A 72,089-nucleotide genomic window follows, 5' to 3' on the forward strand; every position below is an offset into this window, starting at 1 on the left:
CCAAACATGGTTAGTTTAAACATAATTTTATGTTCTTTCTTGAGGATATATTTGTTTTTAGTTTATTAGTGGTTAATGAGTCATGTCAATAGGCTTAAAAAAATAAGAGCAGCTCCTAATGAAGTTACTGCTAACCTGCGAGTTTATTTAATTTATTGGTGCAACTGTGCAAGCTGCAGCTACTTCCCATGATTTTTCAGTTATTAATTCTCACACATTATCATTTCAGTTCATGATTGAAGAACAAAACCTTATTTAATTTATTATGGACCCAAAGTAAAACATAGTAACATACCCCGAAATTGGAGATTTTATTTTTGTAATCTAGTGCTCTCCCAGTTGCAACATCAAATCATTTACCCATTGTCTAAGAATAATTATCATTGTTGTGGCCAAAAGAAAGAAGCACCTAAAAATGAGAAAATTAGTACTACCATCAAGGTATTGTGATAGAATGGATAGATTCAATTCACTCTTAACAAGAGACCTCGAGTTTGAGTCCTTAAAGAAGAAAATGAGAAGGGGAAGGGGGGGGGGGGGGGGGTTTAAAAAACTTACCCGCACTTAATCATAGTTAATAAACATACATTTTCACCTCATTAAATCAATTAACTATAGTGAATCTATATGATTGATGTAAACATTTGATGTAGATAAGTTTTTACCGAGAGAGAGAAACTAAAAGCATCACCAACAAAAACTATGAAGGAATTAGGTGAAAATTCATCATTTTGGGCTTCTATACTTGCTTGTTGGAGCCCAACACATAGTTTGCTGATCCATTATGCTCTTCCATGTATCTTTGGGCCTCCAAACTCTCCTTCAACAATCTACTTTTACCATTTTTCTACTTTTGACAATGGTTCAGAGTAGGAAGGTATCTCAGCACTTGCTATTTAAACAAAAATAATGGAGTTATATAAGACTTGGAAATCATCCAAACATAGGACTAAATAATTACAATGATTATTGACCATGGAACCACCCTCTTGGTGGCAGTGAAGTATATAAACACAGAGCATTCAGAAAATTCTAACACATAATATATAGGCATAATACATAAACACGCTCTCAAATTTGGCCTCAGCTGGCAAGTATGTCTTTCAACTTTGGGTGTGCACAAGTAGGTACCTCAACTTGTATAAGGTTGAACATGTAAACACAAATGCTGACGTGACACTGATGCGGCACATAAGTTTAGAGTTGTCTAGATGATCGTTTTATAAGTTGGAGTGCATACTTGCCAGCTGAGGCCAAGTTTGAGGACTTATTTATATATTATGCCTAATATATATATGCAAAAAAGAAAATTAGCCTATTTCCAATGTGATATTTTTTTAAGATCAGGGGGTGTCAATCCACTTCCCTTAAAAAAAAAAATTAAAAAAGCTCCACCTCTTATGGCGGAGCCCTATGTATTTGAGGGATTTCGATTGGTAGAATCCCTTTTGTTAGAGGATTATATTGTACGTCTAGAATAACAACAACGACATACCTAGTGAAATTTCATAATGTGGGGTCTGAGAAGGGTAAAGTGTACGCAGACCTTAAAAATATTCTAATTTTCTTTAATATAATTGTTAGATCTATTGATATAAAAAGAAACTTTAGTATATTGCTAAATAAAAGGTGGTTCAAAAAATTACTTTAGGTTCTAGATTTAAATTCTAAATGTGGCATTCTTAATTTTTTTTTGTGTGTGAATACCCTTACTAGAAGATCGTCAAGTTAATCTAGTATTGAGTGCAATGGGTAAAATTAGAAATAAAAAAATAAAACAAACACATAGATCAAGAACTCAATTTTGCTGTAAAGATAATGCATAGAGGCAAATAACCTAGAAAGCAATAATTGAGAATTTGGCAGAGCTAACGTGTGCCTCCTCAATGCTATTTTGAACCATTCTCATGCTCATGTGCATAATCCTTTTCTTGTTTTTCTTTGCCCTATTGGTTTTCATAGTAGTTTTTCAAAACAACTACCTGGTATTTAGAATTCACTAATTCAATTAATTTGCATTCTCGTTAGGTCCCATTAAAAGGAGACATGAGGTTTTTTCATTTTCAGGATTCGAATCCGATCTCTGAGTTTAAAGATTCATCAATTCTATTCCACTTGTTGGTAGTCTTATTGGCTCTCATTACTTCTTAGTTAATTTGTCTTGTAAATACTCAGTGACGGATGCAGATTTAGAGCATTATTTACGGGTTTTATAAAAATTCAATAGTTTTTCTTCATAAATGAAGAAACCCAGTGTAATCCCACAATAGTGAGGTCTGGAGAGGGTAAGATGTACGCAGTCTTACCTCTACCGGGGTATAGAGGTTGTTTCCGATTGACCCTCGGCAACCCTCCTCCTTTATCCGGGCTTGGGACCGGCAATGTGAGCGAGCTCACACAGGCGGAGTTTTTCTTCATAACTATATATGCATTAAAAAAATATTTTACTGTAAATCTATTGTTATATATTGATTTGAGATCAAGGTCAATGCACATAAATTTTAAATCACGAAACCGGGGATGCTATATCTAACATTAGCACATGGAATATAATCACATTTCAATGCCCTCTTTTTCTTCTTCCTATTTTATTTTTTCTATTAATTATTTTTTAAAATTGTGTAATAAAATTTAGAGATAATCTTCTTTTTGCCGGCCACAAACTAATTTGGACACTTCCACTCAAACCCACACCACCACTCACACTCCCATCTAAAAAGACAAAAAATAAATAATACTAGTGTGTAAATTCGTACTTCATAAGTTTATAGAAAAAAGATATTTGGAGCAATGTTTCTTCTAAACATCTGGCACTTATTTTTCAAAATGATCCTTGATGTTAAAAAGGTGCATTGCGATCTTTTTTTCGTTTGCTATTAACTATTCTATGTTCTGAATTTACTGATCTGACTAAGTCGAATTCATGCCGATAAGGTCACTAAAGAGAGAAGTGCTTCTTATTTGGAGATTTTTCATTCGCAAGACTCAAACTCGAGATCTCTAATTAAGAGTGAAGAAAACTCATCTATCTCGCTATACCCTTTTGTGGTTAAATTTCTATCTTCCAGAACTCAAAACAAACTATGGTGTTCTTATTATATGTTGTTCTATTTCTAACAAGACAACATAATTTCTCTCACGTTCACAAATAAATTCTATTTGGAAACATCTAATTTTTTTCTGCAAAATTGTGCTAGAGGATTTCCTCCTATTCCTCATGCTGTAGTAAAAATACAATAATATAGCTAATTTTCACTTCATCAAAACTAGAAAAAGCATAAAAGAAGGGAAGGAAATCCAACAATAACAATAATAAGTTGCGCCTTTTTCAATTAACAAATCATTTAAACTCAAATCAGACGACTTTAAGTCTAAAAATAGAATTCGTCTAGAAATCTATTTTGTTTCATGCAACTATTCTCCAATTACAGATAAATTATAAACTTGAACATCAATGTGATAAACTAAAAAAGGAAATCATTCTAGTCATTCCAACATTAATCAGCTGATTGCATTTTTTCAATTCTCTGAACCAAAGTACATTTATAATTTCTACCAAACTATTCCATGCACAGTACTCTACCTCTACATGCCCGTCCTTTCTTACTAATAAATTATATAGGCGGCAAATTTAATAAGACACGAATCAAACAGCCACACAAGTATAGCAACTTGTGAATGTGATTGAAAATGTCACCACCCAATTTCATTGCAGGTATGGTCCGTTTTGGCCTAACAGACATCACGGATTTGTCCTTTGGGTTACACTATCATTGACCTCAAAAGTACGTTTACCATGTGAATTTGCTTTATGCCTTACAAAGCCCTTCCCTTTTCCTTCTCATTCTAATATAAGATTCGTCTAAGGTGTCATGTGCACCCCTTCTTCAGAAGCTTGCTAGCATATAAGCCTACCAGTCCTCCCTTTGGCTCGTCTTCCATCATGGGCATCACAGAAAAAACAAATATGTAAAGACTAATTAACCCTCAACATTATCCTTCCTGAAGCTATCCAGTAAAGAATTACAAAAAATCAGAAAGAGAACAAAAATGTTAGATTCTCTTTCTTCTTTGTATCCTAAATTGTTATTAAAAAAAAAAAAAGGAAATCAGGAACAAAAAGAAGGAAAGAAGAATATCAATGATGTACTTTATTCTGAATAGGATTTGAGGAACTTCTAGGCCTTCTCCTTAAACCATTTTCCACAGCTTTCTCATGCTCTACAATTGCTCCATTCACTTTGCCAATATTTGTAGAAAGTGAATTCAAAGAAACCATTAATCTTCTTGAATATTGGGATTGTAATCCTTCAAGAAAGAATGTCTCTTCAAGTGAAAAAGAAACCATGAATAAATGAGAGAACAATATGACTAAAGTCAGAATAAATAATGTTCTATGACTATTTTCCATTAAGGGGAACTTTGGTTTCAAAGAAGCTAAGTGAGATGAATATGGTCACACAAAGAAAAAACCTTGGTTTATAAGAATGAAAACAACTTGGTTTACAAGAATGAAAACAGGTTGATAGTCAAGTTATGGCTTGTGCTTAAATCTGACAAAACATGTGTAAATGGATAATATATTAAGAAAAATGATTGGAATATTTTAAAGGGTAGTCCATAGTGTTAAGTCAAAAGTTGCTTCCACACTTTGGACAGATCAATCCTTGTGCAAAGAGGCAGATATATTCCCATGACACATGTTTCGGCCTTTGTGTGTGCAAAACTCAAAATAGGTGATCTAACGATCGCGCCTAACTACAGATATTAGTAGTCATCAGATTCATATGAGCTACTGAAGAGTAAATAATGATCTTTTTAAAAGTGGCATGTCTTAAAGTAGTCGAGAAAGCATATATCATAACAATCGCGCTGACTGTTTTAAGAGACAAACAGGGTGAATTTTGTTTTGCTCCAACTGCTGTGAGCATGGGTGTTATGTCGCTGAGCTGATGTGGAGAGGAATTTTTTGTTGCGGGTTCATTTGATGACTGTGAGAGGGTTTCAGCAATCTGATATAATTGGTTCAACCAGAAGCTAGGTCATAGAAGGTAGATTAGATTCGACAATCTTAAGTAGTGGAGTTGATCCTAGCCAATAAGATAAGCTATTGCTGACTAATCACTAGCTTTTGCTAGAATAATAGTGCATAGTCTTCGAGCGAGTTCATGCTATGCGGATGAGGCAATGAGTTAATTATGAGGGCTTGAAAATAGATATAGGAGAGTGTATTATAGAGAGTTTAACGCTAGTGATAAAGTAACCTATATATTAAACACATTATCATTTTGAAATTAGGAGTTCAAATTTAATTTTTTTTAATATTTTAGTATTTCTTTTTTACATACATGTACACTCACTTTATGTCGAATAATAGTGTTGTAATATTGATCTTAGTTGAATACTTCAACCTGTTAATTATATGCTACATCCGCCACTATGTACTTGTGGAGAAAGCTCTACACTATAATTGGCAACCTTTTTGTTAGTATTGAGAAACTTGACTTAAAATAAAGGGGTTATTTCCTTATTTTACTCTTTACTTTTGTTTTTAAAAAGGATAGGACTTGGAAGCAACAGATCATGTGAGAGCTGATTTGACTAATAATTTAGTAGATCTCTTTGATTCAGACCAATTTTCTAACTAAGACTATATAACGAACATGCTCATGTGACTTTTCACAATATACCACATGAGTCCACTTTCTTCTGTGTCCTTTTGCTTGTATTATATTTTAAACATTTGAATCAGAGGTTTTTCAAGATCAAACAAGCACAGCTAAGGTTTGTTAGGAAAGAAAACAGCATTCATGTTTTATTATCTTGTTGTAAGTGTATTCGTAATAAAGTAGTATACTTTTCTTCGATTTTTTTTTTTGGGGGGGGGGGTGGGGGGGGGGGGGGGGGGGGGAGGGTTGATAGAGCGGGGGAGAAAAAGAGAGCAGTTTTCTGAGTATGATAAGAAATAATAATAAATTTTGAGCCTAGTAAATCAAATGGGTTGTGGTAAAATTCTGAACTCAACAAATAATGTTCATATCTTGAATCCGGTCTCTGCACTTAATGCATGTAGGGGTGCTGGAGCTTTTCCCCCCACTGTAACTTCTTTTAGATACCTAAGAAGAACGATAACCACATAACCAATGAAGGAGATCCGCAACTTGAATAAGGCACACGAGAATTCAAATCTTAACTTCTATACCTTCTTCAATGAGTCTAAGTCTAGCTTCGCGAATCAGAAATTAAGGACCTACATGTTTAGATCATCGAGCTCTTGGCTATATACCGCCATGCCTCTCGATTGATACACAGTTGAAGAGGCAAATCACAAAAGCTTTCTATAAAGGAAATGATTTATCAACTCTCAAAATAAACAAGCTAATTGAATTTATATTATGCAACTCTGACCACGAAACGCATTATCCAACGCGAAAAAAAGCGTAGACATGCTAGCCCCACAGGAAAAAGGCCAAAAATGAAAAAGGAATAGCTACCCTTTCACACATTACTACAAGAAGGTAACACTAAAATTTCTATTGCATATACAAGTTAATATCTTGTATTACATAGTAGAGAGATCAACTCACGAGGAACAAGAAAGCATGCCTACACCAGGCCTATATGCCCAAGCTGGAGGCAAGCGAGCGTATTTCTCCATGCCGGGTTGTTCGTCAAATGGATGTTGCATAAGTTTCAGTAGCCGTCGGACCTCCCTGAAATCACCTTGTTCAGCTGCATCTATTGCACTTTGGCACAGATAGTTTCTAAGGATGTACTTTGGATTTACAGAATTCATGGAGGCCTTTCTCTCCTCGTCCGATACACCACTAGTAGAGAGCTGTAGAGTAGAATATAGTTACTAGTTAAGAGGAGAAGAGTAATGAACAAAATGAGCACAAAGTGTAAACAGCGGAGAAATGGCGTAGTTTCACGCCTCATCATCGATGACAGCAGTTACAGCAGAAAGATTTTATTTATTTACTTTAAGCTACTACCTACGTCCCACTTATTTTTTCCCCTTTTCATTTTTATGTTTTTTGCTCCTCTGTACCTATTGGTTTTCACTCGAACTACGTATACATATGGGAAAAAAATTATGTATATATATACATATAATAAGATCAAACTCATTCTAAACTCAAAATCAGAGTTAGGGGGTAGGTGCGACATAGTGAAGCCCTGAGAGACCACCCTAGTCCAAAGAGTCAATAGAAAACCCTTCGCTAAAAAATTACACTGTGTAAATGGGTCAAAATTGTGTGTATACATACTATATGTTGAATCCTCTTGACATAGCGTATATATATTTGATAACTGTGGTGTCCTAGCTAGCTTGTGCACACTCAATTATTCGATGGGATACCTAGCACCTCATACCAGCAACGTTTGTTCAACAAGGCTAAGACAGATAGGAAGAAATCACCTTGTGCTTCTGTCTCTACTGGGATTTGAACCTGAGACCGCATAGTTCTCAAACCACTTCATTGACCACTAGGTCACACCTTGGGTGTAGATTGTGTATATAACTTCTTTATATTTTGACTCCCCTAAGTGAAAATCCTGGCTTTGCTTGTGCCAATAGCAGCCCATGTCTTAAGGGAACAGTACAGGTGAGTAAGAAGCTCGTTACAAAATTGACAAGCATAATAAAATAAAACTCTGGACCCCTATGAACAGGAACACATGTGCTAAGAAAACACACAAATTGGAGCACCATGAAAACAGTGTAAAAGCAAGGGCTTTCATAGCACTCCATCATGCTTATGTCACTTAACCCTCAGTTATTAGTGAACAATCTAAGCAACGGGCTTAGATTACAAAGATGATGTGACTTCGCCAACATGATTTACAAAAAGAAGATAATTCCTAATTCACAGAAAAAAGAAGTTAATACATACCTCTTGTATGTAGGATTTCACCCAACTTGTCCAAGCTTCCTTCCGCTCCTTACCGATATCCAATAGAGCGGCTTTCAGAGGAATCAATAACTTGTCTTCTGGAATTGCAGGATCAGCATTGATGTTCGATAGCAATCGGAAGAAGTTTGTGTAATCAACTTTATCAACAGCCATATTCTTAAGTAGTTCGCCGATCATCTGTTTATTGTACTTAGACAAACCAAGCTTTTTGGTCATGATTGCTTGATAGTCATCCATAAATTTGATGCCATACCTTAAAAAGTCAATAAACAAAATGTCACTCAACAGTAAAAAGGTAAAGACAAGCAATTGAAAACATACACTCTAGTAAGTGGTATTTCTCCCGTTTCAATTTGTTTGTCTTAGTTTGTCTCAGCGCAGAGTTTAAGAAAATAAAGAAGACTTTTGAATCTTGTGTCTTAAATTAAAGATGTGTAATGTGCCAAAATGTCCTTTGACTCTTGTGGCCTTAAATATGCCATGTAGGATGTTGGGTGTAAAAAGTTACTCCCTCAGTTTCAATTTGTTTGTCTTAGTGACTATGTTTGGACAATCAAAGGATATTTTCTTTGACCATAATTTTCAACTACTTTCTAAATATTTTGAATTGTTAATTATTGCGACTTAGACTTTTTATGTGGTTACTAAATATGTATACCGAACACGTTAGTTTTACCCTCGTACTCAGAGGTCAAGCCATATAAATTGAAACAGATATCAGAAGAGGCATTCCTTTCGAACCAGACAAAAAGGTAAAGTAAGACAAATAAATTGAAATGGAGGGAGTAGTGTTTCGTGTCACCTCTCCATGGCATAATTCGCCTCCTTTTCATTTAGCAACTGTGCGGTAGATAGAGTAGTAGCAAACTGAGCAACATTCCATAAACCTATATCTGGCTGATTCGCAAAGCAGTATCTTCTGCCAGGTAGATCAGTGGTATTGGGTGTGTAACTGGGATCAAACGCGTCTAAAAATCCATAAGGGCCATAATCAATGGTGAGGCCTAACACACTCATGTTATCAGTATTCATCACTCCGTGTGTGAACCCAACACCTTGCCACCTTGCAATCGTAGAAGCAGTCAGCTCGGCAACTTCCACTGCCCATGCTGGAACAAATGTACTCATACATCAATAAATGTGTGAAAAGTAATTTGTCAAAATAAGCAGATAAAAAAATTCAACCCAAGGGTGTGGGCTAGTGGTAACTCGGAGGAGAAGCATGAGGTCTCAGGTTCAAATCCTAGCGGAGACAAAAACACTAGGTGATAATAGGATAAAATATTATCCCAAAAGCATTTATATATAATCTAGTGGGGTGGGATGGGGTGGGGAGTAGGGGTGGCAAGGAGTGGGATGCTCAAGGGCTGGGGGTTGGGTGGGTGAGGAGGAGAAAAAGAATTGGAATGTCACTTATGGAAGATTTGGGGAGGACAATGTTACATTTAAAAAAAAAAGATTTGGGGAGGAGATAAAAAGCTGAGGGATATATTGTTTTCCCAGAGAAAATGCTTTCTATCAGCAGTCATTGTTTTGTTTTCATTTTTAAGGAATTTGTTATCCTAGAGAAAATGTTTTCTAAAACATTTTGACCAACCAAACATGAAAAAATTGGAAAACATTTTTCCTCAGTACCAAACACAACCCTAGTCTTGATTCATTTTGTTTAGCTTGATTAGGGTGTTTGTTTGCTAATGGATGTGCTAATTATTGCTTCCAATTTGTCTGTTCGGAATTTCTATTGCTTCCCTTTTTTCTTGTCTATCCCTATCTCAATCTACATCAGAATATATTAATATAATGAAATGAAGTTAGAACTACGTTACAAGAATACATGTGTAAACTCCAAGTCCATTTAAAACTGGTGTCAGGTGAACTGAAAATAACAAGCTTACAAACAGAAACTAAAACATATGACCTTTTCTCTTATAGAAGCAATGGTAGGATTTTTATGACAAGAAGGCATTTCCTTTCCTCAATGTTAGAGCATTTGGAGTCTAGATAGACGTTTGGTTAGTACATTAGTACTGTCTTAATGAGAAGATCATTAAGAGTTTGCTGACAATGGAATATTGAGAGAAGTACTACTCATCAACAGGCAATTATCATCACTCTCTTAGGTCACGCTCGATTCAGCATTAAAAAGGAGGACAAGTTTAGCGCAGGCACAAACTATCCACTCCTATATCCACTCAAGAAAAACAATATATTTACCTGCATATTTGTTTGAAGTTAAATCCACAGCCGAATCATCTTCCTCACCAGTGCTGAATGATATGCTTTCACTCTTACTCATGTTCTCTAGATGGGGGAAGTGATGTCTAATTGTGTAATCTGCTAAAGTACGCACAATCTCAAGGTCCTCTTTACCCCTAGAGGCATGTAGTTGGTAAGAACCAAAACGCAGAAAAGATTGAGCAACTCTGCAGACAATGGCACCAGGCTCATCTTTTGGATTCCCACTGCATGAAAAAAGAATAGTCATGCATATTGAGAACAAAAAAGAGACTTGAATGGATCAAAAAACAACTACCTCGAGCATAATCATATAACATGGCTCCCTATTCATACTCCAAGTCTTCAGTGAAAATACTGCTCCCTCTGTCCCAATTTATGTGACACTCTTTCCTTTTTAGTCAGACCCGAAAAAAATGACACCTTTCAATATTTAGTAACAATTTAAAAATTAATTTACCCTTTTACCCTCAATGAGATGATTTACAGCCACAAAATGTTTTAAACCACAAGTTTCAAAAGTCTTTCTTTCATTCTTCAACTCCATGCCAAGTCAAACACTTCACATAAATTGGGACGGAGGGAGTATATAGGTGGTTAAGTGGTTCTCACCAATTTCAGCAAATAAAATTCTTCAACTCCATGCCAAGTCAAACACTTCACATAAATTGGGACGGAGGGAGTATATAGGTGGTTAAGTGGTTCTCACCAATTTCAGCAAATAAAATGCAAGCATATCTTTTTCCTAAGAGTTCTCGGCTCATGAACATTTCGCAAAAATGATAAGACATATTGTACAATTAACTACTTAAAGAGAGAGAGAGACAGAGAGTAACATACTCATAAAACATGTCCCTGGTGACATCTTTTCCTGTCATTACGAGACAGAGTGCTCTTGTAGTTGGGATTCCAAGACTATGCATTGCTTCACTGCAGAGGAACTCGCGGATACTACTCCGAAGCACTGCAAGACCATCAGCAAAACGGCTATATGGGGTCTTCCCAGCACCCTTTAGCTGCAGTTCCCATCTTTCAGATTTTGAATTCAAAATCTCTCCAAGAGTTATTGCTCGACCATCACCTAGCTGGCCAGCCCACGTACCAAACTGATGTCCTCCATAGTTCTGGGCATAAGGCACACTGCACAAGAAAATTCAACCTAACATGCTGTCAGACTATTAAAAGTGGGAGTGACAAACGGGCGGGTCGGATTGGAAATGGGCAGGTCAAAAACGGATAAAATATCCGACCTGCTCGTATTTAACACGGACAAAAAATGGGTTAACTGACGGATAATATGGATTATCCATGGTTTCAGGAATAGTCAGGTGAGAACACAAGCTAAAATCCAAAATCAGCTTAGACTTCCAAAAAGCAAGAACTCATGAAAAATATCAAGCAGACAAATGAGTGAGTACTGATAATATCGATATCCACATTATCCATTTGGATATCCAGTTTTTTAGCGGATAATATGAATGATCTCCATATTTGATCCATTTTTAAAAAATCAGTTATCCAACCCATGTCTAATGGGTCGGATCAGGTGGTTACTTTTTTTAAACAAAACCATTTTTCCAGCCCTAATTAAAAGTTTAAGCAGATTCAAACTAGAAAAGTGACACTTACGCTCCCACTAAAGGTGATGCCCCCGAGAACAGAAGTGGAAAATCAGGCCTCTCAAATCTGAAAGGTTAAAAGAACTCAGCGTTACTTCCATCATAACAACACATTAGAAAGGACAATCTTCAGCAACCATTAGAACCTCACTCTTTAGGATCCAACTCAAGTAACTCTGCTACTGATTCTGACCACACAACCAGCTCAGGATTCTCCACCTCAACAGAAGGCAACACTTTCGTATAGCAAGCATGCAATACCTACATAAGCACAATATTTGACTCTCATAAGTAACTTTCAACATAATTCTCCACCTCAATACTACATATGGAAAACCAGGATTTCAACTTTCTTGCTATGCAGACACCATTGGAAGAAGATTAACCTTCCTCATTTACCTATTACTGACCATGAAACAAGTCTATTTTTTATTTTATTTTTTTAAGAAAGGTTGTAAACCATTTGAATATTTCCAAACGGGTACTGAATCCACAGAAATTCCCTAGCATCTGAACTATGGGAGTTGAAGAAACAGAACCTCAACTGAAACTAATTTCAATGCCATCTCTATCCAGACAATTGAAGCACAATTTCTACAGACATGAATAACTAGCAACAAAATTTCCCCATCCCCTAAAGCAATAAAACATATTTTCTTCACATTTAAACTGGAAGGGACTGCAACACTTTAGGGGTAAAAGTTACAGTATAACTAATACCATGTTAATTTGGTAGCAGTTTAGTTGTTATGTATAAAATTCACCACATCAAGTATGGTGTCTGCCATACCGTTCATAATCTCGCATAAATAATACACGTCAATGTTATCAAAAGCGAAAAGCGCAAAAAAGCTCTAAGGTCAGCTGGGCTTTAAGCGCAAATAAAGCGTGGGCTTCAATGAAAAAAGGCGCGATGGTGCAAAAATACAAATAGATATATGTTTAGTCCAAGACTAACAATAATAAGCATGAATAACAAATATATGGGCAAAGAAATTGTAAAAATATTACGATAAAGTGAAATATCAATTATCTAGTGTCATGTCTTCAAGGGAGGCTCATTGGCAAGGAAAAGTATGTCTCGGGGCCTTGATAATGACACTGAAGAGCACATAAAGCGACGCGAAGCGTTCAACATGTTTTGAGCCTCGCTTCAGGGTTTAAGCGCGCCTTTGAGAACTCTGATACACATAACACATACAAGTTATAAAGGAATTTATGTATTATTTTATCCGGGGTAGAAAATGGAATAACTAATACACGAATAACTAAACCCTGCATAACTAAATCCTACAACTAACCCCTACATAACTCTAACCAGCAACCAAATGACCCCTTATATTACTCCAAGATTTCGACTCTTTTGCTATGCGACCAAAGAAATTGTCTCATAAAACTAGCAGAAATTGAACCATCCTCATATATCTAACAATCGATGATAAGGGGTCGCTTGATTGCTGGTTAGAGTTATGCAGGTATCAGTAATGCAGGAATTTAGTTATGCAGGGTTTAATTATTCATATATTGCTTATTTCACCTTCTACCCTGCATAAATAATACACAGATTCCCTCATAACTTCTTGATGAAGTAGATTTCCACATAACCTTTCGATGAACTAGATTCCCTCATAACGTATACATGTTTTAGTTATGCGGGACTACTGGTAACCAAACACCGTAGTTGGTGTGCTGAATTTTATACATAACAACTAAAATGATACCAAACGTGTTACTAGTTAATACATGAATTATTAACTTCTTAACCAACAACCAAATGACCCCTTATATTACATATACGACATCAAGATTTCGATTTTTTTGCTATATTACGAGAGACGAGCTAACGCTTGGGGTGGTTGTACTGGGTGCAATTGGTGCAGTACACAGCTGATGGAAATTTGATCTTCACAAGGAGGACACAAGTTTCATTAATTACATTTATACCCCCTTAGGTTTAGTTCTTTAGTAATGCTTATTACCCCAATTCTCATCAATAAAAATCAAATCTTTAGCTCTGTTTAGTATATCTTTAGCTTAGCTTAGTTTTTAGCTAGATTTCTCCTCAAATTCCATTTTGTATCACAAAAACAACAAAACCCCAATCTCAATCACAACAAGAAGAACACAAACATCAACAAGAAAAAGCAAAAAACAATAATAATAATAATAATTTTTTTAAAAAAAACAAAAAAACCTCTCGTTGAAGGGTATCAGTTCTTGGATCAGGAGGCAGTTCACGAACAAAAGAATGATCCCAATTAAGTTCTTCAAGTTTCAACATATGTTTACTGTTATTTTCATCATTTACTAAAGTTTGGTTCTTTAAATTGCTAGTAACTGAATCAACGGTTGCAGATGTTGAGTCCATAGATGAAGAAAAAAAACAAGGGTGGTGATTGTGTTGAACTTTTGGGTATGATGATGAAAAGGGGTTTTTATTTGTGTGAAAATAAAATCTGGGTTGGAGAGATTTGGAGAAATGGAGAAGAGAGGTGGATGAAGAAGAAATTCTTGAAAGTATTTGCATACTTGTTTGTCTGTTTTTACATTTTATGAGGACTGAAATGAAATAGTGGTAGTACTAATTTCTATATTGAGATAATTTGATAACAATAAAAATAATAATAATAATAATAATAATTAAAAAAAAAACCTCAAGTATCACATTTTTTTAAGTTTTCTACCGGAACTACCTAACCTATCATTAATTAATTCACAAAACACACCTCAACTATCACTTATTCACTTTTAATAAGGTGTGTTTTGCAAACTAATTGGTGATAGTTTAGGTAAGAAACTCTCACACATGATACTTCAGATAGGAAACACAAAAAATCGTGATACTTGAGGTGTTGTTTTTTATTCTTAACCCTTTTTTATTTTTATTTTATTTTTTTACGTCGTATCGGGTACCCTTATTGTGATTAGATTAAATTTGAATTCGCGCCAATCTTCTATTAGTGATAAATACTCTTTGATAAAGAGCCCGTTTGGATTGACTTATAAGTTGCTTATAAACTGTTCTCAATTTTTTTGAGTGTTTGGCTGGCTAACTTGAAGTCATTTTGTGCTTAAAAAAAGCTTAAAAAAATAATTGAGTCTATTTGATTTAGTTTATCTAAAGTAACTTATAAGCTGAAAATATCTTATAAGCCAAAAAAAAAGTTAGATTATCCCAATTTTTTTTTTTTTTTTTTTTTTTTTTTTGTAAATTATAAGCTTTAAGCACATCCAAAGAAGCTCAAAGACTTGCTCCATACAAAAGCTTGAATCAGACTTGTCCAATCAAGGATGAAAAGTAGTTACCAATCTATTATATTTTGGTTAGTAGTACTGATTTGACAAACTAAATCTATGACTATTCATCTTGTGTTAAGAGAAAATTGAAACTTTGGTCCGTAAACTATGTTAAAATTCAGTTTGTCCCTTTCTATTACTAATAACATGGAATAATGTAGTCTCTTTACCACATATGAATACGGTGAAATAAAATGTTACTTTATGCTTTGCTAAATATCTTGAATTCGAACTCTAAGAATTTAGTCTTTTTCTATGCTTTATTGTAGATCCGGATTAATCGAGCGTAAACTATATGGTAAAAAAGTAAATGTTACTTCATCTTTATTAATTAAATATCTCGGATTTCAACTTTAATAATGAAATCCTTCTCGATATAGAGCGCTGAAATTTTCAATAGTAAGTTTTTTACGTCGTGAATTCAGATAAATCAAATCAATAGATAACGAACGTTGGATACTTGAAGAAAGAAAAGACACGAGATTCATATTGTTACCGCTTGACTATTAGGTTGTCCAATTAAGGACTTGCTTTGTCTATTCTAGCACATTAACTTTTTCATCATTATGCAATCGTTAATGAGAAATATAATTAGTAAAGATTTGTATAAACGATATTTTATTTGGTATTGAAGCGTAATAATAATTAGTATGCATTGATTTGATCAAATGTTACATGTGCCCATAAAAACTACTGCATGAATTGGCACTTTCTTTACCCATCTGCTATTAATATCAACAGATGATGCAATTAAGGAAGTTAGTAACATAATAGTGTCAAATGATTAGATTAGAAAACAACTACAAGAATGAAATCAATAAGATGAGGACCAAAATTAGAGATTATTTATGCGTGAGGAGCCAAAATTGCAGTTTTCTCTTTTATGTTTTATAGGAGTAGTATTTATGTATTTTAATCTTTTAAATTTAATTTTGTTAGGGTCATAGGGTTTATTTATTTTAATCTTTTTGTGTTTGAGACTTTGACTTTTCTTTGTTTGTCTTTGTCCTGCATATTTTCTTGTGAAAGAAATATGTGACTAGAGATTATACCTTTGAAGATGGGAACGTAACACTGCCATTTGGAATTTGAAGAAAATGACTTTTAAGATTTTGTTCATATATTATAATTTATAATTATTATGTAAGAGAGGAAGTATTGCTTGTCCTTCACGGGGCTAAATTTGGTATTTTCTAAAGCACCTTTACAGTGCCATGTGTTGTACAACTTTTACATTTTGAGTTGTCCCTCTTTTATATAATACCCTTGAGTTAGTTATATTTTACTTCAGTTGCCACCATGTTATTTGGTAAATAATGGCAACTTTTGAGATATTTTTCAAGGCCCAAATTTAGTCTCCAATTCCTCTTGCGTCATTCATGTATTGATTGTTAGTCATTGGTTTGCAACATGGATAAATCAACGTGTGCTGCTTTTTCTTTTTAACCTTTGTCAACAAAACAAGAAAATCTTAAAACTTATAAGGGTCGTGCAGAAGTTTTTCACTCTCTTTTTCAAGATAAGTTGTCACGTTTTATTTTCTCGCATTTTAATTTAACTGATGTCTGTGTTAATGCAGAGGAAATTTGAGTTGACATTTTTCTATTTGTCTTGCAAATAATACTAGGTCTTCTACTCTCTCTATATATATATATTCAAAAGCTAACGGTCAAATCCCCGAAGGTAACTCATTCGATCGGCGACCAAGTAACGTCGTCGGATCACTACAAGACCAGGTAATGCCAGCCATTTTTCCGGCCAGATATACTTTTCTTCTCTCTTCTCTTTTCTTCTTCTTCTTCTCTTCTTCTCTACTTCTCCTTGTTTCCCCTTTTCTTTCTCTACTTCTGGCACTCCGACCGGCAGCCAGAACACTGCTGCTCCTACGCTGATGACTTTTTTCGGCATCATTTTCCGACTAGTTCTCTCTCCTCTTTCTCTCTCCTTTTTTTCTTCCCTTTCCTCTCTTTTCTCTTCTTCTTTTCAGTCTCTTTGTGAACATTACCCCGGCAGTGAACAGTAACTCCTGCGTACAGTAACTCCTGCATTGAACAGTGTTTTTCGGCGGCGAACAGGTTTGGTTCAACTGGAGTTGGTACATGCGGTTTCTCGTGTCAATACACTTGTAGTTATATTTTGCTGCCTTTAGACCTTTGAATAATTTATTAGTTCATACTTGCTTTCGTGGCTTTGGTTATTGATGGTAGACTAGGTTCATGTTCTCGTTTGGGACAGGGGCGAGGGTTAGGAGGGGTAAGTGGGTTAAAGGAGCGTCTAGGGTGAGAGTAGGTTCGTGAAACATTGGGACGTTAACGGGGAAGTCCATAGAGCTAGTTAAGATTCTTAAGAAGAGGAAGATTAATATAGCTTGTGTCCAAGAGACCAAATAGGTAGGTCCTAAAGCTAAAGAGGTAGACGGGTATAAGCTTTGGTTCTCTAGTAGGTCGAAGTATAGGAATGAGGTAGGCATTTTAGTAGATAGTGAATTAAGGGATCAGGTGGTAGAGGTTAGGAAGGTCACTGATAGGATGACGTCAATGAAAGTGGTCATAGAAGGGCTCACTTTGAACATTATTAGTGCTTATGCGCCCCGAGCGGGCTTAGGCGAGGAGGAGAAGAGGTGCTTTTAGGAGGATTTGGATGAGTTAGTGAGAGGTATACGGCCTACTGAGAAGCTATTCATGGGAAGTGATTTCAATAGGCACATCGGTCCTATTTAGGGGGGTTATGATGATGTGCGTGGAGGTTTTGGCTTCGGGGACAGGAATTGTCACGACCCCAACTAGGGGCCTCGACGGGTACCCGGAGCTAGCCACCAGGCACCGCTCGCTCTACTACTTATTTTACTCACCCAACGATTTTTTGTCGACTTAGCATGCAATAGTAGTGAAATCATGATTTATATGGAAACATAATTACTATATATATATACATATACGTATGCCATTGGCTCATCAAAATAGTATATACATAATACATAGCATGCCATGAAACCATTTGACCCACACTGCGTATCTACGAGCCTCTAATGACATAATACATAATCAGACGGAACAAGACTCCGTCGTGCCCAAAAAAAAAATATACATGAAGATATACATATATCGAAAGAGCGACCATAAGCACCTCCGGACAATGGAGTGCTCTCTATCCGCTGACAGCTACTAAGGATCTGGGCCAAGATCTCCCCCCTGTCTACCTGTGGGCATGAACACAGCGTCCGAAGAAAGGAAGTCAGTACGAACATTGTACTGAGTATGAGAGGCATAAACAATGAAGAATAAGATAAGGACAATATATCAAGCATCAATGTGAACATGGAACTGAATGGAAATCATAAGAAGAATGATGCATGCTGCCTTACTCATACTTTTTATCATATCATATATGCGTGTCATGCAAGCTGCCCGTCCATGTCGGAACGGTGTAATAGTCCACAATATAAGCCCGCGTCCAGGCCTCCCGCGTCTGGGGTACCATCTCATGCCGCCCACTAGTGGTGTCTGCCCATGCCCGAGAGGGTCATGGTGTATCCGTATAGCTGCCCGCCGTAGCGGTGACATGCCCGGCCAACTAGGCGCGGTGGAATGCAATTATGACATGCTTAACATAAAATACTTATATTATCATACTTTTCAACATATGCTCTTCTCATCACAATCCATGCATAATGCTCATGATTAACTTTACACTATCGGGGTGACGTAAGGTCGTGATCCCCCGATGGTATTATGGAACAATTACTCATACGCTGCCCCACCTTGGAAGAACTAGTATGTAAGGTGAGTGAAGACGATGGATAACATCATTTTCATGCTAACTTCATCATATCATATATTGCATATTATGCGGACATTATGAATCTAGACCTCTAGCTTTCCGGATTATAGAAACTCATGTAGTGGATAGGAAATTCAAATGCATAAGATTCATGCCATTAGAAGGAAGGACTAGCCTCACATACCTTGGTTATTTAGCTACGGTGTCGCTCGCTTATTCTTCGTCGATATCACGTTGTTACCTTCATAAAAGAATTTCTATGTCAGTACTAGCAACTAGCTAGAAGACCATGTCGCTAATTCTAGGAAAAGTCAGACCATGCTTCCTTCCCTCACACTACTTCCCATGTTGTGTATCAACTCCCCATATTCATAGTGAAATTCCACTAACATTCATTCATATCACTATTCACTCAATGATGACCCATTTCCTTGTTCTTTTACATTTCAAGTGTCTAAGCTTTTCAATACCCCAAACAATATGGAATAATCATAAAACTTACCTTGGATGAAGGTTAAACAATCCTTGAGTTGATATTCTTCACTTAGTCAAAACCCTAGCTTCACCTTCTTTGGAATTTCTTGACTTAGACAGCCTTTTGATGTGTTCTTGCACTTGGTTTCATAGATTTAGTGGTGTTGATCTTAGTTTTCCTTTGATTTTCTTGGATGAAGTGTTGTGGAGAGTGTTCTAGAGTATTCTTGATTTGTCTTGCTGAAGAATGAAATAAGATGAGTCCAAAGTCCCTTTTAATAACTCAGAAGTTGGTGTTTAATGAATTTCTATCGGGGTGAACAGTGACCGTATTGCACAGTTTACGGACCGTATTGTGGTTTACGGTCCGTCCATGGTGGTCGTATTTAACCATTTCCCAAAACAGAGAAGGTTGGCTGAGGATCATGATACTATACGACCTGGTTTACGGTCCGTATTTCAGTTTACGGGTCGTCCTCCAGGTCGTTTTTAATCCTTACACTTAACAGAATCTTGGCTGAGGGACCTGGGGGTTTACGACTTGGTTTACGGTCCGTATTCCAGTTTACGGACCGTAAACTGGGTCGTTTTTAACCATTGTCAACTTTTCCAGAGAGTTGAAGTTTTTGGCAGTTTGGAGGACGACTGCACTATACGGTCCGTATATCACTTTACGGGCCGTATAGTGCTCTATACGACCACTGACATGAATTTTTTTGAAATTCCATTATTTCCCCGGATTTCATAATTAGCCATTTCCAACTTAATAAATCGTTATTCACCCAACTTTTCATCACTCCAATCATTACCTAAGTACGGAGAAATTTCCGAGGTGTAACATTCTCCCCCCCTTTTGGAACATTCGTCCTCGAATGTTGGACACTTGGGGAATGCTAGAGTTCCCTCTACAATTTACCACTACCAACTTATCGCAACTACCCATAATATCATCACTTCACGGGAACACATTACTTTATCAACACATATACGGCCAAAACATTAATTTGAGTATACATACCTTACATCGCCGATGCTTCTTCTTGAGTTTCTTCCAGTGAGTGGAATAATTGCGGATATCTGATTTTCATCTTTTCTTCCGCTTCCCAAGTCATTTCTTCCCACTTGTTATTCCGCCATAAAACTTTGACCGAAGCAACCTCCTTGTTCCGAAGCCTTCGTACTTGCCTATCCAAAATGGCAACGGGCATCTCCTCATATTTTAGCTTCTCTGTTATTTGCACATCGTCAGTCGGAACTATTCTCGTTGGGTCTCCAACACACTTGCAGAGCATCGAAATATGGAACACTGGATGCACAGATTCGAGCTCAGAAGGCAAGTCCAATTTGTAAGCCACTCTACCCACCTTACGGACAACTTTATAAGGTCCGATATATCTTGGGCTCAATTTCCCCTTTCTACCAAACCTCATCACCCCCTTCATTGGCGAAACTTTCAAAAATACCCAGTCGTTAGCTTGAAATTCCAAGTCTCGTCGGCGGTTGTCTGCGTAAGACTTTTGACGACTTTGGGCTGTCAATAACCGATCTCGAATGACTTTAACCTTTTCAACTGCTTGTTGGATCAAGTCGGGGCCTATTAATTGCACTTCCCCTGTCTCAAACTACCCAATTGGAGATCTGCATTTTCTTCCATATAAGGCTTCATACGGGGCCATTTGGATGCTGGAATGATAGCTATTATTATAGGCAAATTCAATAAGAGGCAAATGTTCATCCCAACTACCGCCAAAGTTCAATACACATGCCCGTAGCATATCCTCTAGGGTCTGAATTGTTATGTCCCGTGTTTTCGTATAATTGGAAATCGAGAAATAATTACGATTTGTGTGTTATAAGGAAATAATTTGATTTTAGTGAACATGACTATGTTGATTATAGAATCTTTAATGTTAAGACATTGGGAAAGGCCGAGGGTAAATTTGGAATTTCGGAAATTAGTTTCGGGAATTTCAAAACGGGACTTTTAATGAATTGGGCCAAGAAAAATGTAACACAAAAAAATTGAGCCCAAGTGTAAGGGGTGGCCGGCCAAGGCTTGGCCCAAGCCCCATTTTAAGTGGTCATGTGATTAACACATGACCCTTAATCAAGTATATAGCATCCTTAGCCATTAGAATGTTCAAGAAACAAAAAATTAAAACCATTGAGCTCAAAAAAAAGTCTCTCGGCCGAAACCCCATAGAAGAGAAAAGAAAATTTTTTCTAGCCTTGTCTTAATCCTAAAAATCGTGTCCTTATTGTAGTTATAGCAAGCGCGAGGCGCTCTTCAACGTGATACAATTTATTTGGAGGAAGAATTACGTTTGCGGCAAGTCGGATTTTCAAGAAAAGGTAAGAATTTTGTTACTTTAATGTTATGGAATTGGTTTGGATATATTAAGGATTTATAATAGACGAGAATCCCGTAACTTTGATGTATGAATGAAGCCGTGGGTGTGTGTATATTTTGCAAAGTGGCTGTGAGCCCTAAGAAGGAGAAAGAATGTGAATTTGATCTTGTTTAGTTTGTTTAATGCGTCGTTGTGACCTTTATGTCGCAAATGAATGATTAATGAATTGAATTGGCGTTGGAAAATGATTTCGGAACATTATGTGGAAGTGTATACGTTTGGTATAATTGTGTATATCATTGTATATCTATGATGCTAAAGATTTTCAAATGTGATTTATAGTTGATGCTAATGAATTCGGAATGAAATAATTCAAGTTAGCATGTTCGTCGGAATTGTCGACGTTTTGAAAGGAATATGGAAAGTGATGAACTTCTTAAAATTATGTGTAATGTTTGGAATATGATTGGAATAGGTTTGGATGGCTTTGAGTGAGTGTATGAATACAATAATGTAGACATAAGTTTGGAATTGTGAAGTTTGAATGGAAATTACTAACTTGTGTAGTAAGGTAGAATATTGAAGTTAAAGTGTTTTAACTGTGGTTTGTGTTGCTTGTGATGTTTGGGTTGTTGTTGTTGATGTATTTTGAGCCGAGCTAAGTCTCGGGGGTGTTAGATTTATAGGGGAAATGCTGCCGAAATTTCGGTAGACAAAAATCAAGTTAATGGCAATCTTAAGCCTAAGAATCTCAAATTGGTAACTTTGACCATTTGCAGATTTTGGACGAAACGGGAGTTGATTTTAAGGAGAGCATAAGACGTCTATAAGGTATGTAAAGCTTCCCACTTCTTCGTTTGGCATGTCTTAGTGTGCTAGGTGAAAATTGGAACCTCCGGAGCATTTATGCTCCTCGAAACCCGATCTACAAAACGACTACTATTCATTCAATTCAATTGAAGCCTAAAGGCTCCATTTTGGCTAGAATGCAACCAAGTGTTCAAAACCTATCGAAATGTGATCGGGTCACTTTAAAATCATTATATATGATCCTTTGGCCCTTAAATGTTCGTAAATTACGTTCGCCACCTCAACCCGACTCGAGGTGGGCCCGCTAACCCCGAAATGCCCTATTTGTCCTATTGGGCTCTTCTTTTGAATAAAGTTTGATATGAAACCTTTGGTGTTGGAACTTCCTCCTAAGAAATATGTTTTGAATATTATGATATGCTAAGTTATGTTTTGAGCCATATATACCATTTTTGAAGCATTTTGTGAAAGGAATCTTCGTATTGACTAAGTATTCGATTATTTTGTACTAAGTAATGACTTATGAAATCATTATGTTTTGAAAGGCTATTTTAAATTATATTTTGCATTTGTTTGCTCACGACTCCGCTCGTGCCTTACTATGACTTCGTTCACCGGTTCCCGGGCCGGTTATGATTCGTGCGCTCTATGATAATTCGGTCGTATGCTGTGTTACGGTTCCCGAGGCCTCGCCATAGGGCCGGGTCCCGTTTGGAGTTATGCTGTGATATGGCTAGTGATGCGATACGCTCACTTATGTTTGTGTTTGGGGATGTACGGAGATTTGAAACCTTCTGGCGTTATGCTGTGTGTGGCGCCAGCGTCGGAGTGGCGACCATGTTCTTAAGCGTTTGCATGATTTAGTTTGCATTATGTATACGTATATGATTTTGATATGGATTTTGACACAACGGTTTGTACTCTACTTTGTTATTTGATTTGCTTTCAGTTTTGGCCCATAATTTTGTACTCCGTGCTTTACATACTCAGTACATATTTCGTACTGACCCCCTTTCCTCGGGGGCTGCGTTTCATGCCCGCAGGTGCAGATATTGGCGATCCTCCACTGTAGGCTTCACTCTTTACTACTTCGGAGTATTCCTTCTTGACTCGGAGTCCATTTTTGGTACAGACTTCTTTTGCTATGTATATATTCTGTACATTTGACTATTTGGGTACGGCGGGGCCCTGTCCCGCCATATGGTTTTGTCGGTCAGTTTAGAGGTCTGTGGACAGGTCTGTGGGTTATGGTCTTTCTGTATGGTTATGTGAACATGTCGTTGGGCGATCCCATATTCCGAAGCGGCCAGTCCGCATGTTTTGTTTAGGCGATCCTATACGCCGAGGCGGACAGTCCGCATTTGATATATATATATATATATATATATATATATTGCTTTGTTAGCCCTAAGTGGCTTTTGCTGGTATTTTCTGCGTGCAGGGTATATTGGGTAGTCCGTAAAACAAAGGAAACTCTGCCGAAATTTTTTTCCTGGAAATGATCTAAACCTGTATATGCAGCCTTACTGGCCCTCGGCTATTTGTTTGTATGTAATTGGAATATGTAACCTGGTCTGAGTGCCCAAGTAGGGTGCCAGTCGCGGCCCACGGGGCTGGGTCGTGACAAAAGTGGTATCAGAGCGGTTTGTCCTCGGAATGTCTACAGGCCGTGTCTCGTAGAGTCTTGTTTATCGGTGTGTTGTGCACCACATCTATAAACAGGAGGCTACAGGACATTTAGGATGTTACCTTTCTTTGAAATCTTAGATCGTGCGATAGAGTTGTGCTATTAGGATGATTCTGATCTAATTCGTTATTGTGTTTGCAGTGATGCCTCCGAAAAAGGCAACGGCGGCCCAGTAGGGTAAGACGAAGGTGGGAGAGACTAGTCGGGCGCCGAGGGTTACCGTTACCCGAGCTCGAGCCCAGACTATGCCCGGTATTACACTTCAGTCAGAGGGATCCGCTACACCACCGGCGGAGCCTGGAGCAGGTCCCTCAGCAGCTCCAGCGACTCCAGCGCCCGCACCTCCAGCTCCTCAGTCAGGGGCGGATGACAGGACATTGAGAGAGGCTGTGCAGTTACTGACTACCCTGGTAGCGGGACAGGCTCAGAGACGCGGGCGGAGAGATGATGATGATGATGGCAGGCGGGACAGCCTAAGAGTACGGGAGTTCTTATTATGTGGCCCTCCAGAGTTTTCCGGGTCTAAGCCCGACGAGGACCCCCATGACTTTATTAGGGGGATGCGACGCTCAGTAGATTTGGTCAGGGCTTCAGATACCGATTCTGTTGAGCTAGCTTCACATAGACTACGGGACGTTGCTGCTCACTGGTACGAGTCTTGGGAGCTATCCAGGGGCCGGGGTGCTTCCCCAGCCACTTGGGATGAGTTTGAGGCTGCTTTTCTCAGCCACTTTTTGCCTCCAGAGTTGCGGAGGGCGAGAGTGGATAGATTTTTGCAGATACGACAGAGGGGCCGGAGTGTTCGTGAGTATAATTTGGAGTTTGATTCTCTGGCCCGATATGCTCCGGCTATAGTGGCAGATATGGCTGACCGGATGCACCGATATGTGATCGGGCTGGATCGCTACTTAATTGAGTCCTGCATGTCGATGGCATCACGGACGGATATGGATATCGCCAGATTACAGGCTTATGCTCAGGGGATGGAGGACAGGTACCGAGCAGATCAGTCCACCAGAGATCGTGACAGGAGGCCGCCCAAGAGGGCTAGGTCCGCAGGTTATTCCGGGGATTCTCGAGGCGGACAGCCTCAGCAGCGGCAGTCAGGCAGACAGCTACCTCCGTCCAGCCAGAGTACTCAGTCAGGCAGCCGGAGATTTGATAGTGCGGGACCGTCTGGGGCCGGTCAGAGCTCCAGAGCGGCAGGTACGCAGGTATCCAGAGGCCCCAGCCAGCCCAGATCACCTAGACCCCATTGTTCTCACTGCGGGAAGTCACATCCAGGGGAGTGCTATAGGGCTACAGGAGCTTGTTTTTCGTGTGGTGGTCAGGGCCATTTTATGAGACATTGTCCGTTGGCCAGCGGTTCTGGTAGTGTGGCTCAGCCGACAGGGTCAGCCGCCGGTTCATCATCTGCTCCATCAGTTGCACGCCCTGCGGGGTGAGGTATTCCAGCTCCGGCGGGACGCGGTCGAGGTCGAGGCAGCGCTTCAGGTTCTAGCGGTCCCTCGAACCGCATATATGCTTTGGCCAGCCGCCAGGATCAGGAGGCTTCGCCAAACGTCATCACAGGTACATTAATGGTTTTCTCCAGATCTGTATATGCATTGATTGACCCTGGTTCTACTTTATCATATATTTCCCCGCTCGTTGCTAGTAAAATTGGGATAGTGCCCGAGCCTATAGAGCCATTTGAGGTAGCTACGCCGGTTGGGGATTATGTTATAGCGAGGCAGGTTTATAGGGATTGTCCTGTGACTATATATGATCGTTGCACTAAGGCTGATTTGGTGGAATTAGATATGCTGGAGTTCGATGTTATTATGGGTATGGACTGGTTAGCTTCCTGTTATGCTAATGTTGACTGCCAGAAAAAGGTAGTCCGTTTTCAGTTTCCAGGGGAACCAGTTATAGAGTGGTTCGGATCTACAGCATCGCCGAGGGGTAAGTTTATTTCATACCCCAAGGCTAAGAAGATGATCCAGAAGGGTTATATCTATCATTTGGTTCGTGTGCACGATACTGCAGCTGAGATACCTACCCTTCAGTCTGTTCCGGTCGTCAGTGAGTTTCCATATGTATTTCCTGACGAGCTTCCTGGCCTTCCGCCTGAGCGGGAGATTGATTTTACTATAGAGTTGATGCCAGATACGCAGCCTATATGTATTCCTCCATACAGGATGGCACCCGCTGAGTTGAAAGAGCAGCTGAAAGATTTGTTGGATAAGGGCTTTATCAGACCCAGCACATCACCCTGGGGAGCACCGGTATTGTTTGTTAGAAAGAAAGATGGGTCACTGCGGATGTGTATCGACTACCGGCAGCTAAATAAGGTGACTATAAAGAATAAATATCCCCTCCCCCGGATTGATGATTTGTTTGATCAGTTGCAGGGAGCCAGATATTTTTCAAAGATAGATTTGCGCTCAGGCTATTATCAGGTGCGAGTGCGGGAGTCAGACATCCCGAAGACTGCTTTCGGGACCCGGTACGGACATTACGAGTTCAGAGTTATGTCTTTCGGGATGACTAATGCCCCAGTGGTATTTATGGATCTGATGAATCAGGTATTTCGGCCTTTTCTGGACATGTTTGTTATTGTGTTTATTGATGACATCCTGATTTATTCGCGATCAGCCGAGGAGCATTCAGATCATTTGAGGCCGGTACTTGGCATTCTTCGTCAGCAGAGGTTATATGCTAAATTCTCTAAGTGTGAGTTCTGGTTGACTTCTGTGGCATTTTTGGGGCATATTGTCGGAGCAGACGGTATTCGGGTCGATACGCAGAAAATTGAGGCTGTACAGAATTGGCCCAGGCCTACTGCACCGACAGAGGTACGCAGTTTCCTGGGTTTAGCTGGGTATTACCGTAGGTTTGGGGAGGATTTTTCTTCTATTGCATCACCACTGACGAGGCTTACCCAGAAAGCAGCAAAATTCCAGTGGACAGATGCCTGCGAGCGCAGCTTTCAGATGCTGAAGGAGAGATTGATTACAGCACCAGTTTTGGCTCTTCCAGAGGGATCTGACGGGTATGTTGTCTATTGCGACGCCTCTGGTATTGGGATAGGATGTGTATTGATGCAGCACGGTCGAGTCATAGCCTATGCATCCCGGCAGCTCAGACCACACGAGAAGAACTATCCCACTCATGATCTTGAGTTGGCCGCGGTAATTCATGCTTTGAAGATTTGGCGGCATTATTTATATGGGGTCCATGTTGATATCTATACGGACCACAAGAGTCTCCAGTATATTTTTAAGCAGAAGGAACTAAATTTGCGGCAGCGGAGATGGCTTGAGTTACTAAAGGATTACGACGTTGATATTTTGTACCATCCGGGGAAAGCTAATGTGGTAGCTGACGCGCTTAGCCGCAAGTCCGTGGGCAGTCTGGCTGATGTTCCATCTGATAAGAAAGATTTGGTTCGTGATATTCATCAGCTGGCCAGCCTCGGAGTTCGTTTGGTGGATTCTGGAGATTCTGGGATTTCTGTTCATCCAGTTGCTGAGTCATCTATTATTCAGGAGGTAAAGCAGCGCCAGTTTGAAGATCCTCTTTTGATTCAGTACAGAGATGTGGCTCTTAATAAAGCCAAGACTCAGTTTGAGATCTCGCCTGAAAGAGTATTATTATATGACGGCAGATTCTGTGTACCGGACGTTGCGGGCTTACGGTGGCAGATTATGGGCGAGGCACATAATGCTCGATATTCTGTTCATCCTGGTTCCACTAAAATGTATCGGGATCTCAGGTGTTTGTATTGGTGGGATGGCATGAAGAAAGATATTGCTGAGTTTGTTAGTCAGTACCCGAACTGCCAGCAAGTTAAGATCGAGCATCAGAAGCCCGGTGGATTATTACAGGAGATGGAAATTCCAGCCTGGAAATGGGAGTTGATTAATATGGATTTCGTCGTTGGGTTACCGCGCACTCCACGCAGGTACGATTCTATCTGGGTTATTGTTGACAGGCTGACGAAATCAGCCCATTTCCTTCCGGTTCAGACTACTTATTCGGCTGAGGACTATGCCAGATTGTATATCAGAGAGATAGTCAGACTTCACGGAGTCCCTATATCTATTATTACTGACCGAGGTGCCCAGTTTACAGCTAATTTCTGGAGGTCATTTCAGGAGGGATTAGGGACTCAGGTGAGCCTTAGTACAGCTTTTCACCCTCAGTCCGACGGGCAGGCCGAGCGCACTATTCAGACGCTCGAGGATATGTTGCGGGCCTGCGTTATTAATTTCAGGGGCAGCTGGGATGATCATTTGCCGCTGATTGAGTTTGCCTATAATAACAGTTATCACTCCAGCATTTAGATGGCTCCATACGAGGCCCTTTATGGCAGAAAATGCAGATCTCCTATTGGTTGGTTTGATGTGGGCGAGACTAAGCTGATTGGGCCAGATGTGATCCAGGAAGTTGTAGATAAGGTAAAGCTTATTCGGGAACGACTATTGGCTGCTCAGAGTCGACAGAAAGCTTATGCAGATAGACGACGTCGACCGTTAGAGTTCCGGATTGGCAACTGGGTATTCCTGAAGGTGTCGCCTATGAAGGGTGTCATGAGATTCGGTAGAAAGGGTAAGTTGAGCCCCCGGTACATTGGGCCGTATCAGATCGTTCGAAAGATAGGCGAGGTCGCCTACGAGCTAGACTTACCATCCGACTTGGAGGCCGTACACCCGGTGTTTCATGTGTCTATGCTGCAGAGATGTATTGGTGATCCTTCCAGGATATTACCAGTTGATGACATTCAGGTGACGGAGCAGTTATCTTATGACGAGCAGCCTGTATCTATTCTGGATCGACAGATGCGGAGACTACGCACTAAGGAAGTGCCTTCCGTCAAAGTCCTATGGCGCAACAATAATCGGGAGAAGATGACTTGGGAGGCGGAGGACGAGATGAAGAAGAAATACCCCCATTTGTTCCCGACGTCCACAGGTAATCTAAACCTTTCAGTTTGTTATGTTGGTTGAAAAATAATTTTTGTATGCCTCTAATAATAAAGAACTCCCCCGTCTTGGTCGTAAGACCTAGTAAGGCTAATTTAACATTCGGGGATGAATGTTCTTAAGGGGGGGAGAATGTTATGTCCCGTGTTTTCGTATAATTGAAAATCGAGAAATAATTACGATTTGTGTGTTATAAGGAAATAATTTGATTTTAGTGAACATGACTATGTTGGTTATGGAATCTTTAATGTTAAGACATTGGGAAAGGCCGAGGGTAAATTTGGAATTTCGGAAATTAGTTTCGGGAATTTCAAAACGGGACTTTTAATGAATTGGGCCAAGAAAAATGTAACACAAAAAAATTGAGCCCAAGTGTAAGGGGTGGCCGGCCAAGGCTTGGCCCAAGCCCCATTTTAAGTGGTTATGTGATTAACACATGACCCTTAATCAAGTATATAGCATCCTTAGCCATTAGAATGTTCAAGAAACAAAAAATTAAAACCATTGAGCTAAAAAAAAAGTCTCTCGGCCGAAACCCCATAGAAGAGAAAAGAAAATTTTTTCTAGCCTTGTCTCAATCCTAAAAATCGTGTCCTTGTTGTAGTTATAGCAAGCGCGAGGCGCTCTTCAACGTGATACAATTTATTTGGAGGAAGAATTATGTTTGCGGCAAGTCGGATTTTCAAGAAAAGGTAAGAATTTTGTTACTTTAATGTTATGGAATTGGTTTGGATATATTAAGGATTTATAATAGACGAGAATCCCGTAACTTTGATGTATGAATGAAGTCGTGGGTGTGTGTATATTTTTCAAAGTGGCCGTGAGCCCTAGGAAGGAGAAAGAATGTGAATTTGATCTTGTTTAGTTTGTTTAATGCGTCGTTGTGACCTTTATGTCGCAAATGAATGATTAATGAATTGAATTGGCGTTGGAAAATGATTTCGGAACATTATGTGGAAGTGTATACGTTTGGTATAATTGTGTATATCATTGTATATCTATGATGCTAAAGACTTTCAAATGTGATTTATAGTTGATGCTAATGAATTCGGAATGAAATAATTCAAGTTAGCATGTTCGTCGGAATTGTCGACGTTTTGAAAGGAATATGGAAAGTGATAAACTTCTTAAAATTATGTGTAATGTTTGGAATATGATTGGAATAGGTTTGGATGGCTTTGAGTGAGTGTATGAATACAATAATGTAGACATAAGTTTGGAATTGTGAAGTTTGAATGGAAATTACTAACTTGTGTAGTAAGGTAGAATATTGAAGTTAAAGTGTTTTAACTGTGGTTTGTGTTGCTTGTGATGTTTGGGTTGTTGTTGTTGATGTATTTTGAGCCGAGCTAAGTCTCGGGGGTGTTAGATTTATAGGGGAAATGCTGCCGAAATTTCGGTAGACAAAAATCAAGTTAATGGCAATCTTAAGCCTAAGAATCTCAAATTGGTAACTTTGACCATTTGCAGATTTTGGACGAAACGGGAGTTGATTTTAAGGAGAGCATAAGACGTCTATAAGGTATGTAAAGCTTCCCACTTCTTCGTTTGGCATGTCTTAGTGTGCTAGGTGAAAATTGGAACCTCCGGAGCATTTATGCTCCTCGAAACCCGATCTACAAAACGACTACTATTCATTCAATTCAATTGAAGCCTAAAGGCTCCATTTTGGCTAGAATGCAACCAAGTGTTCAAAACCTATCGAAATGTGATCGGGTCACTTTAAAATCATTATATATGATCCTTTGGCCCTTAAATGTTCGTAAATTACGTTCGCCACCTCAACCCGACTCGAGGTGGGCCCGCTAACCCCGAAATGCCCTATTTGTCCTATTGGGCTCTTCTTTTGAATAAAGTTTGATATGAAACCTTTGGTGTTGGAACTTCCTCCTAAGAAATATGTTTTGAATATTATGATATGCTAAGTTATGTTTTGAGCCATATATACCATTTTGGAAGCATTTTGTGAAAGGAATCTTCATATTGACTAAGTATTCGATTATTTTGTACTAAGTAATGACTTATGAAATCATTATGTTTTGAAAGGCTATTTTGAATTATATTTTGCATTTGTTTGCTCACGACTCCGCTCGTGCCTTACTATGACTTCGTTCACCGGTTCCCGAGCCGGTTATGATTCGTGCGCTCTATGATAATTCGGTCGTATGCTGTGTTACGGTTCCCGAGGCCTCGCCATAGGGCCGGGTCCCGTTTGGAGTTATGCTGTGATATGGCTAGTGATGCGATACGCTCACTTATGTTTGTGTTTGTGGATGTACGGAGATTTGAAACCTTCTGGCGTTATGCTGTGTGTGGCGCCAGCGTCGGAGTGGCGACCACGTTCTTAAGCGTTTGAATGATTTAGTTTGCATTATGTATACGTATATGGTTTTGATATGGATTTTGACACAACGGTTTGTACTCTACTTTGTTATTTGATTTGCTTTTAGTTTTGGCCCATAATTTTGTACTCCGTGCTTTACATACTCAGTACATATTTCGTACTGACCCCCTTTCCTCGAGGGCTGCGTTTCATGCCCGCAGGTGCAGATATTGGCGATCCTCCACTGTAGGCTTCACTCTTTACTACTTCGGAGTATTCCTTCTTGACTCGGAGTCCATTTTTGGTACAGACTTCTTTTGCTATGTATATATTCTGTACATTTGACTATTTGGGTACGGCGGGGCCCTGTCCCGCCATATGGTTCTGTCGGTCAGTTTAGAGGTCTGTGGACAGGTCTGTGGGTTATGGTCTTTCTGTATGGTTATGTGAACATGTCGTTGGGCGATCCCATATACCGAGGCGGCCAGTCCGCATTTGATATATATATATATATATATATATATATATATATATATATATATTGCTTTGTTAGCCCTAAGTGGCTTTTGTTGGTATTTTCTGTGTGCAGGGTATATTGGGTAGTCCGTAAAACAAAGGAAACTCTGCCGAATTTTTTTTCCTGGAAATGATCTAAACCTGTATATGCAGCCTTACTGGCCCTCGGCTATTTGTTTGTATGTAATTGGAATATGTAACCTGGTCTGAGTGCCCAAGTAGGGTGCCAGTCGCGGCCCACGGGGCTGGGTCGTGACATGAATAGTGCGCTCGGCTTGTCCGTCAGTCTGAGGATGGAATGCTGTGCTGAACTTAACTTGAGTACCTAGTCCTTCTTGAAAGGACTTCCAGAACTTGGCTGTGAACTGTGCCCCTCGGTCTGTGATGATGGCCAAGGGAATACCGTGAAGTCGTACAATCTCCTTGAGATACAATTTAGCATAATCTTCCGCTGAATATGTAGTTTTAACGAGGAGAAAATGAGCTGCTTTCGTGAGTCTATCCACGATCACCCATATAGAGTCACACTTCCCCCGCGTACGGGGTAATCCTACCACGAAATCCATGTTAACTTCTTCTCATTTCCACGTAGGAATTTCCATTGCTTGCAACAAGCCCCCTGGTTTTTGATGCTCGGCCTTCACTTGCTGGCAATTGGGACACTGAGCTACAAACTTTGCTATGTCTCGCTTCATGCCATCCCACCAATACAGCAATTTAAGGTCATGGTACATCTTGGTCGCCCCTGGATGGATAGAATACCGGGAGCAATGTGCTTCCTCTAGGATCCGTTGGCGCAATTTCGCCACATTCGGTACGCATAACCTGTCCCGATATCTGAGGACCCCGTCTATGGAGACTTCGAATGGAGACTTTCCCCTTCCATGAGCTAGATCTCGATGACGGCTTAATTGAGGGTCTTCATATTGTCTCTCCTTCACTTCTAGATTCAACGACGACACTGTAGGGTTATTAATACTAATACTTGTATCTCCTAAATCAATCGGTCGTACCCCGAGACTTGATAACCGATGAACCTCACGAACCATTTCTCGCTTTTCCGAAGGAACTCCACATAAGCTACCCATCGATCGGCAGCTAAGTGCATCTGCCACTACATTCGCCTTTCCTGGGTGATACAGAATATTCATATCATAATCCTTCAGTAATTCTAACCATCGCCTTTGCCGTAGGTTCAACCCTTCTGTTTGAAAATATATTGAAGGCTTTTGTGATCCGTATAGATGTCCACATGCACACCATATAAATAGTGTCTCCATATTTTCAATGCATGAATGACAGCGGCTAATTCAAGATCATGAGTGGGATAGTTCTGTTCATGCTTTCGTAATTGTCTCGAAGCATATGCAATGACTTTCCCATGCTGCATCAATACACACCCTAATCCCACACCGGAGGTATCACAATATACCACATATCCATCTGATCCTTCTGGAAGTGTTAGCACTGGTGCCGAAGTCAACCTGTTTTTCAACTCTTGAAAACTACGCTCACAGGTTTCACTCCATTGGAATTTAGCCGACTTTTGAGTTAACTTCGTCAAAGGGGCGGAAATAGATGAGAAGCCCTCTACAAACCTCCTATAATATCCTGCTAACTCGAGGAAACTACGAACTTCTGTGGGCGTCGTAGGCCTTGTCCAAGTCTTCACAACTTCTATTTTCTGGGTGTCGACTCGGATACCATCATCTGAGATAACATGGCCCAGAAACGCCACTGAGTTTAGCCAAAACTCGCACTTCGAAAACTTTGCATACAATTCTCGAAATCGAAGAACACCAAGGACAATTCTCAAATGATCTGCATGTTCTGACTCTGTGCGAGAATATACCAGGATATCATCAATAAACACTATCACAAAAATATCCAAGAACGGCCTAAACACATTATTCATTAGATTCATGAATACCGCCGGGGCATTTGTCAACCCGAACGACATTACTCGAAACTCGTAGTGGCCATATCTTGTCCTGAAGGCGGTCTTGGGAATATCTGCTTCCCTAATTCTCACCTGATAATAACCCGACCTCAAATCTATCTTGGAGAACCATTTATCACCTTGAAATTGGTCGAACAAGTCGTCGATTCGGGGAAGGGGATATCTATTATTCACAGTCACTTTATTCAACTGCCTGTAGTCGATACACATTCGCAGCGACCCATATTTCTTTCGTACGAACAAAACTGGTGCTCTCCAGGGTGATGAACTCGGCCTAATGAAACCCTTTTCGAGCAAGTCTTTCAGTTGCGCCTTTAGCTCCTTTAACTCTGCTGGAGCCATTCGATAGGGAGGAATAGATATAGGCTTGGCGTCTGGCAATACATCGATGGCAAAATCAATTTCTCTCTCTGGAGGAAGACCTGGTAACTCGTCGGGAAACACATCCAGAAATTCATTCACTACCGGAACTGACTGGAAAGCTGGCACTTCCGCTCCCGTGTCATGAACCCGAACTAGATGACAAATGTAACCCTTGGCTATCATCTTTCTTGCCTTAAAGTAGGAAATAAACCTACCCTTTGGGGAATTCGTATTACCCTTCCACTCGAGTACGGGCTCTCCCGAAAATTGGAATCGAACCACCTTTGTCCGGCAACAAACATTGGCGTAGCACGATGCCAACCAATCCATGCCCATTATTATATCAAAATCTATCATTTCGAGTTTAATCAAATTTGCTCTTGTCTGACGATCATTTATAACCACTACACAGTCCTTATATACTTGTCTCGCTATTAAGGGATCACCAACCGGAGTAAATACCTCGAAAGGTTTAATTGGCTCAGGCCTCACCCCAACACAATCAGCGATATACGGAGTAATATATGAGAAGGTAGAACCCGTATCAATCAGAGTATATACATCACGGAAAAATAGAGTCAAGGTACCTGTGACAACATCTGGGGATGACTCAAGATCTTGTCGCCCCGCTAAAGCATACACACGGGGCGGAATAGCACCTGAAGTGGATGCTCCCCCTCTACCTCTGCCTCTACCTGTCGGAGTCTGAGGGGTTTGTGCTGCCGGGCGTACTGAAGAACCCGTTGCTGACCCTGTAGGCTAAGCCCCCACTCTACCCCTTGCTGAAGGGCAATCTTTCATCACATGACCAACCTGCCCACAAGTATAACATGCATCTGAACCCTGACGGCATTATCCCGAATGCAGCTTACCACACTGACTGCACCGCGGTACTGGAGGTCTCCTCTAACTAAAATCTCCCTGATACTGAGAACTTGGGGCCCTCGAACTCTGACCCTGCCCTGACTGAAAGGAACGATCAGATCGTCTATCCGGAAATCTGGGAGGTGCACTGGTCGCGGACTGACCGGAGTGCCTGGAATGTGTCTGTCTCGGTCCCCCTCGGTACTCACTGCTCTCCTCCATAGACCTAGCTCTCTTACCTTGTCTTCTATCACCGTCACACTCACTTCTCTGCTGCTGTTGTCGCTCCTCAAGATTCTGGGCGTGAGCCTGTATCCGAGAGATATCCATCCCGTCTTGCAATGAGGCTGTCAAACAATCTCTGTACAATGTGGCCCCAACCCACTCACAAATCTATAGATGCGATCACCCATGTCGGCCACCATAGTCGGAGCATAACGAGCCAAGGAGTTGAATTGCATACTATACTCTCGGGCACTCATACCCCGTTGCTTTAGATTTAGAAACTTGTCCGCTCTAGCTCGGCGGACTTCGGGTGGCAAATAGTGGCGCATGAAGGCATCCACAAACTCTCGCCACACGGGAGGTGGTGCATTCTCTCCTCTGGTTGTCACCCAATTCTTATACCATAGTACCTCCACATCGCGAAGTCTATATGAGGCCAACTCTACGAATTCAGTGTCAGAAGCATGCATAAGCGTTAACGTCCTCAACATTTCATCAATAAAACCTTGTGGGTCCTCATCCGGCTTCGACCCGAAAAATTCTGGAGGATTTAAAGTAAGGAAATCATGGGCTCTTGTACTATCAGAACGATCACTTGGGCCCGCGTTCTGTCGTTGTGCCTGAGCGGCAACTAACTGTGTCAATAATTGGATAGCCTCGGACACTTGTTGACCCGAAGCACCCAGTGGAGGAATCGGAGCTGAGGCTCTTTCTTCCTCTTCTTCATTAGGTACGGCCTCACTTTGCGATTCACTCTCCTCTACCTCCGCCGGAGGCCCCCTTTCTGCCCGCTTCTTTGTCGTAGCTTTGCCTTTTTAGGCAGCTGTAGCTTTTCCTTTCGGCGGCATTTTTCTGAAACCATAACACACTTTTAGGGGTAGTATAATCCTATACATGGATCTATCGCACGATCTCATGAGAAGAAAAGATGGTCATCTTCCAAAATGCCCTGTAGCCTCTTGTTTATTAGCGTGGCGCGCAACACACCATAAACAAGACTCTACTCGACACGGCTCGTAGACACTTCCTAGGACGAACTGCTCTGATACCACTTCTGTCACGACCCCAACTAGGGGCCGCGACGGGTACCCGGAGCTAGCCACCAGGCACCGCTCGCTCTACTACTTATTTTACTCACCCAACGATTTTTTGTCGACTTAGCATGCAATAGTAGTGAAATCATGATTTATATGAAAACATAATTACTATATATATATATACATATACGTATGCCATTGGCTCATCAAAATAGTATATATATAATACATAGCATGCCATGAAACCATTTGACCCACACTGCGTATCTACGAGCCTCTAATGACATAATACATAATCAGACGGAACAAGACTCCGTCGTGCCCAAAAAAAAAATATACATGAAGATATACATATATCGAAAGAGCGACCATAAGCACCTCCGAACAATGGAGTGCTCTCTATCCGCTGACAACTACTAAGGATCTGGGACAAGCTCTCCCCCCTGTCTACCTGTGGGCATGAACACAGTGTCCGAAGAAAGGAAGTCAGTACGAGCATTGTACTGAGTATGAGAGGCATAAACAATGAAGAATAAGATAAGGACAATATATCAAGCATCAATGTGAACATGGAACTGAATGGAAATCATAAGAAGAATGATGCATGCTGCCTTACTCATACTCTTTATCATATCATATATGCGTGTCATGCAAGCTGCCCGTCCATGTCGGAACGGTGTAATAGTCCACAATATAAGCCCGCGTCCAGGCCTCCCGCGTCCGGGGTACCATCTCATGCCGCCCACTAGTGGTGTCTGCCCATGCCCGAGAGGGTCATGGTGTATCCGTATAGCTTCCCGCCGTAGCGGTGACATGCCCGACCAACTAGGCGCGGTGGAATGCAATTATGACATGCTTAACATAAAATACTTATATTATCATACTTTTCAACATATGCTCTTCTCATCACAATTCATGCATAATGCTCATGATTAACTTTACACTATCGGGGTGACGTAAGGTCGTGATCCCCCGATGGTATTATGGAACAATTACTCATACGCTGCCCCACCTTGGAAGAACTAGTATGTAAGGTGAGTTAAGACGATGGATAACATCATTTTCATGCTAACTTCATCATATCATATATTGCTTATTATGCGGACATTATGAATCTAGACCTCTAGCTTTCCGGATTATAGAAACTCATGTAGTGGATAGGAAATTCAAATGCATAAGATTCATGCCATTAGAAGGAAGGACTAGCCTCACATACCTTGGTTATTTAGCTACGGTGTCGCTCGCTTATTCTTCGTCGATATCACGTTGTTACCTTCATAAAAGAATTTATATGTCAGTACTAGCAACTAGCTAGAAGACCATGTCGCTAATTCTAGGAAAAGTCAGACCATGCTTCCTTCCCTCACACTACTTCCCATGTTGTGTATCAACTTCCCATATTCATAGTGAAATTCCACTAACATTCATTCATATCACTATTCACTCAATGATGACCCATTTCCTTGTTCTTTTACATTTCAAGTGTCTAAGCTTTTCAATACCCCAAACAATATGGAATAATCATAAAACTTACCTTGGATAAAGGTTAAACAATCCTTGAGTTGAGATTCTTCACTTAGTCAAAACCCTAGCTTCACCTTCTTTGGAATTTCTTGACTTAGACAGCCTTTTGATGTGTTCTTGCACTTGGTTTCATAGATTTAGTGGTGTTGATCTTAGTTTTCCTTTGATTTTCTTGGATGAAGTGTTGTGGAGAGTGTTCTAGAGTATTCTTGATTTGTCTTGCTGAAGAATGAAATAAGATGAGTCCAAAGTCCCTTTTAATAACTCAGAAGTTGGTGTTTAATGAATTTCTATCGGGGTGAACAGTGACCGTATTGCACAGTTTACGGACCGTATTGTGGTTTACGGTCCGTCCATGGTGGTCGTATTTAACCATTTCCCAAAACAGAGAAGGTTGGCTGAGGATCATGATACTATACGACCTGATTTACGGTCCGTATTTGAGTTTACGGGTCGTCCTCCAGGTCGTTTTTAATCCTTACACTTAACAGAATCTTGGTTGAGGGACCTGGGGGTTTACGACTTGGTTTACGGTCCGTATTCCAGTTTACGGACCGTAAACTGGGTCGTCTTTAACCATTGTCAACTTTTCCAGAGAGTTGAAGTTTTTGGCAGTTTGGAGGACGACTGCACTATACGGTCCGTATATCACTTTACGGGCCGTATAGTGCTCTATACGACCACTGACATGAATTTTTCTGAAATTTCATTATTTCCCCGGATTTCATAATTAGCCATTTCCAACTTAATAAATCGTTATTCACCCAACTTTTCATCACTCCAATCATTACCTAAGTACGGAGAAATTTCCGAGGTGTAACAGGAATGGAGGAGAAGTCTCACTTTTGGATTTCGCAAGAGCTTTTGGGCTGGTGATAGCCAATTCGAGTTTTCCAAAGAAGGAGGAGCAATTGGTAACCTTCCGTAGCTCAGTGGCTAAGACTCAGATAGACTTTTTTAGATCGACTTTTTACTCCTTAGGAAGGATGATAACAATCTGTGCAAAGACTGTAAGGTCATTCCAAGTGACAACCTTACAACCCGACATAAGCTCTTAGTGATGGATTTAGAAATTAAGATAAAAAAGTAGAAGAGGGTGGTGGATGACCGGCCTAGGATCAGATGGAGGAGTTTGATCATGACTAGTGCCCTGGAGATGGGAGAAAAATTGAAGGCTATGGGGCCCTAAGAGAGTAGTGGGAATGCGACCAGTATGTGGGATAGGACGGCTAGTTGCATTAGAGTAGTAGCTAGGGAGGTGTTGGGGGTATCGACAGGTAGTCATAGTGGGCATCGAGGGGACTGGTGGTGGAATGGAGAAGTCTAAGGGAAGGTAGAAGCAGAAAAGGTAGCATATGCGAAGTTGATAGAAAGCAAAGATAAGGTGGAGCAGTGGACGAATAGAGAACTTTCTAAGATGGTGAGGAAGGAGGCGAAGTTGGCGGTTTCGACGGCAAAAACGGCAGCTTTTGAACGTCTTTATGATGAACTAGAGGAAAAAGACTAGGATAAGAAATTGTTCAGGCTAGCCAATGCGAGAGAGATGAGGGCACGTAATGTGGATCAAATGAAGTGCATCAAGCACGAGCATGGCAAAGTATTGGTAGAGGAGGCTCTCATTAGACGGAGATAGCAGTCATACTTCCACAAACTCTTGAACGAAGAAGGGGATAGAGACATTGTGTTGGGAGATTCAGAACATACAGGGAGGCGTCGCGATTTTGAGTGTTGTAGGAGTATTAAGGTTGAGGAGCTTAAGGGTGTTGTTCTTAGGATGCACAAGGGAAGAGTGACCGGACCGGACGAGATTCTTGGGAAATTTTGAAGAGCGCGGGCTCGGCAGGTTTGGAGTGGCTGACTAGATTGTTTAATGTCATATTTAAGACGAAAATGATGTCCGAAGAATGGATGTCGAGTATAATGATCCCTTTATACAAGAACAAAGGCGATATCCAGAGTTGCAACAACTATAAAGGTACAAAGCCGCTAAGCCATACTATGAAAGTGTAGGAAAGGGTGGTGGAGATGGGGTGAGGAGAGGCGTGTCTATTTCAGAGAACCAGTTCGAATTCATGCCGGGACGCTTAAATACAGAAACCATCCATCTTGTAAGTAGACTGGTGGAGCAGTATAGGGAGAAGAAGAGGGACTTACACATGGTATTCATCGACCTAGAAAAGACTTACAACAAAGTTCCAAGGGAGGTCTTATAGATATGCTTGGAGGCTAAAGGTGTACCTGTAGTGTACATTAGGGTGATCAAGGACATGTATGAAGGAGCCAAAACCAAGGTAAGGATAGTAGGAGGAGACTCAGAGCACTACCCAGTTGTGATAGGGTTGCATTAAGGATCAGCTCTTAATCTTGGTGATGGATGATTGACGAGGTAAATTCAAGGTGAGGTGCCATGGTGTATGCTTTTCGCGGATGACATAGTTCTGATCAACGAGACTCGTAGCGGAGTTAACGCTAAGCTGGAGGGTTGGAGACAAACTCTGGAGTCTAAAAGGTTCAAGCTGAGTAGGACCAAGACAAAGTACGTGGAGTGCAAGTTCAGTGAAACACCTCATGAGGCTGGCGTGGAAGTGAGGCTTGGTACCCAAGCCATACAGAAGAAAAGTAGTTTCAAGTATCTTGGGTCATACAAGGCAGCGGGGAGATTGACTGTCACACCCCGAACCTGGGTCTGGGCGTAACACGGCACCCGGTGCCTGACTGCATGTGACCGAGCGACCAACTGGCTGACTGAATCAACATGAGATATCAAAATTTAACTGAATGTGGAAACAACTAAACACATGATGATATACTAAAGGTCTGACTGAAATCATAATGCGAAAATACTTAGACAATCTGAAATATATCTTACAGTAGCCAACATGGCTAAACCAAAACGATTGAACAACTGCCAACAAGGCTAACAATATAAATGTCTGACTGTATGAACTGTATCTATGAAGCCTCTAAGAGTACTGAATGATAGAGCTGTCTATAAACTTAAATAACTGGATATCTGACAACGCCCCGAAGAAACGTGGGGCTCACCAGTAGCTGATACGTGCACTCCTAATTATCTGATTCGTCAACTTGTGTATCGTTACCTGCATCGCGAGATGCAGGCCCCCAAGCAATAAAAAGGGACATCAGTACATTTGAATTGTACGGTATGTAAAGCAACTGAAGCAATAAAATACTGAAACTGAAACTGAAACTGAACTAAACAGGAAAGCAAGAAGCTGAAGTACTCTCTGTTCTGGATGAAGAATCACCTGTAAAACTGTAAATATAACTCTGGCCTGGGGCCCAAATAATGTGTACAAAAACTATGACCTCTGGCCCAAGCAATATGTATGCATAAACTGTGGACTAGGGCCCAAAAATACAAATACAGGTGTTCAACATTAACAATTTACACTATTGAGACTGGCTATAGCTAATAGCATGATAACTGTTTCTGATTATAGGACTTATGCAAAAAACTGGTTATACACTGATTTCTGATTATAGGACTTATGCAAATAACTGGTTATACACTGACTGACACTCATGTGATAACAATGCATAAGTCTATAAAGATTACGTGCTGAGTTCATGATGTTCAAAGTGACAACCATGAATGAATTCTGTAACTGCAACCCTAGAAGATAACAGTTCTATATCATATCATGAAACTAGGGACAAACTATATTCTGAGTCAAATTGCGGACAAGTATGAAGAATGAGGTGTAGGGGGAATCATGAATATTCTCTAAAGTAGATAGTTAGCCTCACATACCTTAATTCCAGCCTTTGAGCGTAATACAATGTTCGTCAACCCTTTCAACTTTTATCTATATCAATGCAAGTCAAAGGGATTCCATATTAGCAATAATATTCATGCTTTGGTCATCTAAGCATTTTATCAAACACTTAGTGGGCATGAAGCTCCACAGTCTCCATTAATGGTGATTTCTTCACCCAATTCCCATTCTATTACTTCTAGGTAATTCTACAATCTTAATTAGATGTAATTAACATCATTCTTCATCACCCATATGAATACAACAATCCCAAGTCAACAATCCAAAAACCCTAGCATAATTCATATAATTCTTTTTATCAAACCTATTTACTATTCTCCCAAGAACTTATCAACACTTTAATCATCATGAAACATTATAAAACTTACCTTAGATATTGTAGGAATAAGCCTTGAGTTGAAATGCTTCACTTGAACAAAACCCTAGTTCCACCTTCCATGGAATTTCTTGACTTGAATGGATTTGATGTGTTTCTCACACTTAGTTTTGTGGATTGATGAAGTGGATCTTTAGTTTCACTTGGATTCTTGCATATGAAGTGTTTGGAAGGCTCTAGAGAACTCTTGAGTCGTGGAGGAGAAATGGGAATGAAAAAATGAGCTTGGGTCTCTTATTAACATCTTAAAATCTGACCTGTCAGGCAATTCTACGCCCATTTTTACGGACCGTCAAACTGTTTGACGGACCGTCAAAATGGTCTGTAAAACTGCCCAGCAAAATATGGGTTTCTGTGACCATTTTACGTTGGCCTAAGTCAATTTGACGGACCGTCAAATTGTTTTACGGCCGTCAAAATTTCCTACGGACCGTCAAATGGTCCGTAAAAATTTTCTGCTCGGACAGTCTGTCGTATAATGGCCATAACTTTTGATCCCGATATGCTGTGAGGGCCCACGACCTATTCTTGGAAATCTATTTCAAAGAGGAAGTTTTCCCAAATTCCTAATTAATAAAGGGGTTATGGTCGTTGGAAGTAAGACCTTCTATAAACTCACTTGTAAACATGCCCCGTAGAGCGACTTCCAACTTTGCTTTGCCCAAAGACATTTCTTATGACTTAATTGGTTTCAAAAACACTTCCTATAACCCTCATATTGGTTCCATTATATTATCATCTTATGAGTCAAACTTTCACCCGAAGCTACGAGGTGTTACATTGACGATGATGTCACACATCATATTGGGGCAGGGTGAATAAAATGGAGGCTCTCTTCTTGAGTGCTATGTGATAATAAGGTGCCACCACAACTTAAGGGCAAGTTCTACAAAGTGATGGCTAGAGCGACTATGTTGTATGAGGCGGAGTGTTGGCCAATTAAGATCTCTCACGTTCAAAAGATGAAAGTTGCCGAGATGAGAATGTTGACTATGCACACTGGGAGTGATAGGATTAAGAATGAGGCTATCCGGGACAATGTGGGAGTGGCCTCGGTGGAAGACAAGATGCGGGAAGCGAGACTGAGATGGTTTGGGCATATGAAGAGGAGAAACACAGATGCCCCAGTGCGGAGGTGTGAGAGGTTGGCCATGGATGGTTTCAGAAGAGGTAGGGGTAGGCCGAAGAAGTACTGGGGAGAGGTGATTAGACATGACATGACACAGTTATAGCTTACCGAGGACATGACCTTAGATAGAAGGGTATGGAGGACCCAGATTAGGGTAAAAGGCTAGTAGATAGTCTCGTTTATCCTTTCATATTAATAGTCGCGTTGTCGCGCTATAATTTCTTGTGCTTTGATTTCTGCTAATATTTGTTATTTCCTGTACTTTAATTATCTTATTTTTCTGTGATAGCTACTGTCCCTTTGTAAACTGCTTCATCATGGCTCAGTCGCTTTCGTTATTTTCATTCCCATATCGCTTTGAATTTCTTGGCCTTATCTGACCTCTTTTTATGCTTTCTATTGAGCCGAGGGTCTTTCGGAAACAGTCGTCCTACCTTGGTAGGAGTAAGGTCTGCGTACACTCTACCCTCCCCCAGACCCCACGTTGTGGGATTTCACTGGGTTGTTGTTGTTGTTAATTTAACTAACTGTTGGAGCTAAATTAGACTAAATTAGTTTAATATTTGAAAGTAAAGTTAATTACGTAAGTTGCAATTCTCTTCACATTAATATGGTAAAGAATATATCCTACAATGTTGATCAAAATTCATATAATTTGACTCTCAAAAAACGTAACATGATAGGTATTTTGGGAAGAAAGTATAGAAAAACTATTTTAGTCGGAAGCGCATAAGTCATAATAGAAAAATTCATGTTTTATTAACTTGACCACCTCATTAGGATCAGATGAAATTTCAATATAAGTAAACTACATAAGTTTTGATCAACATTTTAAGATATATTTTTTACCATATTCATAGGAGACGAATACAAGGTATTCCCACATCAATTCTCCATTTTAAGTGATCGGACCCGTAAACAAGGAGTAAGAGTAGAATTTTTTTTAAAACTTATCTACAAATAATTTTTATGTTGGTTTGAGCCCGGGCTTCGCACGGATAAGCCCGAGCCAAATGACACTAGTGTATACATATATATATATATATATATATATATATATTTCCAAATAGTACAAAGAGAGTAAGTATAATCAAATGAATATATAATTATTTATCTTTTTTACTATGGTAACTAGTATTTTTTGGAACATCCCCTAAAACTTGTGCTTCATCATTTTTCTTCATTTGTTGCTTACTTTCTTCTTCTTTTTCCATTTCATGGTCTTGCTTATTCTTGATAAAATCATAACGATACAGAGAAGATTAGAGTAAAATCTAAAAAGGCATAACATTCACTCTTAGCAACATATCATTCTCCAACTATGTGTTTTCCCTATAAATTCAAGAATTGAAATCTCAGTAACAGCTGCAATGTTTAATTTGTCTAACAGCCTAACTTACACAATTTGAATATACCAGCAGGACAAGCTTCTGAAAATGTATTGATTGATCCATATGGTTGGACATTGTTTGCGCCAAATAACCTGCTTGAGCTATGTTGCTCAAACTCTTCAAAAATGTCACCATGTACATGTCCAGATCATACAAAAGTAGTGCAGTTTTGGAGAGTCCAAACAACATTAGCTTCAACGGGCTTTAGCAAACAGTTTCTTAAAAAACACATTTGGAAAAGCTAATTCTTTGATTGCTGCCCCAGATCTGCTACTCCAATTGAGCCTCAAGAGACAAAGGAAACCTTGAGTTTGCAAAAATCATCGACTGCTCCTCTCCACCGGGGTCCAGTTCCAACTGACAAGATGCAATAAATCCATTTTTAGACATATCAAAACACTGTCGAATGTTAAATTAAATCTCGAAAGAAAAAACTGGTAGGTTCATGAAAACAAAGACAAATAAATTAGCAGTTGCACTATGAATTCCCTCAATATAGTGAAATACTGAGGTCAATTTGCGAATATCTTTCGTGGAATCCATAAATACAAGTACGAAAAGGTATTTGGTCAGTCTCTCCCCTATTCATCAGTATGCATCTCGAGATAAAAAGTTAAATAGGAAAATTCACATTAGCAATGTACACCAGAGCTAGTTCCATATAAAAGGCACGTAAACAATTTACCTGATTGTATCCGTTGGTGATTTGAGCTGATTAACGACAATCCTTTTCCTTTGCTGACACAGCATTCAGTTCAAAGTTAAGGCTCAGCCAGTTATAACAGCATCTCAGAAGTTATCCGACCAAGAACAGAGTTTTTCGGTAGGTCCGAAGTCAGTCGGTTTTTGCAGTGTTTTCAGTAATGCTTTTTTGGTAGTCACCATTAGTTTTTAAGTCCATTCTGTTAGTTGGACCAAAAGTGCTCCACTTTAGCAAACTTAAGGGACTAAAGATGCTCAAAGTTATATTTGAAGGACCAAAACAGACCTGCTCCCATAGATAAGGGGCAGTTTTGGCTAAAAACTCCCAAGAACACGTGATACACAAAACACCTTTTGGCTTGGCTCATTGCATTTGCTAGCCCTTTGAACTATGAAGCTATCGCGCCTTCTCCAATGAGGCAAGTAGGTTTCGTAGCTCGGTTGCTTTGCTAGTCATTCCGTTTACTGAATATGCTTTAATCATACTTCTGTATGTTATCTTATCTGGCTTACATCCACTTCTTTCCATCATCTCGAGCACCCCTTTCATCTTTGTAAAGGATCCCGTCATCCCATATGCATCCACTAGGCAGTTAAAAAACACCGTGTCAAGAGCCACGTCAGAATTCTCAATAAACCGCAAAACACCTCCAAGTTTTTCAGCTTTACCAGCTTTCCCATAAGCTCTTACAAGAGAACAAAGAGTAACACAGTTCGGTCTTATCCTCTCAGATTGCATCAGCCTAAAAAGAAATTCCATCTGCTTTATATCCCCAGCCCTTCCAAATGCATCTATTACGATATTGTAAGTAACTATGGTCCATGAAAAATGGAATTTCTGCATAAACTCCATCACAGCACCCATTTTCTCGTAATTTTCTGTTTTCCCGTATGAATCTAAGAGTATGTTGAATGTCTTGATACTGGGTTCCATTCCAGCACTTTGAAACTTGTCATAGCATTTTTCCATCATTTCTATTTGCCCACTGCCACCGAATGCTCTCAATGTTGAGTTCATGGTCCACACGTCTGGCTTGCAGTCTTTTCGCCTCAGCATTTCGACAAGTGTGGATTCCATCTCTTTGAACCTATGGCAATTAAAGAAATATGGAATCAATTTTCCTATAAGTTAGATATGATTGTGGAGCTTAAGGTTTTCCATCTAATAATCCGCTTAATGTGTTTAAGTGGTTTCATCTCCATTTTGGATTCACGAGTTGATAGAGAACTCATTTTTTAGTTGTGTATAATTAGAGAAAATGATAAAAATGGTCTTTTATGTTTGAGGGTAGGTTCATCATAGTCCCTTAAGTATGCACTGAACAATTTTGGTCCTTTAAGTTCGCCAAAAGGTAAATACTGATAGGAAAAATGTTCAGTGCATTTCTTTCATAAAGAGACCATTTCTTTCATTCTCTGTATAATTAGAATCTTGTCAGCTATGGTGAAAATTGGAAACTGAACCATAAGAATGAATAGCAATCGAACCTTTTTGCTTTGCCATAGGAATCAATGAGTGTATTATATGTTACTGTATTGGGCTTGATCCCCATACGTTCCATGTCAGAAAGCACGATTTGCACTTTGTCGAAGTCATAAACCTGCAGGCAGGACTTTATCAGGATGGTATACGTGAAGACATCAGGTTCGCAGTTCGGAGTGTTCTTCATCTCTTCCAGGATAGAAAAAGCTTCGTGAAAACGCCCACTACGGCTATAGGCAGACAAAAGAGCAGTGTAAGCTTCTTGATTCACGACACAACCTTCCTCTACCATCGTCTCGAATAAAGATTGTGCTCTCTCAGGTTGCTTACATTTCCCAAGCATGACAATTAATTTGATATAAATACCCGGGTTAGGCCTGTACCACAACTGCTCCTGGAGGAGTTCAAAGACCTGAAGGCCAAGAAGAAAAAGTTAGTATTGTACCTTTCTCAGTCCAGACAAAAACTGAACCATCATAATCACTTCCCCGAAAAAACTTCAACTTAGATTCCAAAGTTAAGAAACAAAAAGGGCATAAAATATCAATAGGTACTTCAAATTTGTTGTACAATATGCAGTAGTGATATACGTTATTCAGTCCAGAGGAAAAGTTGCACCATGAACTATGTTGCTCAACTCTCCAAAAATGTTGCCGCACCCGTGTTGGGTCCTCCCAAAATACATAGTTTTTGGAGGATCCTACACATATCCCGCAGTATTTCTGAAGAGACCGAGCAACATAGACCATGAATATCAATTCCCAGAACAACTCCAACATGATTCCAAAATTAAAAGAATCAAAAAGAGCATAATAGCTTATTACATGCTTCAGCAGTTGGACAGCATGCTTTTATGATTACACCTTTCTCATTCTAGACTAAAGGTTGGACCATGCTTATCAATTTCCAGGAAAAAACTCCAACTTGGACTCCAAAGTTAAGAAACAAAAAGAGCATACAAACTCAATATGTGCTTCAACTCTGCTGCACAATATGTGCTTCAAATGTGTTGTACAATATGCAGTTATCATTGTACCTTCTCCAGTCCAGACAAAAATATTCCACCATCATTATCAAATTCCAACTTTGGTTCCAAAATTAAGAAATTAAAAAAAAAATCACTATGATTGTGAATTTCCAGAAAAATTCCAACTTGGGCTCCACTGGTAAGAACAAACATGGTGCTTCAAATGTGTTGTACATTATGCAGTTATGATAGTAACTTCCTCAATCCAAACAAAAGAAAATCACCATTCCTAGAAAAATTCCAACTTGGGTTTCCAAGTACAACATATTTCTTACATATAGGGACCAAAAAGACACATTTTAATTCACTGAGTGTCAAATCTACTTAGCAAAATATCACAAGGACCAAAATCTAAATTTGGGTGTCCAAAAAAGAGGTTAAAAACTTTTTTAAAAAAAAAAACACTTAACCTTAAGAGCAGATTCCCAACGTAAAGCAGTAATACGTTCATGTAGAGCTTCAAGAACACTACGTGGCAATAGTTTCTTTGAATTCCCTTTCTTTTTTCTATTCTCAATCACTGCTTTTGTTGCTTCTCTACGTAGAATTATAGATATTGCTTTCTGTGAAGCTATTTTTCTATTTGTTTCTTCTTTTCTCTCTTTTGCTTCTTTCTCCTTCAACTTCGAATTCGGGTCAATGGGTATGTTCCTTCGGGTTAACGGGTCGGGTCTTGGTGGTCCGAATGATGATGGAGGAATTGGATTGAGAGAAGCCATGAGAGTTGAGTTGCGTTGCGTTGTGTGTGTTCACTGAAAATATGAGGCTGAAAGATTTTTGAAGTATAAATTGGGAGAAAAATGACAAAAGTGGTACCTTATCTTTGGTAGAATGATCAAAATGGTCCCTTAAGTATCAATAAAAGCTTGAGTCCTTTGTATTTGTAAAAAAAAAAAAGTGAGTAATTTTTTATCATTGTCATATTGTATTATTAGATTGTTAAATTTAACCGGAAATGTGGAAAAAAAAATAACCAGAAACACCAAAAGTCACAAGATAAAAAGTTATACAAAAAAAATAGATAAAATGGAATCCAAATTCAAGATTTTCCTTGGGACGTATCAGGAAAGATTTGGAATGAAATAATATCGATTCATATAAAATAAAAGGTTTTCTATTGAATAATAGAATTTCACACATCAAAAAATTTACACCAGTCACTTGAGATAAATCAAAATAAAAATTACCCAATTCCTCGCTTTTAACATCATAGTTTAGTAGGTATTACTGAGAACAAAGTATAAATTGGAACAAAATAACAAAAAAAAACATCCCTTGTTCTTGGTAGCATGATCAAAATAGTCGCTTACAATTAATTAAAAAATTAACTATAAATATCAGACTATTTTGATTATTTTCTCCCCTTTTTTCTTAGATTGGTTTTTGGGCAAGAAAATAAGAAATGAAAATTAGACTATATGTTTGACCATGCACAAATTTTATGATTTTTGTGTTATGCTGACAAAATTTTATGATGTTAATTTTACACTTATTTACTACTACTAGTTACGGGAAGGCCCGGGCTTACTCAAAATAGAAATTCTTATTAAATACGTATAACGTGACACATTTTCTACCGCATAATTAATTTGGTGTAGTTACAGGTTAATAATATCTTATTGATAAGTTTTATAATTATTAAATTTTCTTCGTCACACAATTAAATGATTTTTAATGAAAAAATTATTTATGAGGAAGAAAGTTAAGTAGAAAAATTAGCAAATCTCAAAGGGACACAACGACTCGATATCCTATACTAACATTGATTATGATAGAGTATGATATTACAACTTGCAAAGCTCATAAATCAAAACGTGACACAGTTTCTACCGCATAATTAATTTAATGTATTTGCAGGTTAATGATATCTTATTGATAAGTTTTATAATTATTAAGGTTTTTTCGTCACACAATTTGATGATCTTTAATTAAAAAAATTATTTATGAGGAAGAAATTTAAGTATAAAAATTAGCAAAGCTCAAAGGGACACAGTGACTCGATATCCTATACTAACATTGATTATGATAAGGTATGATAATTACAACTTGCAAAGCACATAAATCAAAAATATTTTGTTCTTTTTGTGATTATGAGCGTGTGATTTTATTCATGGCTAAAAATTGATTTGTTTTGACATTTATTAAATTTTCATTCATTATCTTATGTCGAAGCTTTATGCTAGTTAAATATGATTTTTCACCTTAGTTTCAGACTAAATTCAAGAACTAACCTATATTTATTAAATTGAACCTCGAGATTTCAATAAAATTTAATTCTTCATGTATCCTCTATACTCAAAAAAAATTAAATTTAGTTAACCAAACAAGAGATTTTAAATATAATCGGATCTCAATAGATGACATTGTCTCCATTTCAATACTATATGGCTATCATTTAAAAAAATTTACTTTCTGTATTTATAATAATCATAGGCATTTCAAAGGCGGTGTATAAGGCAGACATTTCTATCTAACACTTTGTCCATAACTTTTTTATTAGGCTAAAATTACATTCTTGAAAAAAATATCTTATAAAATAAAAAAATGACCTAAAAGTAATTAATTGAAAAGTTTGACAGTAATTTGCAAACTTTTGTGAAGACTACAAAAGTCCTTTGATTGTACCTTATATATAGTAGTACATTTTCTACCGCATAATTGATTTAATGTATTTACAGGTTAATGATATCTTATTGATAATTTTTATAATTATTAAAGTTTCTTCTCACACGATTAGTTGATTTTTAATGAAAAATTTATTTATGAGGAAGAAAGTTAATTAGAAAAATTAGCAAATCTCAAAGGGACACAATGACTCGATATCCTATACTAACATCGATTATGATAAAATATGATAATTACAAGTTGTAAAACTCATAAATCAAAAAATATTTTCGTATTTTTTTGAATTTGTGAGCGTGTGATTTTATTCATAGATAAAAATCGATTTGTTTTGACATTTATTAAATTTTCATTCATTATCTTGCGTCAAGGGTCTACAATAGTTAAATGTTATTTTTCACCTTAGTTTGAGACGTAATTCAAGAAATAACCTATATTTATTAAATTGAACCTCGAAATTCAATAAATTTTAATTCTTCATGTATTCTCTATACTCAAAAAAAATTAAATATAGTTAACCAAATAAGAGATTTTAAAGATAACCCGATCTCAATGGATGACATTGTCTTCATTTTCAACACTATATGGCATCATTTAAAAAAAAATACTTTCTGTATTTATAATAAATCATAGATATTTCAAACGCGACTATAAAATTGTCCATAACTTTTTTATTAGGCTAAACTTACATTCTTGAAAAAATTATCTTATAAAATAAAAAGGACCTAAAAGTAATTAATTAAAAAGTTTAACTTTAATTTGGAAACTTTTGTGAAGACTAAAAAAGTCCTTTGATTGTCCCTTATTTAGTAGGAATATATAAGGGACAACCAAGGGTATTTGTAATCCTCACAAAAGCTTCCAATTTAACGTCAAAATTTTCAATTATTACTTTTATGTCCCAAATTTAGGTCAAAGTTCCTTTTATTTTATTGTCTACTTTTCATTACTTTACTACTATATATAAGGGAGAATGTCCATTTTTTGTAGTCTTCACATGTATTTGTTTTCGACTCTTTTTACCCCTAATTGAAAAATTAATGGCTTTGTGAATGTTTACATATTTTGATAAATTTTGAGAACTTTAAAGACTTTTTCATGACACTAAAAATGATGATGTTATGGTAAAAGTTATAGAGGTCCCACCAAGCATACTCAGATATATTTGAATCTTTTATGTAGAAATATTAAACTTGTTTCAAATTATGTTTTTCTTAAAAAATTATTATAGACACATAAAGAATTATCATGTCATTTAATTCTATCTTAATATAGGCTTAATTATTGAATTAAAATATTATACTTATAATACTATTTATTGATGTTATTTACCGATTATCATTTGCTATTTTAATTTTTTATTTGTCCATTTAGTAATTCGTTTTAATTTTCTCCTCCAATCTTATGTCGTACTTGCTGGCAAACATAAATAATATATAAAGATTTCACTTAAGTTTGGATTAAGTTTTAAATTAAGAAAATAAATATAAATAACTTATATCATTGTTAAATACTTCAAAAATGTAAATTACAGTCCCTCTGTCTCAATTAAAAAAATGAATTCGGAAGTACAATAATTATTCAATAAATTTTACATGCGCACACTATTAACATTTTTTTTACTATGTTAAAAGGGTAACTATAAAATATTATTTTTATATATTCTGAAAATGTTTGAAAAAATAATGTACAAAATAATGTAGTTAAAGAAAATACAATTTGATTTTCAAACATTAATAATACTAGACAATAGCAAAGGTTATATTTTTTACATTTTTAAATATTAAAATATTTTGCAAAATATCGGATAATCAATATTTATATAGTTTAGGATAAAACAGTTACGTTAACATGAAACAGTCATTACAATGTAGATTTCATAAAATGTTTATTAAATTATGAAAAGGTAAAAAATGTTATTTTTAACATGCATCTTCTGGAAGGTAAAAGCAAGCTTAAAGTCGTAACAATTAATTTTATTGACTTTTTAGTATTTTTTTGTGATTTAATGTGAAATAATATCTACAAAAAATTCTTGTAACATCAAGGCTTTTAATTATTTATATTTATTTGTAAGTTAAGTTTATTTATTTCATCATGCAACAATATTACACATCAAATAGTTTTTACATAAATTGAATATTATAATATCTTTGGTAAAAAAATAAGTTAGCCAATATGAATTTAATTCAAAGAAACAAATGAGATTAATTTAACATATGAAAACTCAATTTGGATTATCAGAGATTTTAATTTCAAAAACTTTAAGTAAAATGAAAATAGAAGAGCTTTCAAATGTTTGATATATATATATTTTTTAAATATAATATATAAACTAAGAAAAATACTTTTCTTTAATTTTTCAAGTACGTTTTTGTACTTTAATATTTTAGAAGTCTTTCGAAGTATCAAATTGATGTTACAAAAACAAAGAAGCAAGAGCAGAAAAAATTTAAAAGATATCTACAAATTAAAATTTTAATGTCAGTTTGGGCTCGGGCTTAGCACAAGCCAAATGACACTAGTAATTATATAAATAGTAATGAAAGGATTTAATCTATATATCTACTGTATATGTTAACTTATTAATTTTATGATGTTAATTTGACACTTATAAATTAATCTATATATTTACCGTATATGTTAACCTATTATAACAGGTTACATATTACATTCTCCATACTATTAATATTATTTATTATGGACGACTAGTATAATTATCTTTTCAAGTAATTTGATACTGTAAAATTCTTCTAATTTCTCTGTATATATAAATATTAAAGCAATAACGACAATTTTAGTTTATAGAGATGATAACTTGAATAATTGTATTTTTGTTAGAAAATACCAGTTGAGATTTTTTTGACATGGTATTACGAAGATGTTAAAAGGGGAACAATAATATTAACAACCAGAAACGTTTCAATCCTAAACAAGTTGAGAAGATTTTAAACGAGAATACCAAGAAAAATTAACTGTGATATCTTGTAATTCTTATATGATGCACTACTTGCTCATAACTTATATCACAAAAAGAAAAGGAAAAAGAGAATACAACGATAATTATGTCTTAATCCCAAACAAATTAACACCGTCCATAAAAGTACTGATCATATTTTTTTTTGTTTAAACTCAACTCACATCATCATCATCATCATCATCATATATCTGGAAAGCAAAATACAAAATATAATTTTTCTGAACAATACAAGATTCGGGAACAACCTCTCTACCCCACAACGGTTGGGGTAAGGTCTGCATACATCCTACCCTTCCAAGACCCCATTTCTAAGATTACACCGGGTATGATGTTGTTAATACAAGATTCGTTCGTTCTTTTTTCTCTGATAAATATCAAGCAACAACAACTAAGCCTCAATCCCGAACTAATTATATATATTTTCTTCTAGACAACAGAAGAAAAAAAAAGATGTTCCTCTTCTAGCCAAGCTGCAGGCTGTTCTAAATGCACGGACACTATTATAGCTCATACATAGATGATTGACAGAATGCAACTAAAATATACAACTTAGGATCATGAAAGCAGTAGACACCCTTTACCATAACTTATCCCCCCCCCCCCCCCCCAAAAAAAAAAAAAAAATCAACCCCAACTAACAATGACACACGTTGTCATCCCAACGGGTTCAGCAACCACACGTTTCTCCGGATCATTATAGCGTACTTCCACATATACATTCGGAGGAAGGTCATCAGAAGACCATCCCAGAAAGCACCATTACAAGATATTGCCTAAAACTTCCCATGCAACAACAGCTTGAGGATTACAAAGAGTTGATGAATTCCACAATAAAAATTACCATTTGAGAATCATAGGCAGAGCCTTCCAACTCAAAGTGGCCAATACCTTCAATAAGTTGAGTCTCGACATGTCCTGATGCAGATTTAAGCTTGTTTTTCAGCTGCTTAACACTGGTGAATCCGTCTTGTGTCCCCATGATGAAGAGCTTTGGTTTAGGTGACTTTAATACGTTTCTGTGATGTCGACCGAAGAGGACTGATGCCAATAAACCAAAAGGGTAACCAATACTTACATAACCCACAATCTGTTCAACGTGATCTACCGCAGAACCTGCTATTGGTGCACCTGTTAAAAATGAATATCGTTTGTGAGATACACTGATAGGAAATGGTTACGCCAATGTACTTTGTTTTCAGAGAACTACTTCACTTCAGTTGAGTATTGCTACTGCATACAGATACGGCAGAAATTTTAACAGCCAAACTAGTTTGAAGCTCACTATTCATAATTCATCAATCTGATTGTTTTATGGTAACATTTCCTTTTTTTTTTTTTTTATTTAACACAAGATTAAATGTGTACTACTTTAGCGCCTCCTCCATTTTCATGGACAAGAAGTGAAAAAGTGAAACATCCAACACCTATGCCATTAAAAGTGGCAGCAAAGAAATTAACTATGGAACTTGAGTAGCAGCAATTCATGTTTGCGTAAAGCATGGATACCAAAGACACCAAGTATCTGCAACATGGAGCTCTCAACCTTCTTAAGCATAGATCAAAATAGGAAATTATTTAACAAGAAATAACATAAATGTACTTGTCTAATCTAAACCAGAATCTTGTTGAACCAATAGAAGTTTTCAGCCACTATACGTTGTAAATACATACCCCTGACTACAGCTAGGGTTCGGAGGGAAAAAGTACTTTCAGTGGCGGATGTAAAGCATAGTTTATGGATTCACGCGACTAGCTTTGCATAGACTCTGTGTTTCTATTAAGAAATTCATATAAGTATGTGATTTTGAACCCAACTATTATTGTATATTAATTTGAGGTCGTTGTAGGAACCCATAAACCTCAAATCATGGATTCATCTCTGAGTACTTTGCCGTGTATGTTAAGTATCTATAACAACATCACTATGACATGCATTTCCAGACATCAGGCATGCAATGAATACTCCTCCAGTTAAAACTTAAGCCCTTTAGGGCTGCATGGTTTTCTATGGATTGCAGCAGAAACATGGTGATAGGACCTTGATTTGATTTTTTATCAGGCTTATAAACTTTGGCAGCCAACTGGTTACTGAATTTCAGTGACATGCTTTTCTTCGACTCCCCTTTATCCATGTAAATACAAGACCTTAATATTTGAGTACAGACAAATTCAACGCCTTAATATCTGGATTAGCTACTTCATTTAGTTATTACTGACATCAGCGGCTTTGTACCCGATGCATTAAATGGATGAATTTTACTTTGGAGTTTTCCTACCAAAAAACTATCTCATGCACATATGAAACTTTGTCAGGAAGGTGTCTGTCTAAATTTCAAAATGTTAGCTTCAGTCTTTTTAGTTGTCTTTTTCTTTCTTTATATTCCAGTTTCCCTAGGTTTGGAATAAAGCATGCAGCAGCTAGGGAGAAAGTGGATAACATATAACAAAAAGGCAGAAAAAGCTTAGAACCTCAAAATACACTTTCTAGGAATTCAGTGGTAGCAGGCAACAAATATGTTGAAATGATTCAAATGAAGCATGCAGCGGCTAGAGAGGGAATGGCAGACAATACGTTTACAGCGAAAAGACAGAACATTAACAACCAGAAAAGCAGCTTTCTAGGAATTTCAGTGGCAGCAAGCAACATAAAGGTTGAAATGAAGAAAACTCTCCCTTAATAGGCAAAAAAAACAAACGGGAAAATGAAAGGTTACAATATCTTTAATCTTCGGGCCGCTTTGGAAAAGGATGAAAATTCATCTCCACTGCTGAAACATTGAAGCAGTTTCCTATCAAATGCAACTCAAGAACTAACTATGAACATAATTTTACATATCCTTGTAAATCAAGAAACTCAATTATTGAAGTGTTTTGAAATTGCTTTGATGATTGGCAATAACTGTTGGAAGAACCAAGTCCATTATCACATACTGCAGATACAGATGAACCAGGTTCTCGTAGGTGATGTTGATCAAAAGGCGGCTAAGAGTGTTTAGAAGTACGCAGAATTACAATACAACACGGAGAGTATTTATGGCAAGTGAAGATATGAAGATCTTTATGTTGATGAAGTTTGTATTCAACTAGGCATCAACTTATGGAAAGATCTGCTATTACATGAAGAGAAATCTAGTTAAGGAAATCAAGTCCTATTGGGATCGTCTTTCCTTACCCGAATTACTCTAGGTTTTGGAGGAAAGACTTAAGAATTATTCTACCCTACTTCATGCATGTATAAAGCCCATCATTGCCCACATTGTGACCTACGTTTTTGCACGAAATCTAAGGAATTACTCTCAGCAATAGTCATCACGGCAAGAAGGTGCTTTTGGTGAATCGAAGTTGCTGAACTGAAGAACCTGGTCTGGGGAGCATCAAGTGTAGGTCTTACACTCTTAGTTGTTGTGTCTTTGATTATTGTGCTCGAGTTGTAACCTACTTTGCTAGTTCTTAGCCTTGTGTACTGGTTGTTGAATTTGTTTAGCTTTCTAGACTAGACTTTATAGTGTTGAAAGGGGTTGCTACAGTCTGAGTTGATAGTAGAATTTGAGGTACTCGAGTTAGTCCGTTAGGTTATTGAGTTGTAACGTGAAACCGCTCTTTGAAGTTAGTGAAGTTTGGTGCAGATCCTACACATTGTAGGTCGTGGTTTTTAGAGGAAGGAGGTTTTCCATGTGAAAATCGTTGTGCTCGTTACTTTTACTGTTTAAGTAGTATTTGGTTTGTTGTTCTATTATTGAAGAACCACGTTCCTCAAGAAGTTGAAAATCGGGCATACACAATCCGTTCTTTCTTGTGGTTAAGTGGTACGTAAAACAACATCAATGCATATAGCTGTTCATGTGCTGCTAAGCGAAACTAGAAGATACAGATGACTCTTAAAGCTACCAGAAAATTTTCAGTAATTCTCTTAAAATTAAATGAACTCACCCAATGCACTCTTTATTTGGAATAACACAAGGATGACACTAAATTTGGAAAATCCTTCTACTGTTGAATATAATATCAGGTCCATTGAATCAACATCAAAAAAATTAATCAAACAAGCTTAATTTAGAGACAACCCCATAATCCTAAAAAGCCAAAAACACCATCTACATAATTTAAAAAAATCAAATTCCAAAAGTGCAAGAAAAGAAATACTACCTGCAGAAGAACCCGCCAACAAAATCTTGTTGACAGACAGATTTGCACATGCCCGTTTACAAACAGCAACCACATTCGTAATTTCCTTAAACCAGTAATAGAAGGCTTCCTTTTTGATCTTCCAACACCTTTCATATCAAAGGTCAAAGCTTTATACCCTTTTTTTGCTAACTTTTTTACTATTCCTCTCAATAAACTCGGTCAACCACTTAATATTGAATATGGATGAACCAAAATTACTTCCCCTGAGTTCTTTTTGCTTCCTTCTTCTCCTACTGCTTCTTCCTCTTCTGCTTCCTAATATGAGCTATAGGTTCGATGGCAACTTTGGAACCCATAAACTTCAAATCCTAGCTCCACCTCCGAAGGCTAGAATATCTTCAATCTTAGAGCCACTAGAAAAGGGAGAAACTTACCTTCCATACTGAAACCATGAAGCAGTTTCCTATCAAATGCAACTCAAGAAATAACTTATACGATAGAAATCAACTTATATATCCTTGTAATCAAACTAACTCAACGCATCTAGCTATTTTATGCTACTACATTGAACTAGAGAAATTAGCTAACAATTAAGGTGTCGGTTGGTTGTTAGTTAGGAAGTGAATTGTTCATGTATTAAAAGCAGCATAATTAGTACCGTGTTTGGCAGCATTTTAGTTGATATGTATAACTAATACTTTACATGAATAACTAAAGCCTACATAACGACTACCTGCATAACTAATCCTTCCCTTATTAATACCTACATAAATTTAGATATAACCCCATAATCCCAAAAACCGAAAAAACCATCTATAGAGTAAGGGGTCGTTTGGTTGAATAACTAATACGTAAATAACAAAACCCTCGGCATAACTACTCCGTGCATAAAATAACGCATGAATTCCCTCATAACTAATCCGTGTATTACTAGAACCTGCAGAACTCTAACCAGCTAGCAAAAGACCCCTTAAAAAAACACAAAACCCATCTATACGGTTAGGAGTCATTTGGTTGAATAACTAATACATGAATAACTAAACCCTATGCAAAACTAGTCCGTGCACAAATTAATACATAAATTCCCTCATAACTAATCTCTATATTACTAATACCTGCAGAACTCTAACCAACTACCAAACAACCCCTAAAAACAAAAACAAAAACAAAAACAAAAACAAAAAAAAATTGCAAGAAAGAAATATTACCTGCAGAAGAACCAACCAACAAAATCTTGTTAATAGACAGATTTTCAACAGCCCATTTACAAACAGCCACAACATCCTTAATTTCTTTAAAACCAGTAATAGATGGTTTCCCTTTTGATCTTCCAACACCTCTCATGTCAAAGGTCAAAGCTTTATACCCTTTTCTTGATAAACCACTTGCTATTCCTCTTAATAGACTTTGACAACCACCTAATATTGAATATGGATGAACTAAAACTACTACCCATGAATTCTTTTTGCTTATTTCTTCACTTAATGTTTCTTCTTCTTCTTGTTTATATGGGTTTGGTTTAAAGATCGTGGTATGGAGTTTGACCCCATCACTGGTTTCAACTATGCAAGAATCTATTGTAGGATTTGTTGACATTTTCTATTGACTTGGGGAGAATGGGAAGAAAGAATCTGGGAACATGTTGCTGTTTTTGTTTGGGGATGAAAATGAAATAAATTGAAAAGTGAAGTATCAGGTGTGTTCCGTACGAGGAAAATGTTTTACAGAAAAATGTTTTAATGAAAAAATGTATTCTTAAAAAATAAATAAATTTTTTACTGTTATGAAATTATGAATGTCCATTTCTCAAATATAATGCTCCTTCCACCATGTTAATGGCTCTCTCATTTTCTTCCACTATGTTAATGGCTCTCCCATTTTCTTCCATCATTTCATATATTAAATACATATGTATCACTATAAATAGAGGCATAAATTTTTATATGAGATACACTTGTAAAAATATATTGGAAGAATAGTAAAAATCTCTCCTCTTTTGTCATTCTATTTCTATGATTTTCATCCACTAATATTGTGACTCTTTTAGCTTCATTTTATAACACGTTATCAGCACGAGACTCTGCCGTTCCGAGAAAATACTATAAAGCCTCGAAGGTATTGATTTTCTATTTTTCTTTACTAATGGAAAATCTTACTAAACGTGAATTTGTAGCTTTAGATATATCCGGCAATACCTATATGTCTTGGATTCTTGACGCCGAAATTCACCTTAATGCGATGGGTCTGGCAAACATCATCAAAGATAAAAATGAGGCATCAAACCAAGACCGTGCCAAGGCAATGATATTCCTTCGCCATCACCTTGATGAGGACTTGAAAATGGAATATCTCACTGTTAAAGATCCTCTTACTCTGTGGAATAATTTAAAAGATAGATATGACCACCTGAAGATGGTCATACTTCCACAAGCACGTTTTGATTGGCTCCATTTAAGGCTACAAGATTTTAAATCTATTAAAGCATATAATTCTGCCATGTTTAAAATTATTTCTCAGTTGAAATTATGTGGTGAAAATATCACTGATCATGATATGCTGGAGAAAACATTCTCCACTTTTCCTGCCTCGAGTATGCTCCTGCAGCAGCAATACCGAGAAATGAAGTTCAAGAAATATTCTGATCTAATCGCACATCTTCTAGTGGCTGAACAACATAATGAATTATTAATGAAAAATCATGAAAGCCGACCCATTGGTACTGCCCCATTCCCTGAAGTGAATGAGGCAAATTTTCGCCATTCTAGGCGTGGAAGAGATTGTGGCCCCAGTCGTGGTCATGGTCGTGGTCGAGGAAGAGATTTTAATCATGATTCTCGTTTTGCACCAAATAATATCTTTCACCACCAACAGTGTAAAAAGAAAGATGAAAAGCATAAAGTTGTGCAAAAGAAAAACTCAGAAAATAAATGCTACAGATGTGGAGGAAAGGGGCACTGGTCACGTACCTGCTGTCACACCCCATTTTAACCGGGTCGATTTAGGAAGTATGACGTATTGGTGATTCCTATTTATTTTTGTTTTAAGGAGTCGCCACCTAATTATTTAACGGTGAATTAGGACACCTAGATGTTAACTAAGGTAAAGTTAAAAACTGAACCTCAATTAATAGTCTGCTTAACCAGTGTGATTCTAGGTAAGGGCTCTATATTATCCTAAAGGGAAGGGGTTAGGCATCCTTTAGAATCCGTTAACTTACGGTTATCCGACCAACTTAGGTTAATAAATTCAGATTAAATATAATGCTTGAATCTTGAGGAAAATGGGTTGTAAATATTATTGAGGTTTGAAGGAAAACATAATGATGTTATTTAAACTGACTTGAAGAAATGCATAGCAGTCTACTTGAAAAATAAACTTATAAATATAAAAAATAATAATTGTTATTATAAAAATGAGACTGCCAAAATATAATGATTTATATATAAATAGAAGCTTTTAAAAGAAAACCTAGCCAATATGACATTATATCAGTACAATAGTGTAAGAATGCAAAGATGATGAGTTTCTTTCTCTTTTTTTTTTACTGATTTATTTAATCATACTCGGCTAAAAAAATAGGCGTGATTTGATTCAAACTTGAAAAGTTATTTATAAAAATAATACTTGAGTTTATATTTGCATACTAATGGCATTTTGAAATTAAGATAATAAGAATATGACTCCTTTAATTCGAAAATATGAAGTTATACTACCAATTATTCTAGAAGTAAATATTAGGGATACTATAAATAATTTTAATATAAAAGAAAAAAAAATGAAATTTGTAGAATTAATTATTGATTTCTCTTTAACTAACTACCCATTACTAAAACTAACCTACTAATTCATTAACATTCTTCTAAACTAAGAAAACAAAACAAATCAAGAGTTAGTTGCATAATACAAATTAAATGCATAAAATAACATAAGGAGCCGATGACATTAAATGGGCTCTGCCCATTTTGGAACTGCTAGGATCTGTTTGCTGCTGTTGGGCCTCGGCCCAATAACGATTTTAATGGCTGCCGTGGGGCTGGACACGAGAGAAGTCATGTTGGGCTTTTAGCCCAACGCCGAATGCGGAAGAAGAACGAGTCCCTAAGACTCGTGTGCAATGATCATGCATAAAATAAGAAAGGAAAAAGATTAGAATATAATCAAAAGAATAAGGTCGAAACATGTAAAGATAGAATTTCAAAACAGGTCAAAGATTATGTATATGCTGTGTATATTTAAATATATCTTATGTATACATATTCATAAGGATGTATAGAAGGTCAATATCGGAAAGCTTTCACCCCCGTCTTCCTATCAACGTATTAATTAAGATATACGTATCATATACAATATATATACAATCACACTGGACAGCCGCACAAGCAGATAAAAGAAGAGTGGGGCAGCAATCAGTTTTCCCGAAAATCATCAACATTCAATATGATCATTATTTCACTCGGCTGATGCACAGATCCAACCAAGGGAAAATGTTATTTACCCAATCCAAACAGTGGGCATACTAAATTTTAAATCAAAGGTAATGTGAGAGATGAATGATATTCAGGCAGGCAAACTCAATTCTTAAACTGAACAAGCACGGCAACCTCCCTAACATGATACCAATATAAGTTCAAAAGAAAGCCAATTATTACTAGCCCCTTTTTTATAATACATCAAATTCAAATAAGAACAAAATCTTATGATAACCCTTTAGTAAGCTCATTATCCATTTAACTGAATACTTACACCAAGCTAACCATGTATAAATCAACTACTACAGTAGCACACTAAACTATCACATATCTGGATCACATGGATCCTTAGAGCATAAATCTCGGCCTAACAGTGTATTTCCAATTAAACAGAGAGGAAATCAGAACCAACCCCTCAAACGAACAAAAACAGAGGCAGGACCAGCCACTCCACAAACAAAAGAAAACGCGAAGCAGAAGCGGAAGCAGAGTTATGGAGGGTAGAAAAATCAGGATCAGAATCAGCCATACGACTAACAAAAAAAGGAAACAACTGAGGCATGCCATTAACTTAGCATTGTATGAAAGAACATAGCACTGATCAGGATAGACTCAGACCTTATTTTAAGTCGATACTTAAGTATACAGGATCACGCTACAAGTTGATATATCATATATCATTGCTAGTTGGCACAATTCATCATGCGCAAGCTCACATGAACACATGAATACCATTAAAATCGAGATTGAACTAGACCAAACTAAGATGCTATTGACTACTAAAAATGAAAATTAAGCCAAACTAAGACATGAACACATAAATCCTAGTAAGGATTGAAAACAACTGGACAGGATTAGGACATAAACATACAGATCTTGTTAGCTGGAAACCAGAACCAAATTAAAATATGAGTATCTAAACCTCTTAACCCCTAAACTGAGACAAATCAGAAAACAATACATAGCTATATGCATATTTAAGATCAGACAATTGTCAACAAGGAGTAAAAACTCAGGCGAGATTCAGAGAATGTTCAGAGATGCTCCCAGCTTCATTCTAATACATAGGAAGTAAATCATATGTAATTGGAATTATAGAATTAGCCAAGGAACTGTCATGATACTCTTGAACACATCTAACAGCCTTCGGAGACTCACACTAGTATTCCTACGCTATAGTCATGGTAACATAAAGGAACAACAACTATTCAACATAAACTGAAGCTGGATTACCAACAAGGCAGGGTCATAACTCACATGTTTAAACAAATTAACACACCTAATCCTATCAAAGCAGGTTAACTACATGATAAAGCTCCCTTATATTGGCAAAAACTGGACTAGTGAAACGTACTCAGCAAATCGTTAATCACCATATCAAACCAGAACCACACGAAATTAAGCTAAAATTAACTTCATAAGTTTGCATAGAACCAAATTTAAAGCAGCAAGAGAGGGAGGTTTTCTGATTTATATCCATTTTACAGAATCAGTTAGGTATACTTATGTGAACTAACATCAACATCCAACAAATCAATTAATCCGACCTGGTCAGCAACCGACAATTTAACAACAATAATCAAGCTTAAAGCAGACTTATTAGAGCTAATCATAGAATAATTTGAACAGACCCAGCCAAACATCAAGCGTACGGCCATAAGCAGTAAATTGAAAGCATTATGCTAAAAAGAGGGAAAGTTTACCTTCTTCGGGTGTAGCGAAGTGGGTGTGGGGTTTCGATATCACTCGAACGCTTCAAATTCGATGTCGCGAGACTCGAATTCGCGACAAACGCAGAATAGACGAAAAATTGTTTGAGTATTTTTTATTCGATATTTTTTGTGATATTGTGACAGCTAAACAAAATACTTTGCAGTGGATTTCTTGAACCGAAAAAATCAGTTATTGAGGAACTTTCTGAATCAAAGGTCCTGTCCTTTTGGGGGTTTCACCAAATCCAAAAATCATCTATTTCCTGGGGTAATCTCCTAAAAAAAATCCCTTTATGAACTGAAAAATCCCCCCCCCCCCCCTTTTTCAAACGAATCTCTTCTCCTTTTATAGAGTGTGGAGAGAGAGGAGCGGCGTGGGGAACAAAATTGAGTTGGGGTGACAGCAAGCGTGGGTGGAGACAAGGTATGGTGGGAGCGGCAGAGATGTTGGGTGTGGAGGCGTGGTGTCGATGGTGAGTGGGGTGACAGAGAGGCAACGTGGGGGTATGGGGCGTGATGGTGTCAGGGGTAACGTGGGGGTATGGGGCGTGATGGTGTCAGGGGTAACGTGGGGGTAAGGGTCGAAGTGGGGGTGTTGGTGACGAGTGGGGGTGTTGATGATGTCGGCGGAGATGGATGGCGGGTGAAAGTGGGAGGCGGAGACGACGAGGAAATGGGGGAAGGGAGAAGAAAGGAGAAGAGTGGCGGTGGAGGAGAAGCGGCCGGAGTAAAAAATGAAGGGGAACCCTTTTAGGGTTTCCCTTATTTCTCTGAAAAATGGGTCGGACCCAGTCCATAAATGGACTGGGTCAATTTTTTAGACTGGTATTAAGAGAATAAGCTAACAAATTAAAACACGGATTATTCTAAAAATTGAGATAAGAGATACAGACTAGTCCAAAAAATATTAGGAGTCAATCGGGATTTGATTTGGAGCCCGGTAAGTCAAAACACGGACTGAGTGCACGAAATAGTTTGACTTCTAAATTTGAATAAGAGACCCATTTCAATTAATGAACATACCGAGAGTGACAAAATATTACTTAATACCAAAATGTGTGATTACTAGACTCGGGTAATAAAATCGTATGGTGTTATAATAGCCGTGTAATAATATATGTTATTTTTCTTTGAAAATCCGCACTAAATAAATACTATTATTTAATTATGCAAAGATAAATGCGTGAGCTGGTAAAATGCCGAAATGATAAGAATTGTGAATTATAATAATATTAATAAATAATAATAATAATAATAACAATAATAATAATTATTATTATTATTATAATAGAATAATAAAATGTCGGTATTGATAAGAGGCTAATAATTATAGTAAACATAATGTATATTTTTTTTATTTTTTCAAAAAATATTAGAAGCTTAAAAATAGGTATTTTGGCGGAGAGACGGGACAAAATTGGGTGTCAACAACTTGTCCCTCTTTGCCCGGTAATGATGAAAGAGTTGTCGGGCAAAGACGTTGACTCAGTAGCCTATTTTGTCCCGGCTAAAGGAAACTTGAGAGGATTATGACCGAACTCCGGCCTCTGAGTTGCCTACATATCTCGGGCTTTATGAGAATCAGGTCGAGTGTAGTTCTGGGACAACTACGACACCTTACGACTAATGAACCCCGATTGACGCGAATCTTTGTAAAATATTATCCCAGAGTTGAATTATGATGACACTGGGTGTTATGATAGAAATTGAGAATTTTGAAAATTGAATTGCTGGAATATGAAAGAATACTTGTGATTAGAGACGAGTGTTCGAGGTAGATCTTTGACCCGTGTCGGGAAGTCTGATTATCCTTCCTGACAAATTGCCCCAGTTCGCTGCCGAAGAAAAAGTTCCACGATTTGATGTGTGATGCCAACTTCGATGTTGTTCAAAGCCAACAGCTAAAAACAAATGTTAGCAATAAAGCAATATATGTGTAAATGAGACAGGGTTGGAGAAGTTACACTTGCAACCCCTGTTTCGAAAGTTGAATCCACATTCAGAGGTGGGCGCCTTAATTGAAATATAAAATACCCGCATTCGGAGGTGGGTGCCTGAACTAAAATATAAAATAACCGCATTCGGAGGTGGGCGCCTTAATTGAAATTGAAATACCCGCATTCGGAGGTGGGCGCCTGAACTGAAATATAAAATACCCGCATTCGGAGGCGGGCGCCTGAACTGAAATATAAAATACCCGCATTCGGAGGTGGGCGCCTGAACTGAAATATAAAATACCCGCATTCGGAGGTGGGTGCCTGAACTGAAATGTAAAATACCCGCATTCGGAGGTGGGCGCCTTAACTGAAAGATAAAATACCCGCATTCGGAGGTGGGTGCCTGAACTGAAATTGAAATACCCGCATTCGGAGGTGGGCGCCTTAACTGAAATATAAAATACCCGCATTCGAAGGTGGGCGCCTGAACTGAAATATAAAATAACCGCATTCGGAGGTGGGCGCCTTAATTGAAATTGAAATACCCGCATTCGGAGGTGGGCGCCTGAACTGAAATATAAAATACCCGCATTCGGAGGCGGGCGCCTGAACTGAAATATAAAATACCCGCATTCGGAGGTGGGCGCCTGAACTGAAATATAAAATACCCGCATTCGGAGGTGGGTGCCTGAACTGAAATGTAAAATACCCGCATTCGGAGGTGGGCGCCTGAACTGAAATATAAAATACCCGCATTCGGAGGCGGGCGCCTGAACTGAAATATAAAATACCCGCATTCGGAGGTGGGCGCCTGAACTGAAATATAAAATACCCGCATTCGGAGGTGGGTGCCTGAACTGAAATGTAAAATACCCGCATTCGGAGGTGGGCGCCTGAACTGAAATATAAAATACCCGCATTCGGAGGTGGGCGCCTGAACTGAAATATAAAATACCCGCATTCGGAGGTGGGTGCCTGAACTGAAATGTAAAATACCCGCATTCGGAGGTGGGCGCCTGAACTGAAATATAAAGTACCCGCATTCGGAGGTGGGCGCCTGAACTGAAATGTAAAATACCCGCATTCGGAGGTGGGCGCCTTAACTGAAAGATAAAATACCCGCATTCGGAGGTGGGTGCCTGAACTGAAATTGAAATACCCGCATTCGGAGGTGGGCGCCTTAACTGAAATATAAAATACCCGCATTCGGAGGTGGGCGCCTGAACTGAAATATAAAATACCCGCATTCGGAGGTGGGCGCCTTAATTGAAATTGAAATACCCGCATTCGGAGGTGGGCGCCTTAATTGAAATATAAATACCCGTCCATTTCTTCAATGCAAAAAATGTGAATCCACCTCTACTTCCATGTCCGTATTATACGGCATAATAAATCCACTTTACTTCCACGTCCGTATTATAAGGTGCAAAATAAATCCACTTCTACTTTCGAAAAATCACTCTGCATCCACTTTCCATAATTCTATGTGAATTTTCTTTTGTAATAAAAATCTACTTCCGCCTCCACGCTCACATCCATAATGTACTTACGATGGTATTGTAAAAAGGTATTCACATTTATATCCACAACCAATAACGGGCGACCATAGTCAGTATCCCCCTTGAAGAAAGTTAAATCCACGATTTATGTGTGTTTGATCCATTGAGAAATGCCACGAGCTAAAGCAACTGTTAGTGATAAAGATATGTAAATAGCTGGTTTTGAAAGAATTATACTTACAGCCCTTTGTTGAGAAGATAAATTCGTGTCCACTGTTGCGATCAAGATTTTCATGATGAGTGGAGCAATATCCACCGTTTAACGCAAGCTAATTTTGCATCCACCTTGAAGAATATTCGCTTTTTGAAGAAAGCCAACTTTTGATCATGTCCATAATTAAAATTCTAAGAGGAGTCAGATATGCAACATTCATGTTAATTGAACCTGTCTCATCAAAGAAAAATTGTGAGTTTAAAAGAAAAATGGGTTGACTTGTGCATATCGGGGAACTTGGCCCCTTGAATTGATTCTTGTTTCGGTCGCATCCACGTTCTTCGACGTCTCACCACATATTTTACTTTGTCGGGGAGTTTCAGTCATAAAAGTGCATTTTGAGAATAAAAGTAATGAGATTTGGATGACTTTGAAAGGAAATACTTAATGACTCTAATCTGTACAATGATTAGAAAGACTCGAATTTTGAATTTATTCGCATTTTAGCAATATGGATGGACTTTCATTTAAGAACACTTTTATGCTACTTCTAAAAATCTGTCCCAGTTTCAGTCCTAGAGATGCTTGATTCTGGACAATTGAAAAGTAAAAACTTATAATGAAAGTTTTGAAAGTGATTTGACCGACTTCAAAAATTTTGTCCCAGTTTCAAGATACTAAGACACATGAATTTAAACGATGGGAAGACCAAATCTTATATAAAAAATTCTTATGTGTTCTACATGAACAAAAAATGGTCGGAAAATCGAAGATATTAAAAATTTTAAAATAGAAGGGCCGAACCCGCCTAGGGTTGCCTACGTATCCCCAAAGGAATCAGGCCAGACGTAGTTCGTGATAAAAAAATAAAGACTTTTGAGTTTTGTTTTTAATAAAAGGGGGCCGAACCCGATGTGGGTTGCCTACGTATCCAAAAGGAAATCAGGCCACACGTAGTTCCACCCATACAACAAAACACTGAAAATATTTTGAAAAAAGTGGCCGAACCCGATGTGGGATGCCTACGTATCCAACAGGAAGTCAGGCCAAACGTAGTTCCAACCACAAACAAAGATACTGAAATAATTTGAAAAGAGTGGCCGAACCCGATGTGGGCTGCCTACGTATCCAATAGGAAGTCAGGCCAAACGTAGTTCGTTACAAACAAAATGACAGAATCTTAATTTAAAAGGTCGTAACAAAGCATGGAGACAACATGACAAAAGGAACAAAATGTTCTGGTTGATGCCTCCGGCCTATTACAAAAAGGAAACTTATAAATACTGAAAACTCCCGACGGACTGAGCTAAGATAAAAGTCCAATTCTGCAACTTGGGTCTCAATTCAGCAGCCTATAAAGTCAATATTTCAGCAAAGTCTTTGACTATCGCAGCATGATCATCTTCATCTTCCACGAACAGGTTCTTGACTCCTTCCACGATATCATCATAGGCAACTTCAACAATTAGATCCGAAGGTTTTGAGAAAGTTTGATCAATGGTAGGAATAGGTTTTGGCAATGGAATATCCTTTCCTCTATTCTTTCGTGCTTTCTCCACTTCTTCCTCAGTTGGCTCATATCCCAAACCGAATGTAAACTGTTGCGTAGGGAGAACCACAGGCTCAACCCGCCCATTTAGCGTTTTCCCGAGCCCAAAGCCAGGTTGGTACCCATTTCTCACCATTTCTTTTGCAACCATAATTGCGGCGCATGATCTTTTGAACTCTTGAGTTTGACATACTTCACTCTCTTTAGTGACATTCACAACCTCCCAAGCGTGGTAAGCTGCTCCGTCGAAACCTCCTTCTGCCTCGATGAATGGGGTGGATTGCTCTAGATAGAAAGACGTGTCCCCTTCTCCATGTATACATATTTGTTGCTGATCCCACTCGAATTTGACAGTTTGGTGCAAAGTAGATGGTACAGCCCCAGCCAGATGAATCCACGGCCTACCTAACAGCATATTGTATGATGTAGAAATATCAAGTACTTGAAAGTCCATAATGAATTCAACAGGGCCGATCAATACTTTCAACTCTATTTCCCCAATAGGACGCCTTGGAGCCCCAACAAATGCTCGAATATTCATATCACTGGTCTTGAGCTCACTAACATTGTATCCGATCTTCTTTAAACTCGTTAATGGACAGATGTTGAGTCCAGAACCTCCATCAATTAATACTTTAGCCACAAACATATTACGACACTTGACAGTTATATGGAGTGCTTTGTTATGCATGCATCCCTCTGGCGGCAGTTCTTCATTATCGAAGCTGATTCGATGACTATCAAGCACGCGCTCAATCTTCCCAGCTAACGCCTCACTAGTTGTTTCGCTTGGAACATATGCTTCATTCAAAATCTTCAACAGTGCGTTTCTGTGCATATCCGAACTCAAAAGTAAAGAGAGAATAGGAATTTGAGCATTGGTCTTTTTCAACTGATCCACAACTGAATACTCACTAGCTTTGATCTTCCTCAGAAATTCTTCTGCTTCGAATTCAGTCACGACCCTTTTGGGAGGTACGTTGGTTTCCTTAACTTGCCCCAATCTAACTAGCTCTTCTGGAGAATAGCATCTTTCAGACCTTGTCATTCCTGATGTCTTAACCTTGTCAGTGATTGCGTCCTTTCCTCGACATTCCATCACAGTTTGTTGATAATTCCATGGTACGGCTTTTGTATCGAGCACTGGTAACTGATTTGGTGCTCTAACTACTTCCACAGGCGTTGATGAAGCTCCTAATATCTCGACAGGCACACAACCCCTTATCACTACAACCGGAGAAGCAACGGCTATAAGATCATGATCTTCCACGCTATCTACAGGCACTATAAATTTGGCTGGATTGTCATCATTTTCATCTATTCCAATCATATTTATCGTGGCCCCATCATGGGCCGGGAGTGGATTGTTAACCACATTTGGTGCCGGTTGTTTGACTGTGATCTGTTTTGCTTCAATAAGATCTTCAACCTTATGCTTCAATGCGTAACAACGATCAGTGGAATGGCCTTTTACCCCTGAATGATATGCACATGTTTTAGTGGGATCAAAGCCTCTAGGTAATGGATCTGGAATTCTACCTTCCACAGGATACACTAAGCCTGAAGCTTGCAGTCTTTCAAAAACAATGCTCAGTGGTTCTCCCAATGGTGTGAAATTGCGAAACGGTTTATTTGGACGAGGTGCGGATGCATTGTTTGGATGATGAGGTTGTGATGGTGGAGCTGGATATGTTGGTGGTCGTGAAGCTCGGTGTGCTGGTTGTGTGTGGTAAACAGGGTAGGATATTTGTGGTGATTGAGGTTGGTAAGATGACAAAGCTTGGTCGTATGTATATGGAGAATGTTGGAAATATTGTGAGTGGTGAGCGTTAGGCTAGTATCGTGGTGGTCGTTGATGGCGATATGATGTGTTTCCCAAGGCCATTACCGATGCTGCTTCTTTTTCCTTTTTCTTTCCGTTTCCGAGAGCGCCAAATTGTAAGGACCTACTAGTAGACTGTAAAGCCGCAAGACTTATTATTCTTCCTGTTTTAATTCCATCCTCAATCATGTCCCCAGCTTTGATCACTTCTGCAAAAGTTTTCCCGCCCATTGTCACCAAACGTTCATAGTATTCCGGTTCTAGTGCTTGAATGAAGAAAGTGACCATTTCTGCTTCCTCCATAGGTGGGTGTACCCTGGACGCTTCTTCCCTCCACCGTATAGCATACTCTCGGAATGTTTCGGTCAACTTCTTCTTCAACTTTGTAATCGAAATTCTGTCAGGAGCAATCTCAACATGGAACTTATAATGATCCACAAAAGCATTTGCCAAATCATCCCAAGTACGCCATTTGGTTGTATCTTGCTTGGAATACCATTCTAAGGCTTTCCCACTCAAACTTTGATTGAACAATTTGACTCTTATCCCTTCATTCTTTCCTACGCCAATCAACTTCTCACAATAGACTTTCAAGTGAAAGAAAGGGTTTCCCGATCCATCAAACTTCTCAAATTTCGGAATCTTGTAACCTGGAGGCAATTCTACCTCAGGGAATGCACATAATTCTTCATACCTCACGCTTTGATTACCACCCAGTCCACGCAAACTTCTCATGGCATCCTCCAAACTTTTGAGCTTTCTATTTATCATTTCATCATTAGCTGAGCGTGCTTCGTTTTCAACTTCGGCATAATGATCCACCTCTGTGAGACATTGCCCTTGGATCTGTGTCAGGGGTGGAGCTGTGGTATAAGTATACACTGGCGGGACTTGATGTGTATGGGTAACATCATGTGCCGGCGGTATGAACTGAGCTTTTGAAGAGGTGGTTGTAAATAAAAAGGGAGCATTTTGAGTGAGGTGTTCGGAGCGAACTGGCTGAGAAGTGGTGAAATAATTCGCTTGGTTAAATTCATCCAAATTTGGGAATGGAGGTGGCACAGGCAAAGTTTGACGAACTCCCTGGGACGGAGTCATATGTGGCGGTGTTTGAGAAAATGACCGGTTGTGAAGTACCATATGACTTAGTTCAGCAACTCGTCGTTCCAGACGAGCAATGATCTCCAAATGTGTTTCTGGTTCATTAGAGGATGTGGGATCACTTGTGATTGGTAAACTAAGAGATGGCTCAGATGAAATGGTGGCGTTGATCAAACTTTGTTCCATTTTAGAACGAG

The 72,089-nt window shown here is 38.3% G+C and overlaps 4 protein-coding genes across 4 annotated transcripts; 1 reads left to right on the forward strand and 3 right to left on the reverse strand.

Moving 5' to 3' along the window:
* Positions 1-6,370: 6,370 nt before the first annotated feature.
* On the reverse strand, positions 6,371-14,322 carry LOC132625995 (uncharacterized). The gene is made up of 8 exons (XM_060340694.1): positions 13,968-14,322; positions 11,925-12,034; positions 11,784-11,840; positions 10,995-11,294; positions 10,134-10,381; positions 8,722-9,028; positions 7,899-8,172; positions 6,371-6,838 (listed from the first exon to the last, which is right to left on the reverse strand). Exons 1-8 carry the CDS (start codon positions 14,298-14,300, stop codon positions 6,584-6,586), a joined length of 1,884 nt encoding a protein of 627 aa, XP_060196677.1. The 5' UTR covers positions 14,301-14,322; the 3' UTR covers positions 6,371-6,583.
* Positions 14,323-21,265: 6,943 nt separating this feature from the next.
* Positions 21,266-26,275, forward strand: LOC132625996 (uncharacterized). Its single transcript, XM_060340695.1, has 3 exons — positions 21,266-21,676; positions 22,455-22,506; positions 23,529-26,275. The coding sequence occupies exon 3, from the start codon at positions 24,418-24,420 to the stop codon at positions 25,615-25,617; it is 1,200 nt and encodes a 399-aa protein (XP_060196678.1). The 5' UTR covers positions 21,266-21,676; positions 22,455-22,506; positions 23,529-24,417; the 3' UTR covers positions 25,618-26,275.
* Positions 26,276-44,337: 18,062 nt separating this feature from the next.
* On the reverse strand, positions 44,338-48,619 carry LOC132625998 (pentatricopeptide repeat-containing protein At5g48730, chloroplastic). The gene is made up of 4 exons (XM_060340696.1): positions 48,270-48,619; positions 46,838-47,244; positions 45,333-46,437; positions 44,338-45,004 (listed from the first exon to the last, which is right to left on the reverse strand). Exons 1-3 carry the CDS (start codon positions 48,576-48,578, stop codon positions 45,747-45,749), a joined length of 1,407 nt encoding a protein of 468 aa, XP_060196679.1. The 5' UTR covers positions 48,579-48,619; the 3' UTR covers positions 44,338-45,004; positions 45,333-45,746.
* Positions 48,620-53,626: 5,007 nt separating this feature from the next.
* LOC132625999 (uncharacterized) lies at positions 53,627-59,268 on the reverse strand. The gene is made up of 2 exons (XM_060340697.1): positions 58,798-59,268; positions 53,627-54,589 (listed from the first exon to the last, which is right to left on the reverse strand). Exons 1-2 carry the CDS (start codon positions 59,183-59,185, stop codon positions 54,267-54,269), a joined length of 711 nt encoding a protein of 236 aa, XP_060196680.1. The 5' UTR covers positions 59,186-59,268; the 3' UTR covers positions 53,627-54,266.
* Positions 59,269-72,089: the final 12,821 nt, after the last annotated feature.

Source organism: Lycium barbarum, chromosome 2 (assembly GCF_019175385.1).
Source record: "Lycium barbarum isolate Lr01 chromosome 2, ASM1917538v2, whole genome shotgun sequence".
Taxonomy (NCBI): Eukaryota; Viridiplantae; Streptophyta; class Magnoliopsida; order Solanales; family Solanaceae; genus Lycium; species Lycium barbarum.

What these genes read in the sequence shown, in the direction of transcription:
- LOC132625998 (XM_060340696.1), bottom strand. Translation starts at nt 48,578, where the DNA reads ATGGCTTCTCTCAATCCAATTCCTCCATCATCATTCGGACCACCAAGA. An exon ending in GTTGGGAATCTGCTCTTAAG is followed by an intron (nt 47,245 to 48,269) that starts GTTAAGTGTTTT and finishes CTTGGCCTTCAG; the next exon opens with GTCTTTGAACTCCTCCAGGA. An exon ending in TCCTATGGCAAAGCAAAAAG is followed by an intron (nt 46,438 to 46,837) that starts GTTCGATTGCTA and finishes TAATTGCCATAG; the next exon opens with GTTCAAAGAGATGGAATCCA.
- LOC132625999 (XM_060340697.1), bottom strand. Translation starts at nt 59,185, where the DNA reads ATGTCAACAAATCCTACAATAGATTCTTGCATAGTTGAAACCAGTGAT. An exon ending in GTTGGTTGGTTCTTCTGCAG is followed by an intron (nt 54,590 to 58,797) that starts GTAATATTTCTT and finishes CATTTTTAACAG; the next exon opens with GTGCACCAATAGCAGGTTCT.
- LOC132625996 (XM_060340695.1), top strand. Translation starts at nt 24,418, where the DNA reads ATGCCCGGTATTACACTTCAGTCAGAGGGATCCGCTACACCACCGGCG.
- LOC132625995 (XM_060340694.1), bottom strand. Translation starts at nt 14,300, where the DNA reads ATGCAAATACTTTCAAGAATTTCTTCTTCATCCACCTCTCTTCTCCAT. An exon ending in CTTGAGTTGGATCCTAAAGA is followed by an intron (nt 11,841 to 11,924) that starts GTGAGGTTCTAA and finishes TTAACCTTTCAG; the next exon opens with ATTTGAGAGGCCTGATTTTC. An exon ending in TGAAATCCTACATACAAGAG is followed by an intron (nt 6,839 to 7,898) that starts GTATGTATTAAC and finishes TCTACTCTACAG; the next exon opens with CTCTCTACTAGTGGTGTATC.